The 72,089-nt window shown below is 34.8% G+C and overlaps 1 protein-coding gene across 1 annotated transcript; it reads right to left on the reverse strand.

The window, feature by feature from the left end:
* Positions 1–15,036: 15,036 nt before the first annotated feature.
* On the reverse strand, positions 15,037–38,925 carry TMEM106B (transmembrane protein 106B). The gene is made up of 8 exons (XM_079152058.1): positions 38,770–38,925; positions 36,205–36,426; positions 32,485–32,548; positions 26,988–27,147; positions 20,820–20,960; positions 20,507–20,556; positions 19,773–19,826; positions 15,037–19,121 (listed from the first exon to the last, which is right to left on the reverse strand). The coding sequence occupies exons 2-8, from the start codon at positions 36,422–36,424 to the stop codon at positions 18,983–18,985; spliced, it is 828 nt and encodes a 275-aa protein (XP_079008184.1). The 5' UTR covers positions 36,425–36,426; positions 38,770–38,925; the 3' UTR covers positions 15,037–18,982.
* Between the last annotated feature and the right edge of the window lie 33,164 nt (positions 38,926–72,089).

Consider the following 72,089-nt stretch of genomic DNA (forward strand, 5'->3'; position numbering starts at 1 on the left):
GTTAGATATTTTGCAAAAATACAGCTTCCCAAGTGGCAGAGCTAGTCCGAGAACTCTGGTCTTTTGACTCCTAACCCAATGCTCTCACCTTAATCTGTGAATTTGTCAAAATGTGATCATTTTGTTACTATTACCAAACTACTTGTTTTGGGTACATAAATGTATTTTAATTTAATAATTATGTCCCACTATGTATTAAAAAAATAAAAATTTCCCTAACTAAACTGTGGTATTATAGGAATTAGTACTTACAAGAAAGCAGAAAGAAGTAGAATCTGTGATTGGGAAGTAAGGGAAATGACAGGCATGAAGGTGGGACATTTATTTATTTATTTATTTTTAATTATTTTTTTTTTTATTTTTGCAGACTGTTTTCTGATTCATTGTACACAAATGGGATACATCTTTTCATTTCAATGGTTGTGCACCATGTAGATTCATAACATTCATGTAATCGTACATGTACATAAGGTAATGATGTCTACCTCATTCCACCATCTTTCATACCCCCGCCCTCCTTCTCATTTCCCTCTACATAATCTAAAGTTCCTCCATTTTTCTCACTGCCCCCCCCCCCGCCCCCCAAATACTGTGTATCATTTCACATGCTTTGAGGTGTGTGGTCATATGAAGTAAAGTGAAAAGAGAAGAGGCTGGCAGTTCTAGCTTTAGTTTCTGTTTATTTTTGAGGAGACAAATCTGTTGAAAATGATTCCTTGCTGATACTTCTAGATATTAAAAACTTTTAAGAAAAAAAAAAATCTTTAAAAGAAGTAGCTCATCCTATGAGGGTTTAGATACACAACAGTTAATGTTAAAATCCAAGTGTATCCACTTACGAATGATGTGACTTTAGAAAGTTAATTAACATTTCTGAGCTATTTTTTCTTTTCTCTTTTACTTTTTTTTCTCTTCTGATTTTTTTTTTTTTCTTTCTGTTTTTGAGGTGGGTTTTCACTGTGTTACACAGGCTGGTCAGAACATCTTGCTTCAACCTCCCCAGCAGCTAGGATTACAGGTATGGACCACCTTGCCCAGGTAGATTCTTCCCTTTCTTTTGGTGATGCTGGGATCAAACCCTTACTGTCACACATACTAGGTAATCACTCAGCCACTCAGCTACAGCCTCAGCCTTGCAGCTATATTATTAATTTATAAATGGTGATGATAACTCTTTTCTTTCAGTGCTGTGATAAAGCATAACAAATACAATGGATATAGAAAACTTATGGAGGATTCACATTCTTTTACCATAATTGTTATTACCTCCTGGTTCTAAATCTTGTAACTTTGGAAGTATCATCAATTATAACAATCATCATAATTTTTTAGTCTCGGACTCATTGTCTCCAACTCTATTCTGATCTTTGATGAGAATGTGAATAGTACCTGTAAAATATGGACCTCTCAGTTTTTTAAACTCAAAAATTGTTTAAACCCAGAAAATTGTTCTTCACCTTGATTTAGCCGCTTATTCCCAAGGTCACATAATAGATCTTGACATGAATATCTGGCACCCTCTCAATATCTAGTCTCTTCAATACCAAAAGTTTCAACACCATCCAAAGTTCTTTCACCCACCCTCAGCTTCTGGATGTTTGTTTATTTATTTTTTTATTTATTGTAAACAAATGGGATACATGTTGTTTCTCTGTTTGTACATGGAGTCAAGGCATACCATTTGTGTAATCATAAATTTACATAGGGTAATGTTGTTTGATTCATTCTGTTATTTTTTTCCCCTTCCCCCCCTCACCCCTCCCACCCCTCTTTTCCCTCTATACAGTCCTTTCTTAGTCTGCTCAGGCTTCCATTAAAACATCTTAAAAAAAATACTCTATTTGAGTGGCTTAAACAATATAAATTTATTTTCAAAGTTCTGGTGGCTGTGAAGTTCCAGATCAAGGTGTCAATTGATTTGGGTTCTGGTGAGATCTCTTTCTAGCTTGCAGACTGGATGACTTATTAATACCTCCTCACATGATCTTTCCTTGGTGAATATGGAAGGAGAGACACCTCTCTCTCCCTCTCCTTAAAAAGCCACTATTCCCATCACAAGAGCCCTACCCTCATGACCTCACCTAACTCTAATTATCTCCTAAAGGTCTCACCTCCAAATACCATCACAGAGGAGACAGTTCAGCTTAAACATATAAATTTGGAGTATTCAGTCCATGGCTCCCTGTCCTAACCTACTTTAAATGTGATCATGAGGCTCTCTCCTCACCCTTGACTTTGGATTGTTCTTTTTTCATCATTTTCACCTTACAAAATAAAATTTATGATTAAATCCATTTTCCATTTACTTTGGGCTTGTGTATATTGGGCTGAATATAGTTAGTTGGAACAAAAGAAACAAAAATGTTGATGATTCACTTTTAGTCAATGGTAATGAACCCAAGTAGATGCTTCATGCTGCCAGACACTCAAGCAGCTCTTTCCTGATTCATTTGACTTTGTCATTTTTCCCTAGAACTTTGCTACTCCAAGAGTGCTCCATGGGTCAGGAGTATTGATATTACCTAGGCACTGTGAAAAATGTAGAATCTCAAATCCTATCCTAGACCTATTGAGAATCGGAGTTTTATCAAGATCTTAGGAGATTCTTATGTATATTTAAGTTTGAAAGTAGCCAACTCCCTTAAAGGACACTCTTCTCAAGCCTCCAATCTCCTCCCGACATCTGTACTCTCAGTTCATGACTAGAAGTCTTCACTATATGAAGGCATGATTTTATCTTTGTGAGGAATTGTGACACTAGAATCAGAGAGTCCCAACAGATAGATGACTGATATGTAAAGAAGCCATTCTCCCAAAAGGTAACTGATTTATTAGCCCTATAGCTGCTTTGTTCTTGGAACTCACATAAATCCAAACACAATAATCACCTTTACAGAGTCAGCACAATTCGCCTACATTATTTATCTGTACTTCATAAATGGCACATTCATTTCAACAAGCATACTTCATGTAAATATTGAAAAGCAATGTCAAATTGCTTTTCCATAATCTTCAGTTGTCTAGTCAGTATATATAGCATTCTTGCTCCCGGAAAATCACTTACTAATAGGAAGTACAAAACATTAAACTGTCTTCAATTTAGAAAGTAGATTTCATAATAGAAATGTTTTATGTACTATATTCTTGGAATAGAAGAAGACTAATTGTAGAACCTAAGTTTAAGTGACTTATTAAGTATTTCTCTGCAAAATAAACATAGCCTGCCTATACATAACATTTAGGTCACTTATCTATGCAATTATGAGAAATTGCAAAGTTGTTTTAGTGACTATGTTGCTTACTGCAACTGAATGACATGTATGGTTGAAAAAATATTTTATATATTTGTATTTTTTCTTTTTGTAGTGTTGGAGATCAAATCCAGGCCCTTGTGCATGCTAGGCAAGTGTTCCACCACTGAGCTATACTACTATCCCTTAATTTTTTTTCTAAACACCCTTAAAAGTGTTTCTCTGGAATAAATATGACCCATGCTGGTTCAAAATACTACTTATTTGAAATATATGCACCAGTTATTATATAAAAATAAAAATTATATAGAATAGTAATAAAGTAAAAGTGAAACCATGCATAATTGTACTATATGAGATATCCATTGTTTTTAAATGGGTATGTATCCTTTCTGAACCTTGGTTTGACCACTGAGCTCACAATGAATTTCCCCAAGGTCACAAAGTTATGTAATGTCACTGCTGCAACATGACCTAGATAAGAGACTGCTTAAAGGAACAAAAGGACTTCAGGAGAAAGACTCAAGACTCTGGGCTGGAACTCCAGGGAACAGCGAAATGAGTAGGTCCTTATGGCAGAACCCTCAAAGAGCCTGCAAGTGCCCTTATGAAGGAGCCAATGTGTGGTTCCTTGTTATAATGGAAGCTTGAGGATCAGTCTTCATCAACTCAATAGGAATCAAAAATACTACCCCCCTAAATAAAAAGTCCTGAGTCTTTCCCCCTCTAATTACTTCTCCCTACACCTTTATACCCCACATCCAGAAAATAGAAAGAGAAGAAGTAGATCAAGAATATACACGGACAGACCATCTCTCTTTTCTTCTGCTTATTTATGACCCAAAAGATGAGGCCTGACTTGAGATTTAGGAGAAGACTTAAAGTCAGAATGATATTGAAATTTTGATCTAAATCCTTAAGAATTTTGATTCTTGAAAAGAAGCCTGCTTTTCAACATGGAAGTGCTTATATTTCTCCTATTGCTTTTTCAGAGTTTTTGAGGGTATAACTTTGTCACGTGAGTTGCCCGTATTTTTCCTCAATTATTGATACTATTTTATCTCACCATTTATATCATAGGATAACAAAAAGGAAGAGAACATCATCCAAGAATTTTTCATCCTTTTCTGGGGAAAGGATTAGTGGGTCTTCAGTTCTAATGGAGAAAGTTGTCTGTCATGTGAGGTACAGGTATAATTTTTTCATCATCTTTACTTAGAAATTGAATGTGTTTTTTTAAGGAGATGTATACAGATGCCAAGGGTGATAGCTTCACTGCTTAATCAACTTGACGAGGCTACAGTCCCCAGTTATGCAAGTAAACACTAATAGAAACTGCTGGATGGCATTTGGAGGATGTAATAAAGACATAAATCTTAAGTAAGAAATGTATTAATGGATAGTCTGAGCGGGCCTGACTGAATCTGTGCAAGGCTCTTAAAAGCTGGGCTGAGATTTTCCACGAAGAAATGACACCTATGAACAGTGGTTTCAGTCTTGGACTTTGATTCCTCCCAAGGGAATTTGATTCCTTCATATCTCGATGATCTTCCTTTCTTGACCATTTTTCCTATGGACCTGTTGGGCCCACCCTCACAATCATGAGTGCCAAGTCCTTGAAATACATACATAATACATACATAAGATATACATGATTGTCTTACCAGGTCAACCTGTCTGGATGGCATCCTTCCTTCGTGAGTTTCCAAACAAAAACCATTGGGCCTTTCAAGTGATGGAGAGGAAAGTTGGAGAAAGAAGAACACTGGATAAATGGTAGCAGAGGTTTCTCTCTGCACTAAAACACATCTAGCTCCATAAACTGCCATTGTATACCTCCCAGGAAACACTTCAATGAAGTGGTTTTTATTGTTTGTTTTTAATACTTTCTGATGGGGGGGGTCTTTTCAATATGAAAAATTTCTGCTGCCTAGGGAAAATTGGAGTCATTATCCTTTTAGATATTTTTCTTTTATATATTCCTTTTCTATCACAAGATTTATTCTAGATCTTTTTTCCTTGTGTCCTAACTACCACTTGAACTGCATGCCACCCATCTGACGCTTCCTTTGGGCATGGATTGGGGGAGCCGGTCACTTCTTTAGTTGTGCTCTGTTAGGCTGTGTCAGTGTCTGGCAAGCCCAGCTATTGGTCCTGAGATTAACCAGTACAGGCAGTAGAATTCTTGGGACCCAGCTTTCTGGGCAGTGTTCTAGATGCATCTGGCTGGATTCCTGGGATATAGACTGAAATATTGCATGCTAGTCTAAGGATAAAACTTTAAATCCCCACTGTCCCCCAAGATCTTTCATACGCTCTGCTTTTTTTAACTTCATCAAAATTAACTAGGGCAGGTTTTCATGGGGTTAAGGGATAAAAGATCTTGCATCTGTGTTTTAGTCGGCCTTTTTACTGCTGTGACTAAAGCATCTGACCAGAACTATTTTAGGGAAGGAAAATGTTATGTGAGGGCTCACAGTTTCAGAGGTCTTAGTCCACAGGCAGCTGACTCCATTTTTCAGGACTCAATGTGATGCAGGACATCATGGTGGAAGAGTATGGGAGAGGGAAGCAGTTCACATGGTGATCAGCAAGCAGAGAAAGACTCCACTCCTCACATACAAAATATATACTCCAAAGCCCTGCCCTCAGGGACCTACCTCCTCCAGTCACACCCTTCCACTTCAGTTACCACTCAGTTAATCCCTATCAGGGGATTAATTCACTGATTGGGTTAAGATTCTCACAACCCAATCATTTCTCCTCTGAACCTTCTTGCATTGTCTCACACATGAGATTTTGGGGGACACCTCACATCCAAACCATAAACACCTGCTAAGAGACCACATTCAGCAAACAAAACAATCGGCTTAGAATTGGGACACAAGTGAGAAGTAAATTTCTACGATGACAAAGCACTGATACACTAGGATAATTTGATACAGTAGCTAACCTGCTATAACTAATACAACTGCTAGATTCAAAAATCATAAAAACATTCCTATGTTTTTCTTTACCTATAAAAATACTGTGCAGTTATTCTCAGATGCCCTGAGCAGAGATCTCTTTCTTTTGTTTTGTACAGTTCCTACTGTTTTACCCAGAGACATGATCACCTTGAGTATCCCTTGGGCTCTTTGCTGCTCTCTGTCCCACCTCTTCAGGTGCATACCCGCTTTACTTCCATCTTCAGAATAGTATTATTCTGTATACAGATGCTACCTTCTCCTTTAATATAATCCCATCTTTTTCTTTTCTTCTATTTCAGACATTTCTTTAGTTTCTAGTTAATCAGAAATTCCCTTTTGAGTACAGTTGTTCCTTTTATTTCTAAATTGATTTGGGTTTGGAAAAATATATATGGTAGCATATATTCAATCTAATATGTTAAATTTGAAATCCTAATTTCATTAATTTATTCATATTAATATTCCAAAAAAGAAAAAATTCCCAAAGGAGTTGCTAGGTCTAGGCAAATGTATATTTGGAATTAAGTGATGGTGACAAATTGGTTTCCAATGTGGCTATAGTTAGTTTCTTACCAACAGAGTGCACAGTTACAACCATTTCCACATTTGTCACAAATGTTTAATATATTTATATATATTTAATATATATTTTTATATATGTTAAATATGTCTATATACATATTTTTCCCCCACTACTGGGGTACCACTGAGCTACTTACCCAGCTGTTTGTTTTTTGAGACAGGCTTTCACTAAGTTTAGCTGAAACTGACCTCAAACTTCTGATCCCCTGTCTCAGCCTCCCTAGTCTCTTGGATTATAGGCATGAGCCATAGTGCCTGACCTCAATATAAATCTTTTAAATATTTTTCAGTCTGAAAGAAAAAAATCATAAATTTCTGCTTATTTATTTATAAGTTCAAGTGTAAATTCTCACTCAGACACTTTGATTAAAGTTGATATCTACAATAAATGGATTTGAATTATGGATGGCGGACTTGTGTTAGTCTCACCTTCTTTGTTTACTCATGGGACCATGAACCCATAAAAGGATTAAAAATCAAACCCATATAATCAGATAATTACGTTATCTGTGCCATGGAATGGAAAAGACTGCTCAGAAAGAGAGTAAACAGACATGGTTATGAGGCTGCCTTCATGTTCCAAATTTTTAGTCACAAAGTAACTTAGCCTTACAAAATAAATACATACGAATACATCTATTATTTGCACAAATCTGAGTTCCAATTAACTCCAGATACAGCCAACTGGCTTGTCTAAACATCTCTGCAGCTAAACTAGAATCCTATTAGAACTGTTTGGAACTTTAAAGAGGTAGTTTGTGAAACAACTCAAAGTGGAAGCTTGTTGCCAGTGTTTTGTCTATGATCCTAGATAAACTAAATAAAATGCTTACTACTGAGAGCAAGTGTCCTTGAGTATTTATTTTTACAGATGGAAAATAAAGAGTATCTGAACAATGTTTCTAGCACTAAAAATCATGTTGCATTTTAAAGACTATTTCAAGTGACTCATGCTCTATAAAGTCTGACTTTCCTGTAAATCAGTATACCTATACAACAAGAAATGATATATAAGATGATTATTCCCAAAAGTCAATTTTATTATACTTTTTCTTTGAATTATGATATATTTATGTTTAAAAATTATTTACCTTTAGTAAGTCATAAAATTATAAAGGCAGATCTAAGTTAAAACCCAGAGTTGATTCAAAGAAAAAAATAAATAACTTTATAATCTATTTTAATGAAAGTAGATAAATGTACCACATACTTCCTATAGGATATGATTAACAATGGAAATTATTTTGTTCATCACCTCCTTAAAGTACAAAGTTTCCCAACATTTTCCCTCCATAGTATTTACATGAACTATCTTTTTCAGCTCACTGGGGACAAACAATAATGCTGGCCAATAGAGGGCTGGCATACCATTTGCAGTAGACTGTTTGGAATGCTCTGTTTAGACTCCCCCCTCATTTTACCTTGGATGGCATTCTCACAGCCCCTTAACATATTATGGTTACACTCCAGCTTTGGTCTCCATAGTGGTAATAAAGTGAGTAATAAAAAGTGGAAGCGGTGTTTTAGTTAACTTTCTGTTGCTGTGACAAAACACCTGAGAAAATCAACTTAAAAGGAGGAGATATTTATTTTGTCTCATGGCTTCAGGCCATGATCACCTGGCTCTTTTGTTTTGGAGCCTATGGTAAGGCAGAACACCTTGGTGGCAAGAAGCAGCAAAGCAAAGCTACTCACCACATACATCTGGGAAGGAGAGAGAGAGGGGGTGGGAGGGAACGACAGAGACAGACAGACTGAAACTGACTGACTCCAAAGGCATGCCTCCAAGGACTCATTTTCTCTAATTGGGCCTCCTCAGTTTTAACCATCTGCCAATAGTTCATTGAAGAAAGTCAGAGCCATCATGATCTAATCACTTTCTAAGGTCCTATTTCTGAACTTTTCTACCTTAGGGGTAAAGTTTTCAATGCATGAGATCTGATAGAACATTTCAGATCCAAACCATAACAGGAGGATAAAGTGTACAAGGGAAAAAAGTGGTGGGTCACTTTATTTTTATCCATTAAACTCTCTTTTTTGAGGTTGGAACTTAAACAAATATCTGAGAAACATTAGAATTTTAGAAAGTTTATTAAGAAGTAGTTCATAAACTGGGCAACCAGAGCAGAAGGGCAGTATTCCAATGACAAAAGGTCAGAGGTGAGTATTCACTAGGAAAATGCAGAAGCAAAATTAATTATTTGGCCTCGAATGCACAAGGCCTTGGGTGCAATCCCCAGCACCACAAAAAAAAATAAAAATAAAAAATTAATTATTTGGTTTCTTTGTTGGAAAGTCCCCAGTTACTTGATCATGTTGGTTGGATACTTATGATTGGTAGGGATTAAGTTTTCTTTCTAATATAAGTATTTTATCAGAAATGACCCAAGGTAATTTTTGCTTATATTTGCAATGACCCAAGGGAAGATTTCACTTCTATTTGTAATTTAAGCTACATTAAGGCTATTTTTCAAGTTCACTTTGTGTGCTCAGAAAAAACTTCAGGGTCCATCTCCATTTTAATTTTGCTTTAACACATGGTACTTTCAATTATTATTATTATTATTATTATTATTATTATTATTATTATTATTATTTTATTCCTGTTACCCAACAGAGTGCCTTGTACCTGGATATTGCTTAAAGTTTACTGGATTGAAGCTCTGGATACCTATCATCACACCATTTTGAGTTCTTGCCAATTCTAGGTATCATAAATTAGATCTTTAGGTATAACTTGAAAAACAGAATAAAAACAGCTTTCATAAAAAAACGACTGTGGTGCTACTTAAAAAAAAATGCCTTTGTCTTTAGTAAATCTTGATAAGAGGAGACTTAATACCCAGAGTAGCATGCCTGAAAAGCAATGGATCATTTTTCTGACATTGCTATTTTTTAGTTGAAAATTCAAGTCAAAATTAAAACCCCAAATTGAACTAAGCTTCTATTTTTTAAACTGAAATAGGAAAAATACCATCAATGGTAATATAGTAATCATAAGACTATAAATATTATACAAAATAACACATAAAGAATAGTTACCATAGTGAATGACATAGAAAAGATATCACCTTGATCATCACTTCCACCCCATTGAACGCATTGGCTCCTGAAATAACTTTTCAAAGATTTTTGTTTCTTGGTAGGAATTAAATGAATACAAAGGTTATAGATTACTACTAATCTTTTGAAAAAGTATGTATATGTATGGCTTTGTGGGAGAGCTGAACAATTTTTTTCTGATATAAAAAATGCAACACACATTCAATTATTTTTTTTCTTTTTCAGTAGAATCAAACTTCGTCTTTAAAACTTGTCAAAATACAGAACATAGAAATCAATTCTTTCATACAATCTACTTCATATATTAAAAATGAGCGTGACTTACAGTACTCATATATATAAAGCCTGAGTTGACTTTTTAATGAGACAGCAAAATTTTGGTCTTACTCTTTTGACCATATCACAGATGCTGCTCTTAAAATTACTATTGGTAAAGTAATAACAAAAAGTATGTACTACAAACATACATATATATATATGTTTTCATATTAACTATTACAAAGGAAAGACCTCAAAATGTTAAAAAAAAACTTTTTGAATTTTTAGATTCTGTAAAAGTCTAGCAATGTTCTTTTCATCAAAAAAAAAAAAAAATATTTTGAGTTAGGTGTGGTGGCACATACTTTTAATCCCAGCAATTCAGAAGGCTGGGGTAGGTAGGAGAATCCCAAGTTGGAGACTATCCCAGGCAACTGTATCAAACTGAAAAGTAAAAAGGGCTGGGATGTAGTTCAGTGGTAGAGCAACTCTGGGTTCAATCCCCAGTAAGCGAGGGGGAAGTGAGGAAAGAAAGGAAAAAAACTGATGGTAAATAAATAGATGCAGCAGTTAGCAAATCAGTAGGTATGTACAGCATTTTCCTTAGTGACAGATCTGTGGAAAAGACAAAAGGCAGTCAGACAGGGTGGCACATATCTGTAAATCTGTCTACTTGGAAGGCTCATGCAGGAGGATCATAAGCTATAGGCCAGTCTGGGTAACTTAGTGAGATCCCATCTCAATGTTGTAAAACAAACAACAAAGACTGGGGATGTATCTTAGTGGTAGAGCACTCCTGGGTTCAATCTCCAGAACTGAAAAAAAAAAAAAAGACAAAACAGAAGTGTTGAAAATGTTAATTATTTCTGGGCAGAGGGTAGGGTGAGGTGGATGGGCCATGTAGCTCAGTAGCTCAGTGTTACCCACAAGCTCAAGGCCCTGGGTTCAATTTTCAGCTCTGCAAAAATAAAATGATCACTATGCTAGAATTCAACTAAAATTAATTTTTTTTTTTAAATTTAAAATAGGACTATTGGTGATATTATCATTCATGTACATGTATGAATACATTAACAATGAATTCTGCCATTTGTATAATTATAATGCACCAATAAAAATACAGAACAAAATGAATTGAGTCCTTTGGGGGGAATTTAAAAAATGAATTGGTATCTTTATTTTTTTAACTAGACATGTTTATCAAATAGTTACCTAGTTATTTTTAGGAAGGGAAATAAGGTAACTAGTTGGAGAAGGTTATGCTTTTAAAGTATGACAATATATATTCATAAAATGTGATTTTGGGAAATTCCTTATCTCATAACTTAAAAAATATAAAAATTGTCTATGAGGACAGATTTGTGGAAATTTACCCTAGTCTCTGAAAGTAGTATTGGTTGTTAGAAATCTCAGTGATGTCTCCATTTAGATTTATTCTAAACAGTAGAAATAATGATTGTTATATTAGTAAGAAGGCAGAAAAATTGGCTTAAACAAGAGGGACATGCTTTCATAGTTAAGAGTAAAATATCTAAAGACTTGGAAGGAGAACTATTTGTACTTACTTACCTGTTTTACTTTTGGTCTGGGGGTGGGTAGTTGCTGGGGATTGAATCCAGGGGCACTCTGCCACGAGCTACATCCTCAGTCCTTTTTATTTTTCATTTTGAGACAGGATTTCCTAAGTTGCTGAGACTGGGCCTGAACTTGGAATGGTCCTGCCTCAGCCTCTTGAGTAGCAGAAATTACAGGTGTGTGCAACCATGCCCAGTGGCTATGAGTAAACTTAAAAATGCTATCAATAATATCTTCCATTCATGAATCTGAAATTAAATGAAAATGTTTACCTTTTCATTATGAAATCACTTTAAAATAATGCAATGTAGAAAATATGTATCATTTAAAAAATTTCCCTTAAGACTACCCTTGAAATAAATGTAAAAAATGGAAAATCACTTTTTAGAAAATAATTATTTTTTTCTCTTGTCATTTTGAAAGCTACTTATGAAATATAAATTTAAGCTTGTATTTATCCAGTGGTGAGATGTGTTTCAGTTATAAACCAAAGAAGTTCTCTTAGATCAGTGTAAGTTATCATCAAAGATGCAGTTGCACAGCATGCTCGAGGCCAGCGGCTCAGAGGCCACTGGAATTGAGAACAGTAGTGTGGAGCAGGTCTTTTGCTTCAACTAAATCAACGCAGCCACAATTTGTCATATACTGAGGTCCTTCATAAGATGTTGCTTAAAAACTAAAATCTACACCTAAAAAAAATTCTAAAAACCATTGACTAGGGGAACAGAAATTTGTCAGAGACAAACCTTGTTAATATGGTAATTAATTTCTTTCTTTCTCCCTCCTTCCCTGTTCTACCAAGATATTTTGTGGCACATTTCACCTAACTTCAGATTATGCTACTTGATACAAGAATTTTAAAATAATTAAAACACAAACTCTAAGCTGGCCTTGGTGGGCACACTCTAAGTCTGGCTAAGGCAGGAGGTTTGCAAATTCAAGGCCGACCGGGGCAATTTAGTGACACCCTGTCTCAAATAAAATTTTAAAAAATAAATAAAAAGGAATGGGATGTAGCTCAGCAGTTGCCTGGACTGTGCAAGGTCCTGGGTTCTTGGGTTCAATTACCAGTACCACCCAAATATACCAAAAAAAAAAAAAAAAAAAAGAAAAGAATAGAAAAAGAAAGGAGAAAGAGCCATGAACTCCCACATTAGATGACAAAGGTATTTTAATAAATGGTGATTAAAACAAGATTTCAGCAGGGTGCAGTGGCGCACACTTGTAATCCCAGTGACTTGGGAGGGTAAGGCAGGAAGATCTTGAGTTCAAAATCAGACTCAGAAAAAGCATGGCTCTAAGCAACTCAGTGACACCCTGTCTCTAAATAAAATACAAAATAGGACTGGGGATGCGGCTCAGTGGTTGAGTGCCCCTGAGTTCAATCCCTTGTACCAAAAATAAACAAACAAAAACTTTAAAACAAGTTTCATGTTCAGTTTAAAACAAAAAAGTTTTGAGTTCAAAAGCAACCTTATTTGTGATTAAGTAATTTCTTTAAAAGTACATGTTTTTTAAAAAGTCAGCAAATGTTTGAGTAGAGAGGGAGGAGGTATGAGATATGAGGTTGATGTGAGTTGTGGCATGAGGACAAAAAGAAATAGTCAAATAATTTTCTATGAAAAAAGACACAGAATAGGCAAAAGGATAAAGAAAATACTGTTTCCAAACAATGGCAAACATCTCAATTTGTATTGGGTCACGAGTGAGGGGCAATAAGTAAGACTGTGAATTTAGATCGTGCAATGTTCTCCATACCTGAGTAAGAACTTGGGCTTCATTCAGTAAATAAGGGATCAACAGCAACAGAGATTTCAAGTATGAGATTCCAGAAATATTACAGAGGTAGAACAGATAAAATTTGATAACTGACAGAAAGTTAAGTGAAAGAAAGAAATAGAAGTCAAAGATGAGGCTGAAATGGAATTTGGTAAGGACTATAAGGACTAAAGAGCTTAAAGCTAATGGGCTTTAGAATCTGCACTGATTTGTTTATTGTAAAGGGGATTTCAAAAGCATAAACAAGATACTTGACTGATACAAATTTTATTTTTCATGCTAAAATTTTTATAAATTCATTTGGTCATACACAATTACAAGAGTGACAGTTACAACTGAATTAAAAAAATAGGATTGGGGGCATTTCTATTCATTTGCTATTATCATAAGCATGTTTTATTACATGAACAGCAATAACAGGTATAATTACAGAATTACTCAATTAGTAAATTTAGTAAATGTGCCGTGATGGAGGCAATTATATAATATAAACAAAGTGTAAATGTCATATATGTTTTTGCATTATTCCACAATGAGAACTGAGGGTTAGTCTAATAATACCATCATTGCAATACCTGACCAAGTGGTTCATATGAACGAGCAAGCATTCCAAATCATTGTGCAAAATCTTTTCGAGTTTAGTTCTAGAAGAAAATATAACATGAAATACAAAGACATGGTTGCTGTTATCTCATGTCTAAAACCTGCCATTTAATGAAATTCTGCATCTTTTGCAACTTGGCATTTGTTCCACCTCACACAATTAGAAGATGAATAGCACTTGTAGTACTTAGAATCACCCAACCATAGCTGATACAGTATCTCCCAGACTTCTAGTTTCTAAAATTCTGGGGGAAGTGGGACACTTTGAACTGTAATAGTCTACATGGTAGTAATATTACCTTTGTGCCATTGGCCCAATACTAATTCTTTTTTGTCTTTTAGTATACAAAATATGCTGAAAACATTTCTCTTAAACACATTTCAATTAATGTAATTAAATAGAAGGCAATGACTTCCTTCTAGAAGAGTTAGATTTAGCTATGAAAAACTTGCCATATACTTGATAAATCAACTTATGGAATATTTTTAGGGTTAAATACAAACCTTACTATGTTTTTCAATTTTCAGTCTGTGCTAAACATGTGTAAAAAGAACTATAGATATAATTGCACTAGCAGTTCAAAAAATGGAAACGACCATTTTTATCCTTACGGTGACTTTGTATCAGATTTTATCCAAATTAAGGATAAATTTCAAAAAGCCACTGTGAAATTTGTTTTTTAAGCAAGCACAAAAATACACAAATGTTCATTCTAATTAGAGGTTTCAGATGACAACTGAAAGTTTTTAGTTTGATGGAAGTACAACTGGAATACAGAAGTTAAATTTTTGATCCAAGCACATCACAAACATATGTTGTTTTAATGTAAAAATAAAAATTTTAAAGAAATAATGTTTAACAGTCTTTTTATCCCACCATCTTGAGCACATATTTTTTTCTTAAAGATAAGATGGTTTACAATAAACATCTCATTTAAAATCTTTTTTTTTAAGTGAGAGAAATAAAACTAATTACTCTTAGATGTACTTAAGCTAAGTAGTTGCTGCTTCTAGTTACTATGAGCTAGAAATCATCAGCTGGTGACATTATGGTAAGTAACCTTTTGCTTATAATCTAATAATTTGATGTTCAATTCATATTGCCTATCAAAGAAGACTGGTATGCACTGGAAAATTTAGAAACTTACATCATTTATAAAGTACCTAACTGAAATGATTTTCTTAAATAAGAAACAATCATTATATAAAAAACTGTTTATTGTAACTACTTTAAAAAAATGGAGGAGTGTTAGATAAATGGATTTCAATGAAATATCCATAATTATATGGCAATAATAAGGCTAAGAACCACAAAGACTCATTAGGCCAAAGTTTCAAGTTTCCTATTATGTTACTTTTATTATGTTTTGACAATTAACTCCTACCTATTTTTATATTGCACTGTCATTTTCAAACTACAAACCAGAGAATCTGAGGTGAGTTATATTTTTGTGTGTGACTTTTTCAGAGAAAATAATTACCTCATTAGCTTAACCAAACAAAAACCTATACACAAAAAAAACTACAGTCATTTAAATGTTACATACCACAGTAAAGATGGTCAGTTAACAATTTCAAGAAATTTATCTGGTATCTAATATTTTCACACTTTGTATTTCAAATTTCAAATGCAATAATCACCCTTATTTATAAATAATTTATTGTTGCTATGTCAGTTTTATCTTTACTGGAATGATCAAGAAGCATTAAATCTTAATGAAAAAATTAAGCTATAGAATATGCTCTAAATATCCTCTTTTTAAATATTTCAGAGAACAATTTAAAACCATCATAATCTTATTTCATTAGTACTGTTCTGATTGTCACTATTAACTATGTGATCTTTTCCCCTAATTTTTAATCCCACTAACCTGAGTCAGTAGGGCTTTCTACTGAATATTTTGAATGGGACACAGAATAATCAGGTATAGCCCCAATTAAATTATGTGCTAAATATGTGATCTTAAAGGAAGTCCGTCAATATGCCCATGCCATCCTTGTTTCTAGATGAGGATCCCATCATTCTCCTTTGGGAAATGATGGAAGAAAAACCGCAAAAAAGCTCTAAAAGTAGCCAATGTGTTATATATATAATATTGACACATAAGGGCTTTTTACAGTGTTGGATTTTGTGAGAATGACCTGACTATTAAAAAGTAACTTAAGTTATTCCTGAAAACATTAGAAAAATGTTATAATATCTTTATCATGTCCCTGGGTAAGGTCTGCGAGTAGTTATAAAAATATATTAATGCCTATCCTATTCCCACGTAAGAAACCACACTGGACACTGACCTAAGAAATCTAAAAGATTCTTTCATTCTTTCAGATTGATGTTTTTTATGGCTATATTTTTGCCTCTCCAAGAACCAAAAGATGTTCTTGTAGTTTTATTAATTTATAGCCTGTTTTGTTCCAGGCTTATTCTGGCAGTTAACTCTCTGTGAACATAGTCTTAGGTGATCTTATTTTTATTTGTCTTCTACTGGTCTTTTGCTACAATTAAATTTTTGTTTCTTTGTTTTACTGATTCAGTCTCCATTAACATGAGATGCAATAAAGGGTTTTCATCTTAAAGAGTAAAGAATAATTCAAAATTAAGTCATTGAAAGCAAATGTTCCTCCACTTTCCTGCTTCTTCAAGAGATACCATGCATGTACTCTAAAAAGACCTAAGAATCACAAACCATCAGAAAAATCTGGCTAATTTATATTCTGTAATCTTCCAAAGTTAAAATATGTAGAGCAAGAAAATAAAAACTGATTATCATATGAGGTGTATCTAAAGAAGGATTTTGAGGGAATGGATAGTGACATTGATTAAAGGTGGTACAAAAGCAGGGTGGGAACAAATAGAAATGATAAAAGTTCTGCAACATTTTTTTTTTTTTTTTTCTTCATATGGAAGGCCAAGAAATACTGGATCTGGTTAGGGATGCAGAAACGGATTTGGAAGCCTTCCTACAGATACTGGGAATTTTTGAAGTCACAGGATTAGAATGTTTGAGGCAAAAGTGGGCCTAGGCCATTCATAGAAATAAATTATGTCTAAATGAGGGAATGTGGAAAAGTAAATGGAGAATGATTTAAAAAAATACTAACTGAATTAACATCAGAGAAGTATGTGGTTTCTAGGAGAATGGGAGAAAACATAGCAGAAGAAAAATGAAAGTAAAGACTAGGTTTGACTAGAAAGTTTGAATGAATTTAAAGGGGTGATCTGGGTTTAAACTAAGAATGGCCCAGTTAACAAAAAAAAAAAAAAAAAGAAAAGAAAAGAAAAAAGAAAAAAAAAAAAAGAAAGGGAAAAAAAAATAAAGCCATAAAGCATATTCTACCCACTTAAAATGGCTACTCAAGAAAAGATAGAGAAAATGATCTGATAGCCAAGGGGAGACCTGAGTGACAATTAAAATTTACATTTTATAGTTGAGAGAACAGGCTGTTTCAGACCTGCTAGGCACTTGGGGGTGGGGGAAGGAAAACCTGATTTCTGTCACTAGGGAACAGAAAGAAATCAACCTCTACCCACTTATATAGTTTTTGGTATCCTATTCAGTTCTACACTTAGTGGTATGTATTTAAAAGGTCATTAGAACCTGGAAAGTGAAAAGGCAAGAAGACCAAATGGAAAATGGTACTGGAAATATAAAACAGCAAAGTGAACATGCCAATAAGTTATATGTGAAAACAATTTTAAGTAAAACTAAAACCAAAAGCAGATAATTTTAGAAATACAACTGTTAGAAGGCATCATATCCATGTGATGTGCAAAGTGATTGAATTTTTAAAACCATAATACAGGTTTTATTTTTATATAGCCATGGTTACTTAATGGCAGGATTTCCTGAATAATTTCTATCAAAGAAACAATTTCCTCCTCTAAAACATTCATAAAATTGGCAACTGGGTACCTAATAGTTGTGAAAAGTGTCTACAACATTTTTTAGTATGGAAAGCAACATAAAAAAAAGTGAAGAATCAAAGTAGTTTATTTCAAATATGTTTTATGCCAGATCCAACATATAATTGGAACCTATTCACACTCTATAGGTTTCTGAATTTCATTTCCTATTTTCTTTATTTTTGTGATAAACTTGCTTTAATTTTGAATCTGTACCACTTTATTTGATGTTTATTAAACCTGATAAAAGCCATGCATAGTTTATTTACAATATTATACATTAAAGGACGATGTTTAAAGATCACAGGAAAATTTCACAAAACTATAGCTAATGAGGGAAGACACATGAAACACTTCAGAAATTTTTAAAAATTTTAGGCGCAGAATTTTGCAAAGATATTTTGGTTGGTAGGTGTTGTGCAATCACTAGTTTGAAATAAGATCATGCAAATGAGTAAAATATCAACAAACTAAAAGCTAAAAACATTTAGCTAAAAGCTAAAATACCATGTAGTTGAAATACTACCATGTAGTAATGGAAATTTATAAAATAGGAAAAAAATTATTATTTTTTAAAAGTTTTCCATGAATAATATGCTCTCAGTAATTTTCTAGAAAAACATTCAGAACATAAGTTTCTCATATTATGTTTATCACCAAAATCATGTTGTCAGTAAAGGTATGAATTGGAGCTATGACATTCAAATAATTATTAATTATAGTACAGAAGTATCAGTTTTTCCCTTTGGGTCAGGGGAGAAGAAACCCAATCAGTAAATTTATATTCAAGTAACAGATCCTGGTACAAATATATCATTAACACACTATGGAGAGTTGCAATAATTTCAAGTCCACATACTTTTAACCAAACTCTTAAAATAGAAGTGTAAACTTTAGGTTTGTTCAATTTAAGATCTCCTATTAGGAAATACCTTCTTCTTGAGAGTTTGGAAAACATCTGAGTATTCTGTCTTCTCTAGTTGCACCTCCTGCAGTTTTTACTGTTGTGGCTGAAGGACATTTAGATATTCAGACTGCCCTAGCTGGTAAGTGGTATTCCTTCCACAGTCGACATACTGGTACCTTTCCTGGGATATCTGTTCAGAGTGGCCAAAGTATGTTGTTGTCACGGTAACTCTAAAAATAAAATAAACAGGGAGAAATGTTCAATAGTTATATTAAAAGGTTTTCTACAGTGAGACTATTTTACACATAAACATTTTTCCCCAGGGAGAGATTATTTGATTAATAACAATATTATACACATGGGCATCTTAGAGAATATTTCTCCAGCAGACTCACATCTGAGCAAGTCATATCCAAATAGTTGTATATAATAAATATAATTTTTAAAAATAGTTATCTATAAGTTTAAAAATATATAGTTCCCTCATCATAGGAAAAGGGTTAATCAAATGCAACTAATGGCCAAAATACCAAACTTATAGCTAACAATATTTTATTGGTTTAGACAACACCCATTTTGTAAAGCAGTAAATGTACTTCTTCTCATGAGTGTTAAGGATTATTTATCAAGTCAGCAAGGAATTGGATGTTGAGTTCCATCCTCCCTGTACCAAACCCTGTAGCCATGTGATCCTGCATTATTTCTCTGAGCAACCACTTCCTAATTTGTCAAGTGTGCTAATACTTAATTATATAGCATTCTTGTAAGTCTTAAAACTATTGAGATGGCATTTGTGAAGAAGTAGTTTATACTATAAGCTAACAGTAAGAATCTAAAATTTTTACAAGAAATATCTTTCTCAAAAACATATTTATACTTACTGCATCATGAGTACTATGTTATGCACTTTGATGGACATCAGTGTGCAGAAATCACTGTTAAAGAAATTAAAAAGTGAATAAATACATTATTACATTACAAATTTAAAATTCTGTTAAAGCTAATAGAGATACTACTAAGAATACTATTAAGAAGTATATATCAATTGAACATTTTCTATGTTCTAAATAATGACTGATATATTTGTGACTTTTTATTCTATTTATGCATTCATCACTGAACTTATAGAATTATTTTAATGTAAGCTACAATTTTATATTTTTATCAACTTTCAATGTTTTAGTAACCAGTTTGCTAGTTACCCAGAAATTACATATATGGCTTATATCAAAAGGTGATGAAATTTCTAATTAAATATTTTTATTTAAGAAGACATTAAATATTTAGACCCAATTTAAAAGTTTTATAACTTAGTAAGAGTATTTTAATCATTTAAAACATTAAGAATACATTAGATTATGCTTTTCATAACATAACTAAAAGTATAAAGTGACATAACATGTATGATTCTAATATGATGCTAAGAAATCAAAACCAAATTTTATGTATATAGACATATGTGCATAAATGTTATATGCTCATAAAGGAAGATGAAAAACCAAGATAATCAGAGGCCAGAAAAATTATTCTAAAATGTCTTATTAACAGATAAGGTTATAGAAATTTAAAAAGGAAAAAAAATTTTTAATAATAAATTATAAAAATCAAAACTTACTACATATAACTCATTTCCTCTGCTATAACAGTAGGTACTGTATAATCAATCTGAAAGGGAAAATAAAAGGGCAAAGAATTAATAGAGAATTGGATCCAAACATAAAATACTTCAAATATATGTCAAAAGTTCAATGAATTAGAAATCGTCCTTTTAAGGAACCTGATTCTAAGATTTCATCTTATATATGTATGGGACATATTACAAAATCAAGTTTTTGAGGGCCCCCCCTCCAACACACACACCAAATTATACGATAGACAAGGCTGAGATCTGTGTAACTCATCCAAAGTATTTCATGACTGAGGCTTACTTGTTTCATATCAAGTGGACCAATATTGGTTATGTTGTTCAGGCGTGCCTTTCCAATAACTGTTTTTGAAAACTGAACTTGAGCAGTGATGTTTTCAACTTCAACAGAATAATAGTTATTATTCGTTATATTTAATGTGTTCTGTAAAAGAAAGGAAGGCAGAAATTGTACATTTATTTGAAAATATAAATGTGCATTCAAAATTAATAAGAAAAATGACTTCAGCTGTGGCTATGCTTCATTTTTTATTAGGGAGGAAAGTATCACCAAAAATGTCAAAGAACATTAAATGAACTGATTATTTGGCTTTATGCATGAGTATTTATGCCTATAATAAACACAAAATTCAAAATAAAAAAAATAGACTCAGTATACACACACACACACACACACACACACACACACACACACACACAAGAATATAAAAATGTGCAACAATGAATGCTAGAAAATCTATTTGGGGTCTTAGCAAAATTCAACAAAAATAATTTTAAAATTTCATCTATATTTTACTAATTTCTTTACATGTTTCCACCAATCATATTAGTATTTCTGATCCTATTAAATACATGATGGCCACTTAGAATGTTAAACAGTACTGAAATAAATTCTTTTGTCTAAAGGAAATTGGTATTTTACCTTCACATGCTAGTAGACATTTATGCTAGCTCACTATGGAGAAGTGGGTAAGATTCAAGACCTGTTGGACTCAAATGTGGTTGCACCATTCCTATACTTGAGTGACAATTGGGCTTAGTTTCTACATTTCTAATTCACAACTATAATCTTTAATTATTTTAGAAATAAGCTAATGAAAATAAGAAAAATGATAAGCCAAGAAACAACAGATAATAAATAAGACATTCAAACCAGGAATAGGAAAAGATCCCATAAACAAAATTGACAGACACTAAATAATAAATATAGAAGAAACAATTATAAGGCAAACAGCAATGGTTATTATATTATATACAAGAAGTCCTTAAAATTTGGAAGAAAACTAGAAGACAAAGGTCAAATTAAAAATAAAAGAACAAAATGCCACACAAGGAGATACATAATCAAATCAAAAAAATATAAATCTAATTTAAATCATTTATAGTCAGGGAAAAGTTGATTTAAGAAAAAACAGAATATTACTATCCATCAGGTTAGTAAAACTTGAAAAAAGTGATGAATTCTATTCCTAGCAGGGATATGGTCAAAGGGGTTTCTGTTTACATTTCTGGCAAACATCAAACGTGAAGTGTTAGTTTTTTTGGTAAGTAATCTAGCAATAAATAAAAATTATGAAATCCTATGACTTAACATTCTTACTTTTGAGCATCTATTTCACAGAAAAAGAACCACTAGGATGTTAAATATAGCACTCTTTGTAGTGACCCCCAAAAGTCCCCCAAACCAAAAACCTCTGAAAATAAAGTTTGCTATTCATTAAAAAAGTATAACTAAATAGATTATATTAAGTCCTTACATGGAATATTATGTAGCCATCAAAATAAATAGAATAAATCTAAGTCAGATTATTAGAAATTATTTCCACAACGTAGTAACAAGTGAGAAAACCAAGGTGTATAAGAATGTGGACAAAATATTACTTTTAAAAAATAATTTTAATCTAAACATGTTAAGTATATGTAAATTAATATGAATTTGGAGTAAGAAATGAAAGATATATGGGATAAGTGGACAGGACAGAAATCAGTCTTAGTAAAAAAAGTAAAAAAAAAAAAAAGAATGTACTAGGGATTAGCAACCACATAATCACACTTATACTTTCATTTAGATCATTACATTTATAAATATAAAAGAAATTGCTAAAAATTCCCCAACATTGCAGAAATAGGTATTTTTTAGGTTGTTAATATTCGTGTCAATTTCAATTTCATCTTTAGACAATAGGACAGGGGTTGATAAATTGAAGTCAATGGATATTCTGATGCAGACTAAGGAATGGGATTTAAGAGAATGTTAGAACCCTGTATACATGCAAAGTAATGTTGGCGTATGTGTTTTTTTGTTGCAAGTGTCCATAATTGTCATTAGAATGCTAAAGGGAATAATGATGCAAAGCAGGTTGAAAACAAAAATACTTATGAGGCTTACAGAAAGATATATTGAGAGTTAGAAAACACAAAGATAAACACTGAGAAAGAAAACAATAAGATAGTATGAACGAAATCCTGGCACTATAGGGATTTTTTTTTTTTTTTTTTTTTTCTTTTTTTGCAGTGCTGGGGATAGAACCTGGGGGTGCTCTGCCACTGAGCTACATCTGCAGCCCTTTTCATTTTTAGACAGGGTTTCACTATGTTGCTGAGGCTGCTTATGAACTTAAGATCCTTCTGCCTCAGCCTCCCAAGTTGTTGGGATTATAGACCTATGCTATGGTGCTTGGTTACAGAGCAGAATTTTGTTGCTGAAAGCAGTAAGGATTCATTTAATTCCTAAATGTATATCCATAAGTCAAAATGGGTATATTTTCATCAGTTTTAAAAGAGAGACAACTTATTATCAAAGGTCTTTATCTATGAGCCTGAACTGACAAATTTACTTTCAGGAGTTTATTCTAAAGAACTAAACTGAAATAGAAACAAAGTTTAAGTACAAAGATCTTTTCTTTATAAATATTTGTAATAACAAAACTAACCATCCATTAAGAAAATGATTAAATTGTAAAAAGTCATATAAAGGACTACATATGACCATTTAATACAGAAAAATGTGGTGTGATCTCAGTTAAAGTGTGCATGTGGATGCACGTGTGTGTGTCCTTTACAAAAAAACATGAGAATGGCAATTGTCAATATAATGAATATAATATGTGAATTTATATATGCAGTGTCACCAAATACACAGATATGCTATAGTTAACTATGTAGTAGGAATAAAAATCTTTATATGTCATAGGAATTTTCAATGTCTAATAATGACAGTTACATAGTTTCATAAGTATAAAAACAACAAGTATGACCATATATTATGACATATTTTTTTTGGTTTTCACCCACTCTTCCTGGCAAAGCCCTTATTATTTCCTAAATGCTAGAACAACATGGTTAAAGTATTTGTCCTTTTATTCTTGCTCCCTGAAGGAGCTCTGAAAAAGCTTCATAGCATAAAGGTGAAAGAGTCTTTTGTTATAAGTCAGGATGCATCAGGCCTCAGAAGACACAATTTCTTTCTTGACTTTCCCTTGCCCTCCTTTCACCTACTCCTTCTTCTCTCCTTGGCAGAACAAAGAAAATGGAATCTCCTTTCCTAAGATTAGTTACAGAAACAAAAAAATGTAATCTTCCTCTGCCTTTATGTCTTGGAGTTGGGTCATTAAGAAATTCTCTAATTCACCATGTCTGAGAGATCATAAGACTCCCACTTCAGAAGGGGCCTGCACCATCCTGGAATGAAGGAGTGCTGCCCAGAAAGGTCAAGCAAAATTAGAAAATGTAGCTAACATAGGCCTTGTTGGGTTTCTCCACTCAGTTCATATCCCTTTTGTCCGATCACATCTGTCCATCTTTCAATCATGCTTATGTAATGAACCCTCCTTAAGAGACCAATATGAGAGGGCTCAGGGCACTACTGGATATAAGAACACACGGAAGCTTACAGGAAGGTAAAGAGAACTCATCCTTATACAAAGAGTGGTGTACTCCTACTCTCCAGCATCAGAGTCCTGCTCACTGCAGCCTCCAAGACCTCACCCTATATATCTCCTTATCTGGCTGTTTATTCGTAGGCTTTAAAATATCCTTTATAATAATCCAGTAAATGTAAGTATATTGTTTCCCTGAGTTCTATGAGCTGCTCTAACAATTCAATCTAACCCAAGCAAGGGTTGTAGGAACCCCTAACTGACAGTCTGTCAGAAGTTCTGAAGGCCTGGCCTTGCAACTAACATCTGAAGTGGGGAGCAGCCTGGTGGGACTGAACCTTCAATCAGTGAGATCTGACGGGGGCTCCAGGTGCAGACTGCCAGAACTGGATCACAGGACACCCAGCTGGTGTCTCCTGCAGCACTCTTATGGTTTGTATGTGAGGTGTTCCTCAAAAACTCATGTGTGAGACAATGGGAGAAGGTTCACAAGGAAAATGATTAAATTTTGAGAGCTTTAAAGTAATCAATGAATTAATCTCTGACCAAATTGAGTGAGTGGTAACTGGGGGCAAGTGGGATGTGGCTGGAGGAGGTGGGGCATTAGGGACAGGGCTTTGGGGGTATATATTTGTATCTGGTGTGGAGTCTCTCTCTGCTTCCTGTTCATCACGTGAGCTGCTTCCCTCCGCCACACTCTTCCTCCATGATGTCCTGCACACTTGCGCTTTGAGGAATGGAGCCAGCCTCTTATGGACGGAAACCTCTGAAACCAAGAGCCGCTAAATAAATCCTTCCTCATCTACAATTGTCCTGGTCAGGTTTTTCAGTCGCAGCAGTGAAAAAGCTGACTAAAACAAGCACTGACTGCCTATATTGTGCTGGGGAGAAGCCCCACACATCCTGGGATCACAGAAGTCATCTGCACTATTTACGTACTGTAGGAGAAACTAGTTTTTTCTATATTCTCAGTAACCAAAGGAAGAAAAATGTACTATGTGTACCACTACTTATATTTCTATTTATTTTAAAAAACAGGCAACATAATTCTGCTTTTCAAAATAGTGTTATGGAACCTATTGGTGCCCCCTAGTGAAGCCTAATTTTCATCTAAATCCTAATTTTATTTCTTAAGTTTTCAGTTTTTCTCAATTGAATTATGAGGCAGTACTTCCAAATGTGTGAATTCCTACATAATTATTTAAATTAAAGTGTAACATTCTCATTTAAATACATTGGAATTTAAAAGGAAATGTCACATGGTTTATTATGATTTATTATTATGTATTTACAGTATTTTATACCAGACTTTTGAAGCAGGTCAAAAATATTCAGCCACAATGTGCAAAAAAGGAAAATATCTTCCTTATACCAAAGGGCTATTAAAGAGAAAAAATGCTCAATAATAATTCCCCACTCATATATAATGTTTTACAATTTAATTAGCATTGTTATGTTTTATTCACATATATATTTTTCCCAAAGATATAGTTTGTTTTAAAGCCCTTAGATAAGCAAGTTTTGATAGTAAGCAATGAGGATAAATGGATCCATGGGAGCTCTTTTTTTTTTCCTGTAAGTAGGTAATAATACCACTTTAACATACCATTCCCCTTTACTCTCTATCCCTCCAAAATCTCCTCCTCTCAACCACCACAATAGGCACCTGTCTCAACCTCAATCATCTGCTTCTACAAGGAAAACCAACCAATTCCACTGTCACAACCAAGCAGATCACTGCCACCCAGACACACATTAGGCCTGAAGTTATATATGACAAAGAATGGCACGAGCAATGTATACATTCCCTTCTTCTAATGCTGGTGTTAACTGTGCACTTTTTATTTTATCTACTTATTTTTAAAAAATTATTCTTCACTGGTGCATTATAATTTTACATAATAGTGAGATTCTTCAAATTATCTGCATGTACAAATATGGTGTAATGAATTCTGGCTCTTTCTAAACAAATGTTAATGTGTAAAAAAAAAAAAAACAGAAGAACTTCTCTGAGGTCTTTATTTTGGAGTTGGAAAGTTGCAAGGTTCTTCTGAAAAGTACTGTGCTAGGAAACACAGAGGACATTTTCACATATACTAAAGTATGACAGAGAAATCAAAGAGTTATATGCATCTGAACTTTAAACACAAAAAAGGAATGGTCTATTAAAATAATGAGAATTGTATTTCCCAAAATGGAAGGAAGTGGAAATGGTACATTTATAATATCTACTGAATCAACTATGTTAACACCTTGCTTGGATCTATTTGGAATCAAATGTTGAAAGTAAATTGATTATAAGACTTTTTTCTTTGTCAAACATTGTTTAGTTTATTGTACCCTCCTAAGGACATTCTCAAATGTCAAATAATTCTGTATATGCAGAACTGCCAGCATTGGCCATTTTCAGCAGATAAGACATGGTAGAGAAGGGTCAATATAGCAAAGACAAACAAAAGGTAAATCGCCTGTGTCACATTTAATAGACATTCTTTCAATAGAAATAAAGGTGCTGCTTAACAAGATAAAGGAAAGGATGAAATAAAATATTTTAAATACAAATTTGTACTTACTGTGATATTTAAATATATTGTTCGTTTTTGAACATCGTAACTGACATATGCTGATTTTACGCCAATGTATTTCACGTCAATAGAGCGAGGGAAAAGGAAAAACACAGCCAATCCAGAGAGGAGCAGACAGACAAACACAGATGCCATCACATACAGTTTTCTGAAAAGCAAAGGGGAGTATGTAAATGTGTGAGATTCGAAAATTACATAACATAATGTTTAGAGAGAGATTTTTCAATTTGATTTTTTCTTCCACATGTCATACCTGGCAAGAAAGCATGTATACTTTTACCAAATTTTCACACTAAAAATATTGGGGTGAGGTTGTTCTGATTCTATTAATTGTTAAAATGTTCTCCTTAGAAGATGTATTCACCCTTTTGGAGAATGGTATATGAGGCTTACAATAGAACATTTACTAACGTGATCATATTAGAATAATGCTTGGGAGCTTTATAGAAATATAGATTTCAAGGTTTCCTTCTCACTTCACTGAAGCAAAGTTTCTGAATGTGAGTTGCACAATCTTATGATCCACTAAAGTGATTTCTCATCAGAACCACCTGTGAAGTTCTTAAAAATAAGTATATAACCATTTGTCCCATCAATCTCACTGAATATGAGCAGTCTTTTGACTTTCCGCATCCCAAAGTATTTATGGACCCAGTTTAAAAAATACTGCTTACACTGGTCTAATTGATTTTGAAGATGTTGTTACACTATTTTTAAAGTGAATCAAAAAGATAATAATAAAGAGTATTAGACAAGGGCAAGGAAAAAAATAACTCCCCCAAAAGAAGAAAAGCCCTACATGCTTTTGCTATCCTTTTAATGCCCTAGAAATGTCTCTTCTTATTTTCTTTCCAATCTCCATTCAAGAAAATTTTCTTTTTTTCTTCAAGGTTACCCTCATAACTAGAGTTGCAAATTTCCTGATTTCTCCAATAGAGTTCTATGCTCAAAGTCCTTTGTTGTTCTTCTTAAGTCTTGCATGTCACTTCATCTTCTTTATATTCTAGTCTTACAAAAAATTTCATTTTATCTTTTCTTTCACTTGCTCCTCCCCAACAAGTTTCTATGCCTTGATAAAGTTAATCTTTGTGCCTCATAAGAGCTATTAAAAAGCCTCCTGAGGGTATATCCTATTTTTTTTCTTTTTAATATTTTAAGTTGCTTAAAGTAAGAAAGAGTGCAAAATGGTTAATTAAAAAAATAAAACAAGTAAATAAAAATTTGCCACTTACTGTTAAATCCATGCTAATATACTGAGCAAACAAACCAATTCTCACTCATTTGTTTTGGACTTTCTCAGTCTGAGTAAGGCAGTGATCACTACTGGGTTACTAATAAGTACTTTGAATACATGTTTACAGTACCTACAATACACCCAAATACCTAAAAGAAATATAGAAAAAGTTTAAAGTCAATGTGATAAAAAAATCAGAACTTTAATGGATTTTCTATATAGTGCTGTTTTACTTTTAATTACTTGTGGGCAGATGAGTCCATCAGAATCAATTTAGTGGTTAGGCCCTGTAAGTCAGCCTCAGTTGTGAATATATGAATCAGTGTTCTAAATTACTTTGCACATTCAGTTTACACCACAGCAAATACTGAACCTGGTAGGACAACAAAGTAACATTCCATGTAGCATTTCATTCCAAATTGAAAATATGGCTATTTCATGACAAAGTATATAAATCCTTATTATAAAATTAATCAGTTATAATTTTTCTTATGATCCTGGGGAAAGCAAATCCTAGGAGTTACATAGTATTAATTCAGTTGTGTGGTATATGTGGAGTCAAGTTAGAATTCTATTTCTTCTATTCCCTTTCTACACTATTTAAGGTAATTTACCCTTTCATTTTAAAATCTTTCGGTTTTGAGGATTAAGTAATAAGTAATTTATAAGTAATTTCCTAACTACCTCAAACATAACTCCAACTTATGAGCAAATAAAGACTGAAAGTTATTTGTAAAATAATATAATTTTATTCCAAACTGAGCAACAACTCTTTCTGGCCTTGTGTACGCTCTGCAGATTATTTCCTTTGCTTCTACTGGGTGGTCTTCCCCAGGCTCAGGGACTTTGTCACACACTACACTGATCAAAACTGACCTGTAGGTTAAGAGCAGTCTCTGCAACTCTCTACCCTCTGCTGTTCTGCCCTTTTGCTCCAGAGATCTTGCTTTCAGACTCACACAGCATCAGCACCTTGTACCAGAGAGATTGCCACACTCTGCCTGGGTTATTTTTCTTGTGCTATAGTCTAGAACCTCTTTCCAGACAGCTGGTACAATCACAGGACTTATCATATTTGTTTTCCCTTTTGCAGGGATGACTGTCCTGTACTGTTTGATATCAACTGTGAAAATATCGTTTCATGTATTTATCCAGTTTCTTAGTTATTTTAGGTAGGAGGGTAAACCTAGACTGTTATTCCATCTTCATGGGAAGTGGAAAATCCAATTTATTAGATTTACCTCTTTGCTCTTATGCTGAAAATCTTGTTCCTTAACGGCATTTACATAGTTACTTATTTGCTTTATGTATAACAACTTCAAAATTACATCAATAGTACTCCAACAATGCAACTATTGTATACATTTTAACATTTGTTGTGGTTCCCTTAGGCATTTAGAATGTATCAGTAAAAACTGACAAACAAAATACAATGATTTCAAGTTACTTAAAAAAATTATTTCAGCTTTGTTTATTTGCCAACTTGGTATATAAATAGAATTGTTTCCCTTTTTTTCAATTTTAGAAGTTACTTTTTAAACAATTTTTATTTAATCTTTTAAGTTATATGTATGTGTGTCTCTCTATATACATCTATGTATCAAATATGTATATACACATGCAAACTATATATGCAAATAACTAATAGAGAACTATAAATATGTACATATACACATAATATACAAATGTACATAATTCCAAAGGTCAAACCACACACACACACACACAATTTTACTTGTGTACTTGTTCATTCTTCAAAGTGAATAGAAAACCAATTTTATCATTTTTTATTTATCATTCCATTATTTATGTGTATATTCATAAATCTGTATATTATATGTTTTCAAATAAAAATGTGTTTACACAGTGTAAAATACAGTTCTTCCTCATTCTATTCTACCATTATTCACATGTAGCTTAATTCACTAGTTTGCTATTATTGGCTATTTGCGTTGTTTCTTTGGCACTTTGAATAATTTGTGCAAATCCATGTACTATACTTGACATCTATCCATAGAATAAATTTCTCAAAGAGCCTAAGAGTAAATGCATATGTAATTTTGCTAGATAATGCCAAATTCCCATTCACTAGTAAGGGATGAATATACGTGTTTTCCCTTAGTATTGCCAACAAAATATGTTGACAAAATTTTGCACTTTTGCCAATCTGACAGACAGAAATAGTATCTAAGTGTAGATTTCATTTGCATTTTTTCTTCTATGAATAAGATTGAACATCTTTTCATGTTTAAAGGTCATTTGCATTTCTTATTTATGAAATAGCTGTTCATATCTCTGCTCTTTTCTGTTTTGGTAATTGGCCTTTTTTCCCTCAAATTTTGAAGCTCTGCAGAGGAAGGATATTGGTCCCATGTCTGTGATGTGATTTGCAGACACTACTTTCCAGTTTGCCATTTGTGTTTTGGCTTTAATTAAAGTTTTGTTTTCAACCTGTAAAAGTTTGTTTAGGCTATTTCAAATTTATTTATCTTTTCTTTCATCACTTCTGACTCTAAATCATGTTGGAAAAGTTTTCCCACTCTCAGGTTTTGAATGTTTTAACCCTAATTGTTTTCATCCTCATATGCCACATACATTTTATAATAAAGGGTTAGATTGACTGTTGGTAAAATCCTTGGTTCATTTTATTTCCATGATTACTAAATATGTTAAGCTATAGCTTATTTATTCAAAACACTGTCATCAAGAAGTAACACATCAATTTGATTCTACCCTTAATAAATTAACTGATCCTTTTGTCTGAATGTTAAAAAGAGATTTTTGCCTTTTCTTTTTTCTTTTTTTCTTTTTCTCTCTCTCGCTCTCTCTCTTTTTTTTAGTCTTTAAAAGTCTAACAATTTCATTAGTAAGGGTTATTTTTAGGATGGTAGTATGTTGTTTTAATATGTGTAGGGTCATTTCTTCTTTTGCTTCAGAGATGTTTTCTTGAATTAATTCTTTAGTTATTTGTTCAGTTCTACTTTTTTTTTCTTTTTTTGATTTTCTAATAACATGCATATTAAATATTCTTTATAGTCTATATATTTTTTTCATATCTCATTAATTTGTCTATATGTTTTTGTTTTCTCCTGTTTACTCTCCAATTTCCCTTACTTCACTAACTAGGATATCTTTTTGCACTGGTGTTCTTCTAGCTTTGTGGGAAAAACATTTTCCTAATTCTTTTAAGGGTCTATATGCTTCACATTCTCCTACTGTTTAGTTATCTCATTTCTGAGCTTTTCAGTTTCTGACTTAGGCCGTTCTGTCATATAGCTTCTATATTTTCCTTAATTTCTACAGTACATTTTATATTAAGTTCTCATCTTTTTCATATGCTTTTATCACCTGTTAGGATTTTTTAGGGTTCCATTTCTGTTGCTCAAGTTTAACAAGATTTTTTGCAGTTGTAAAAGAAGGTTCCATTTTGGGTGATGGAGATAGGCCAGGGGTCTAGGTTCACTGCTCAAGGGCTCCATCTCCATTAAAACAGATGGGTTCCATGAATATTCCCCTCCATACATCTGACATCCACCCCTTAGAATCTGAACCCTTTCTCTTATTCTTAGTTCCTGCCCTGCATGAATTGGATCTGAACCCGAATATATTTTTTGTTTCTTCCTTGGGATGTATGTCTTTCCTTCCATAAGAGTTTCTGTTGAGGTCTTCTAAGGTTTTAGAGGAGTGAGGATGATCCAGTTCCTTCTGATTTTCTCAAGTCCTATATGGCATTTTTGAACTCTTTCCAAGTTAGAGAATGCACAGTCTTCTCATTTTAACAAGTTATTCTCAAAAGTTTTTGCTGAGAGTATTCTGAGTAGGGTCCTTTTCTTTAGGGGCAAGTATTTGGTTTGTGCATCATGGCTCTTAGGAACTCCGTTCTATTTCCTTTCACAATTGTCAAACAGCTACTAAGCATATGTGGGTCTCTGCCACCACCATAGTTTTAATACCTATTTTTATTCTTAGTTGGTAGGAATACCTTATCACACATTTTTGGATGTAATGTACTGCTATTCTAAATCTGATTTAATAAAGAGACTTGAGAATATGGAGATACCATGCTGCTTTTCAGACCTTGCCCAGACAGGAATCCCTTTCTATTCAATGACATGAAGCATATGATGAAATAAGAACTGATAACATTTTTTCTTTTAGTAGTCTTAGAGTAATTACTTACACATAATTTAAAAATAAAAAGATACAAAAACTAAAACCAGAAAGCATTATCATTTTCTTATAACCACTTACGTTCTTCGTGGCCTCAATCTCTGATCACTATATGGAATCAATGCCACCAACTGGTTTTCTTGCCCTTAAAGTGAAAGAAGGTTTAGAAATGTATTAACATGATTAAATAACAATAGTGATACCCTATTATAATCTGATTTGCAAAAACCAGAATCCCATTGACTGTCATATCATCTCTTTAGTCAACTGTTCTCCAAATCCTCAAAAAAAAAGTATATAGCAAAAGTGAAGCTATAGAAAATATACCATGCTTTTTCACACCTAGATGAATAGCTAATAAAAAAAATATTATAATGAAGGCTCTATTAGTCTTTTATCCACTGAAAAAAAATTTACAATGTCCCAGTTTTCAGATGATAGGAATTTACCAGGCCTTCCCTCAACTCCCCTGTTTTCCATTAAGATTCTGATGTGACAGCTTACTACAATGATACAGTCACATCAATGTTGACAGTAGCATAATTCACAATAGCCAAGTTATGGAACCAGTCGAGGTGACCTTCAATAGATGAATGGATTAAGAAAATGTGGCACATGTACAAAGTAGAGTTTTACTTAGCCCTAAAGAAGAATGAAATTATGGCATTGGCTGGAAAATGGATGGAAATGGAGAACATCATGCTACGTGGAATCAGTCAGACTCAGATAATCAAGGGTTGAATGTTCTCTCTCTGATGCAGAAACAAGAAAAAAGTAAGGGTGAAAAGGTGGTGAGATCAGATATCACAAGCATAGAAGGACCAGTGGAAGAAGGTGACTGAGGGGGAAGGAGGAGGAATGAGAAAAAGGAGGAAACGTGGCACAAACTTAACAAAATTACAATATGTGTGCATATAAATATGCCACAGTGAATGCCACCTTTATGTCTATCTACAAAGCAACAATCATAAGTAGATATCTAAATAGAAACAAGACCAGTAGAGTATATGAAGGGTAAAGGGAGGTGAGGGAAGAGGAGGCAGCAGGGACTAAAATGGAACAAATTAAATTTCATACATGTCTGTTTATGTCAAAATGAACCCAACTATTGTGTATAATTATAATACACTAATAAAAGCACTATATATATATATATTCATTATATATGTAATAAAAAGACTGATTTGGTTATCTGAATAACAGCAGAAAAACATATTGCTGCCTCCCTTTCCTGAAACCTTTATTGCTTTAGAGGATTTTGCACTATCCCTCTTGAAAACCAGAATGGGTACATTCTACGTCTCAAGCTTTAAGAGCTCACTGGTCTTATTACTAGTCTCAAGTGGTCCTTAATGACACCAAGAATCACACTACATTTCCCTAACTCACACCTTTAATCCAACATTCTAAAACCACAATTTCATGGCTTCAACTCTTGTCAAATCTTCAATATTTTCTCTCTTATCCTCATTCCTCATGATATGTAAATAGAACTTTCACAAGTCACTACCACCATATTGTTAAGAATTCTAAGATGCCCTAAATTAAGTCACAGGCTGGAAAATGGAGGGAAAAGAAATAAGAGAAGTTCACTTTAAATCACAGAATCAAGTTAAATCAACAACAACAACAACAACAAAAAACTGCTCCACAATCCTTTCCTTATGGCAAAGATTATCTATAAAGGCCACATTTCATTCTGCTTTGGGAACTAGCCAACCAAAAAGTAGTAAAAACTTCTCCTTTTTGATTGTCCTCCTATCCCAGAATTTTGCCTGCTTTATGTCCTGTCCTCTAATCTACAGCTAATATAGGTTTGATGTAAATGATTTATGTTTCTTCTCCCAAACTTTTATTATAAAAGTCCTGGTCCTTAGGTCCAGTATAAATTTTTCTGACTGCTATCTACCCATGCTGCTCGTGGCATGGAGACTTTGTCCCAGGACAGGTCCTTTTACCTTTGGCAGAATCTATAACTGCTCAATAAACCCTTTATTTCAGAGACCTCTTAGTCTTAAAAGTTTGATTTAGCAATTCCTGCCCACTACCTGTTTCTATGTCCAAATACTACCTTCTCTTTTATCACTAAGAATAAGCTTCCCTTATTCCCCTACAAAAACAGCCTCTACTTGTGCACTAGATTCTTATCCCTTTTGTATACTGAGGGACACTGCTCCAATACTTCTCATTTCTTGTATTGCATTTTCTCTATGGGCCACTTTCACCAGCATAGAAACATCTACTATTCACTCCATCTTAAAAAAAAAAAAAAAAAATCCAATTCCTAACTTCATAACCCTTTCTAGCTACCACCTATCTATTCTGCTTTTCTACAGAGCAAAACTCCTCAAAAAAACTATTTTCTCTAAAACTTTTCCTATGTGCTCCTGATTCCACTCTATACATGTTACATACGCTTTTGCAAACTGCTCTTTTAAAGTTCTCCAGTGGTCTCCACATCACTAGTCCAATAGTCAGTTCTCAGTCCTCATATAACTTGATGACCTGATAACATTAACAGTTGACCACTCTTTCCTCCTTGGTCCACTTTGTTCACTTATCTTTCAGGACACCACAGACACAAGAATTTCCTACTCCCATTATAGAAGCTCTTTCTTGGTGTCCTTTGCAAATTCTTTCTCATGTCACTGACCTAAAAATGCTGCAATGTCCTGGGGTTCAGGGCTAGGGTTTCTTCTTCTTTCTATCCACACTGATAAACTTGGTGTTCTCATCTGGCTCTATTTTAAGTATCATTATACAACGATTAACTCCAGGCTAGATCTTGCACTTGGATTCCAGACCCTTGTAAAAACTGCTTATTAAAAGTACTTACTTTGATGTCAAACAGGCATATGAAAGCATATATGTTTAAAACTGATCTCCTGATCGGTCCCCTGACAAACATACACAAATCTTCTTTTCCCTGCTTTAATAAATAGCTACTCCTTTTTCTCTGGTGCTCGGATGAAAAAATTTAGAGTCATGCTTGATGACTTTCCAAACTATATTCAAGCTGCCAAAATTGGTCACATCTCTGAAACATAACTAGATTGCTGAAACAGCATCCCTCATCCCTTGTGCATTAATTTCTTCAACTACAAATTCTTTTATTCTCAAATAGCCGCTATCCTCACAAAGAAAAAACTATTGTGTTCATTGGCCAATGCAAAAGTAAACTATCTCACCTCTAACTCAAGACATTTCTCAGATCCTCTGGTATAACTTCACTGTTACTCTGTCTTTCTTTCAGTGTCTCTCCAGAGTCACATGTCAACTTACCACGCAGAGAATAAAAACAGCACAAGGTACCTTATCATTTCAACTAAAATAGTCTAAGGACAGCACATAGAGGATAATTTCCCTCTAACTTGAAGTTCCCTTTAGGAAATAACTAACTAGGACATGAGCAACTTACTATTCTTTAGATAATGAAAGTACAAATGTTAGATCATCAAATTACTTAAATTGTTTATAATAAAGCAATATGGCAAGGCAATCATGATATGACCTCTAAAGATGGCAAACAGGACTAAAAATGTTTTCAGTCAAATGATAATGCATATTGGCTATAACACAAGTGGGAGAGAAAAACTACTGGAAAAGTGAAATCATTTTCATTAGTGTTTTAGAAACCTTCATGTATTTATATTTGCTTCACTGTATCCTTTTGACTGAAGATAACTGATAATGCAGTTTTGAGGCTTTTAAAATAGAGTTGCTTAGACCCATAGGTTCTATAATATTCAAACAAATACCTGAAATCATTTTTTAAAGGAAAAACAATGCAATAGCACATACCCCTGGGAATTCTTCCTGTTCCTTGACAAGTGGGGCAAGTGACACTATCTCTTCCTGTAAATTCCACATATGGAAACTGAGAGACATCTCCATTCCTTCCATCTTCATTATGGACTTCACTATTAACCAGTCCATTCCTCATGTTTTCAGTTGATGTGATTCCATCATAAGCATCTTCTTTACTTGAATGCAAAGGCAAATGAGAAAGAGACTTTCCCATGTCTAATGAAAAAGAAAAATCTTACAGTAAACCTCAGGGAAAAAAGTATACTCAAACTCTATGGGATATTTATGGTAACCTAATTAGTTCAGAACAAACTTGAAGAGAGAGTTCAAACTACTTTGGGGATTAGAATTAAACCCAATCAAAATAATGTCTGAAACAAGGAAAATATTTACTAGAGTTCAAAAGAGTTCTTCATGGTACTGGGGATAGAACCCAGGACCTTGGGCAAGCTAGGCGATCACTCTACCCCTCAGAAATGTACACAAAATCTACACCTTCTTAAATGAAGCAGAGACAAATTCTACCTTTACTTAGAATAAAGCAAAGATACATTCTACCTTCAAACCAGTTGGCACAAAAGGCAAAAGCTGATTTAGGCAGATGATACTAGTTATTATGGGAATCACTAGGTAATTTCAAAGTAGTACTTTTTCAGTCATTTAAAACTCACACCCCTTAGTGAGAATTCTTCATTTCCATTCTTAGATTTCCTGTCGAGGAGAATACTCCAAAAAAAAGCAAAAAACTCCAAATTATAATTTTCTTCTTTTGTTCAACACTTGGCAAATATTATGAATCTAAAATTCTAAAATAGTAAACATAATTTACTAATACAAAGCAGCAAAATTCAGAACATTAACTTTGAAATTTTGGGATAACAGTATCAAACTAACATGAGGAAAATTAAATATTAATTTAAAAGTCAAATAAGCATAAGTAATTAGGGATGGGGATGTGGTTTAGTTGGTAGAGTGCTTGCCTTCATTCGCAAGGTCCTGAGTTCAATCCCCAGTATCACTAAATAAATAAATAGAATAAGTAATTAGTACTAGAACTTCTACAAGAATAAGCTCTGCAGGTAGGTGATGCCGTAACATTGCAGTTCGTACAACTTCAAGACTAAAAAGAACTTTAAAAGTCACATAATACAACCTGCTGATATTTTGAAGGAAAAAAAGGGAAAAGCAAAATTTAAAAATAACAATTCTACTCTTCCTAAATTTGATCAAGTATCATTTATGAGTTCCTAAATACAGATTATTATAGACATTCATATAGATAGTTCTTTTAAAAATTCTCATTTGTTTGAATAAGGAAAATGAACACTATTTCAAATCACCCCACAGTATGAAAAAAATTTGCTTTTTATAAAATTGGCAAGCCAGGTATTTGTTGAAACATACTGTAAAGAGCAAGATGAAGAATCATACAAGTTGTATACAAACTTAAAATTGTAGAAAGAGGAATAAAAATATTTTTCACTATTACAAAAGATCTATGTACACACTGTCCACATAAGTTCCAAAACATAAATGACTCGTGATGTCTAAAAAAAGTATTAATCTGGCTCACTGACATTAAGTGAGGGCCAAACCTCACTTGCCAGCCACAGGTGGTTCAGGGGTGAATGTTAATCATTACTGTCCCCACCCACTGTGATCTTGGAGTCTTGGAACTACAAGAACAGGGATGGTCCCAGAGGCACCCGTTCTAGGCTGTCAACAGGGGTGGAAGGTGCACCCCACTGGACAGCCTTAGGGGAAATGACTCAGAAGGCAAGCCAAGTGGCTTTTGGTCCTGGCCTGTTTTCTGTTCTAATGCAACAACCACCTTGATTGATTGTGCTTCAGGCAGGTGTTTGGACAATCGCCAGACTTTGCCAGGTATTGAGATTTCCTGCCTTCCCTACTACATACATTTTCTTCATAACATTGACAAATTCAATCACTTTTATTCTTGGGGACCTATTGGCTTCAAAAGAAGTGCTAGACCCCTTTCTCCCTTCTCGTGCTCAATGTTTTTATCGCAGTCTGACTGAAAAACCAACATGGTTCTCAGGCTCTGCCTCCAGAGAGGCGGGGAAAAGATAAATACGGCATTCCAATTTAAAAGGATCATGAGCTTTCTGTGCATAAACTGGTTGTTAGTTCCGAAAGGGCACGAAAACGAAGAAAAACAGCACGTTTCAAAAAGCTCTACACAAAAAACCCAGGACATAGGCCACTCTATAAAGGTTAAAAATAAGATCCAAGCAATCGTGCAAGAAAATTCAAGAACAGAAAAACCAAGGGTCACTCCAGGTGTCGGGGCCTGGAATCAAATCCCGTGCGCCTGGAGTGGACGAAGCCGGGAGCTCCCAGTAAGGAGGCTGCGTGCGGGTAAAAGGAGGTGACACCGCCTCCATCCTGACCCTGCGCGGCGCCGCGACATCCGGCGGGCCCTGCTCCCCCGCAGCCTCCCCTCCTCCACCTCCTTGACGGGCCCGGCTCTTCCCGAGGCGCGCAGCTGGGCCCGGCAATGGAAGGGGCCCTGAAGGCTGCGCGTCCGGGGTCGCTCACCGGCACGCGGGGCGCTGCGCAGTCCCGGGCTGCTCCGGGCCGGACAGGCCCGAGGGAAGGGTCGCGGAGTCCGCAGTCCCGACTGTTGGGGGTTGGAGCGTTCGGCCTAGAACGTCCGGCAGCAGCCGAGATGGGCGGGGGAGGGGCGGGATCGTGAGGGCCTCAGCCGAGCTGGGAGCTGCTGCAACCTGCGCCCGCGCCTGCGCAGAGCGCGCCCGGAGGGGCGCGCGTGCTCCCGTAACGCGCATGGCACCGGCGTCCTCCCGCTGCCTGCCTGGAGCCCGGAAGCGTGCGGCCGTGAGTGTGGGCTTGCGGGCTTTGGTGCTGCTGGGAACCTAGACTTCCTGAGAAGTTTGTCCGCTCTGGTTCTGGGTGACTTCAGAATGAGGCGCTGTTCCTTTTCCCGCTGTCAGACCATTTCCTTTTGGAAGGGGAAAAATATCTACGGTTTGACTCAACTTTCAGCTGAGCAGCCTCCTTGCCCGTGCCCTGGCAGTGTTCTCCGACCTGCTGGTCTCTCAGAGCAGCAAAACCTGGTTGGAAGTTTTAACATACGCCTCTGGCAGCCAAAAAGTTCCATACATTTCAGTTACTTTAATTTAGAAACTGCAAGCAAAAAATTCCCTGCTTTTTGCCTGGTCTTGGTTTTGCTTAAGCTCTCTTCCCTCCCATCCTCTTAATTAGGTGGTTAGTTCCCAGGAGTGTAATATCCCAGCGCAAATCCAGGCACTTATAAACTCATCCTTGAGAGTTGGGTGTAGTCTCCCCAGCGTCTCTACGCCTAGTTTATCTCATTTAGAATATAAGAATAAGTATGCAGAATTGTTATGAAGGTTGAGATAATGGTAGTGAATTTCAAAGCAGGCTAGATCACCTGTGGAGAGCTTTACATTAGGAGCCAGTACCCAGAATCGGTGTTTGAATATAGGAAAGAAGTCAGAATAATATGCAATTTAATGTTCAAAATTATTATACCCACGTACCAGATAATAAGCCATCTCATACAGTGTTGGTGAAAATATAAAGTCTTGCAAGTTTTTTGCCAGCCGGCAATTTGTATCACAGCTTTACAAATGTATACATCCTGTAGACCAGCAATTACGCTTCTTGGAATTTATCTTAAATCTAATGAAAACTCTGAAAAGATTTGTGTACAGTGTGTCCGTTTAAATATACCAAATATCCAACAGTGAGGCTATCAATTAAATCATCACTTTCCAACCTCTTTTATTTAGCCCATATTTTTCAAAGTAGGGAGGCAGGGGTGTCCTCCACTAACATTGTTTTAAAATTTTGAAATAAATAGGTTGGTTACAACAAATCAGAATGATGGGGGTGAAAAACAATTCCCAAATTTCTTTTGTCTACCTGTGCAGGTATGACCCTCTCCTTAGAATAACTGGGTAACTTAAATTAAGCCATGCAATGAGATCTTATAAAATCAGTAAAAATCATGTGGCATAGATATTTTCTTACACAGGAAGTTTAATGATATAAATTTAATGTAATCATTTGCAACACATAGGCTATGAAGTATTATAATCGGATGTAGTATATATTTGCATATAAAACATATCGTTATATATATCTGCCTTGAAATGGAAGAAAATGTATAAAATCTTTAAATCATCTGTAGCATGAAACTAAGATTTTTCTCTTAATACATTGTTGAATTATAAAATGTTTCTGTAATTTAACATGAATTACTTTTCAATTAAAAAACAAATCTTTGTTTCAATCCTAAAGAAGTACTTAGCCAATATTCTCTCAATTACCTTCATCATTTAAATTAAATTATATTTGCAAAACAACACAATCCTTCCTTGTTATTGGAATTCACATAGTAGTGAATCTTTCTATGAGAAAATCCCTGAAAGAACCAGTTCAGTGGCATGGTTAGGAACTCTGCCTTAGGAACCAGATTGCCTGATAAACCAAGCCCCGTAGGAATACATGAAGTCTGTGTAGGGGTGGGCAAAATACTTACTGTTTATATATATATATATATATATATATATAAAACTATGAAATAAAGATAGCAATGATGCCTATCTTCAAAGGGTTGTATCTAGATGCTAATAACTGCAGGACTCCCAGTAAATATTAGATATTATTATAACAAATTGCGTACTTTGTCCATTTGTCCTATACTCTTAATTTTTCATCATTCAGGTACATTTTGAAATGATTTTTTTCTGAAGAGCTTCCAGGTATTTGCTTAACCATGATTTCCTGAGTTCTGAGATCTCTACCAGTCTATGTGCTATCAGACATTAAGGGCAAAGATTTGAACAGTCCTGGATAACTTGAATATAAGACTATTCTTCTTCAGTCTCTGGTTATATTCAGCACTGATGCTGAAGCTAAGGAATTTCTTCTTGATAAATTAAACCTTGGAACTTAGCCTTGTCTTTTCCCAATCCTTTCTGTAATCTCCTTTAATGGTGAATTACCCAAATCCTAATAGCAGTCAGACATGTTGCAAAAATGACTTTCTTAGAAAATTGATGCTAAAGTTAAAAGCAGACAAGCAATTTATTACCATTCCACTCAATTATTCTGAAGTATACAGTTTGTCAGGTGTTGATGTCAGCTCACCCCCCTTTCACTTTCAGGCTGGCCAGGCTGCATTAGAAAACTGGATTTAAAGAGTTGGAGATTTTCTATTTAGATTTTGGGAAGAGCGCCCTAGATACATAGCAAAACTATTATTTCCTGTAGCCATTTGGCCTACATTTGATGGTGGTGAACTCCTGGTGCTATTGATAAAACTTTGTCATTCCCTCTCTTTTAAGAGCCTGTGGCTGATGTGAAATTCTATAGGTAACTCATCTCTCAGAACCCCTCAGCTTCTGTCTGACTCTTTTTTTGAGGCAGGATCTTCTGTACTTCTGTCCCGTCCATGTTGCCTCACACATGGATGTGTTGTCTCTCTCCATTTGTTAAATTCTTTTCCTAAATATGAATTTAAAACTAGTGACTTTAAATTCATTTTCGTCTTTGTCACAATCATTTCTAATGAGAATAGTTTTGAGAGTTTGATGTTTATTGAATGGATTTGTTGTATATGCATTGTATGAAGTGTTTTGCATCCTCCTACTTAATATTTTTAGAAATACTATGGATTAAATTTGATGATTATCTCACATCTCTTTTTAAATAGAGAAAAATAGAAGATTCAAGGTACTGTTTGCCATGGTCACACAGTCAGCTAATGGTAGAACTAGCATTCAGATATTCTGATTGCAAAGAATAAATTGTTAGCCACTGTCGCATGAATATCTGTATTTATTTGAGGAGAATGGATTTTATCTGGGGAAAAAAAGAAACTAAAATAATCACTGAAATATATATGTGTAAAATTAAATCTTGAACTTTATAGTAAAAAATTTGGAGGGAATATAATTGCTACAGACTTTTATGAAAGAGAATATTATGGACAACAGGAATAATTTTTTAAAAGCTTCTTAGAGAGGATCTTAAGCAAATATGCTCATAGATGTATCATTTTTCCCCAGATGTTCTTTCCCAAAATCAGTGATCTTATTATTCTTTATATTTTCAAATCTTAGCCTAATGTTTCACATATAATGCAATCTTGGGTTATTGTCTTAAGAGAGAATAGCACTTTTAAAATTATGGTTCATTCAAAATATATTCCAGAGCAATGGTTTGTAAATTAGTTTTAGGTCATAAATCTCTTTTAATAATCTGAAAGAAGATATGTGCTTCCTCCTTCTAAGAAATAAAAAGAGCCATGACTGTCCCCCTCAAAAGAAAAAAAAAATAGTATACATAGTATACATTTCAAAGTATTTACAGATTCCCTCAAGGTCATCTATGAAGAGCAGATTAAAAACCCTGGCTATAAAAATAGTTAAGGATCAATGTGGCAAGGAAATAGATTACAAAACCCAACTTGATAAAGAAACTATATTTAGACCTTGATTATTATGACAACAATATTGTTTTTGCTAGCCATTATTTCTCTTCATTTTCAAACATGGCCTTAGGAGCAATAATTATGAATCAGAGCTAAGGCTGGGGATGTAGTTAAGTGGTAGAGTGCTTGCCTAGCATTCATGAGGCCCTGGTATGATCCCTAATACCACCAACAAACAAACAAAAAACAATAGCTAGAGAAGAGTCGAGGAATCAATTGTGGCATAGTCCTATCAGGTAATTCCATTTTTCTTTTTAGAAATTGCTGTGTGAATTTATTTTCCTCTTTCTGCAGGTTTTCCATTTCTTCTCTTAAATTGCAGTTTAATGTTTGAAAGAATAAACAGGACATAGCTGGACACTCTTGATTCTGACTTAGGGTTTCATCAAAGTTGCCTCAATAGGCACCAATGTGAGGAACAGTGGGGAGAAAATCTAAATGGTTTCAAACCTGTACATATTATCATTTAAAAAATATCTATACCCTAATCATTTATTTCCTAAATATATAAAAATACATTTAAATAAAATAATTTTAAAGTTTAAGTCTCAAGCCATCTTCTATAGAGATTTCATCATTTCTGTTCCTAGTATCCTCCAAGCTGAAAATAATGTTTTTTTAAACATCTATTTAGAGCCTAAAGCAAAATAAATTTGTTTTTTCTCATTAAATATTAGATCTGAAATTTGAATTAGAAGTAGGGGAGAAACTTAAAATGTCTGAGTATAGGGATTCCCTATCTATAATTACCCAATGTATATGCCTAATAGATTATTACCAAAGGCTTGTAGATAATAAATAATTTAAGTGCAAAAAGGGAAACAACTTGAATGTGAATATCAGATATTACTCCTTATTAAAGTTCAGTGTTTATTTTCTGCTGAGTTATATTGTAGCAGTTCTCTTTGTCCTGAGCCTAGTCTGCCACTAACTTACCAAGGCCCATGGTGACTTTTTATCTTACATTTTTATGAGTCCTAGAGCTCAGATTTTCCTTTTCCCAAGCTGCTACAGGGAAGAAACAGACCAGTTTGGCTCTACCTTTGTGTCCGCTTTTCTCCTGTAATACCAGCATGGTATCCTTCTTATTTGTTCCCACACACAGCATTATCCTTCTAACACTTTAAAATGCAGTTATACCTATTATTAAAAATTGGAAATAGTTTCTTTTTTACTCCTCTGTTCAAAACAGAATAACTAGAATATAAAATACTAACCTCTGAATAAAGAAATCCTCCTCTTAAATGCCAATTATCAAATCAGACAGTAAACAAAAGAGCCATTCTCTGTGCCAGTGCTGTCCACCAAAAATATAATTTATCAACAAATGCAAGCCAGGCTGAGAATATAGCTCAGGGTTAGAGTGCTTGCCTGGCATGCTTAAGGCCCTGGGTTCAGTCTCCAGTACCATAAAACAAACATAAACCCAAAACACCAAAATAAAAAATGCAAGCCATGTAGATAATTTAAATTTTTCTAATAGCCATGTTTGAAAAAAGTGAAAAGAAATTAATAACTCAATATGTTTACAATGTTATAATTCCAACATGTAGTCAATAAAAACATTATTTTATAATTATTATATTTTCTTACCCTTTGTAGTGCCTAAAATAAAAATTATTTTTATTTTGCTTTATATTTTCTAGCTCATAAGGGCCCTTTATATATTCTGGATTCAAGCATATATCAATCAATGTGATGTGCAAATATCCAATCTGTGACTACCCTTTCATTTTCTTTGCTCTGCCTTTCAAAGAGCAAAAGTCTTAAAAAAAAAAAAAAAAAAAAAAAAAAAAAAGTTGGGTTGGGAAAGTACTGGGAATTGAACCCAGGGTCACTTTACTACTGAACTACATCCCCAGCCCTTTTGATTTTTTATTTTGAGACAAGGTCTCTCTAAGTTGCTGAGGGTCTCGCTAAGCTGTTGAGACAGGCCTTGAACTTATGATTTTTCCTGCCTCAGCTTTCCCAGTTTCTGGGATCATAGGCATACACTACTGAACCCAGCTAAAAGTTCTTAAATTTCAATGACATCTGATTCATTAAGTGGGGCAGGATGGCACACACCTGTAGTCCCAGCTACTCAGGAAGCTGAGGTGGGAGGATCATTTGAACATTTCAGCTCAAGACCAGCAAGGGCAATATAATGAGACTGCATCTTGAAAATAAAAATAAAAAAAGGGAGAAAAGAAAGAAAAATGAAATAAATCAAATTCATCAACACAAAGTTGAGAGAGGAAGAAAGTTAAGTACTTCAATGATTGAAACCATGTGATAGGTACCAGCAAGATGAACAGGATGCATAGAGAAATGGCATATGTTTCTGACTTGGGGATTAAAGAAAACTTTAGAGAAGGAGATCCCTGAGGAGGAGCAGGCTAGGTAAAGACAGAAAAGGAATTGCAGGCTAGAAAAGAGCATGTTCACAGGCCACGTGCAGTGGAAGAGTGTGGTGTATTTAACTATGTACATCTGTACGACTGGAGCATAGTCTGTGTGTGAGGACAAAATAAAAGATGAAATTAGGCTGAAAACGAGTTACCGTAATGAATGCTAATCCTTATGGTCATACATGCATTTCAAAATGAATATTCTGACATCATTGATGAAAATTCATATGAGGTGGGTTAGGAGGGAAATGAGAGACCGAGAGTAGATGAGAAGTGTGACAGAGATCCAAGGCAAAAGCAATGATGCCCTAAGGACAGAGAAGATAAACACATAGGAGTAATTTGGAGATAGACTCAGTGAGCTTTGGTTGTCAAGTATTTCCAAACAGGCTATGGAAGGAGTTAAGAATGGAATTTGGAGAAAGGAGTTTTGTAGCTTGAGCAAAGTCAGTGGTGTAGCTTAAGAGTAGGGGTACGTTATTTGAAGTTTTATCATTTGTTTAATGGACTTTGTTTCTAGATAAACCAGTGAGCTGGGATCAGTGAGGTGACTGATGGACAAAATAATTAATAGCCTGCAGTAGTCAAGGAATAGAATAAGCCCACTATACTGAAAATACACCCCAATTTGGTCTTCAAGTTGAAGATCATTTGTGATTCAAATCTTGTTTGAAATGTTCTTTTGTAGGACAGTAATACTCTAGTTCAGCATTTTAATTAGCATCTCTTGTGTTTGTATTTTATGCATGTATATTAAATCACATGAACAGAACAACAATCTCAAATTAGGCAGCAGAACTATTAAGTTACCTGAGAAACACTGGGTCTGTAATGATGTCACTTAATGATGGGGGTATGTTCTGAAAACGTATGTCATTAAGTGATATTGTCATTGTGTGAATATTATAGCAAGTACGTACACAAACCTAGAAGGCATAGCCTCCTACACACATCTGATAGATCATATCACATCTCTCCAAAGTTACAAATCTGTAGAATTTGTTACTGTACTGAATGCTGTAAGCACTTGTTACACAATGGTGTTTATGTATGTAAATATGTAAACATAGAGAAGGTACCATGGGAGAACAGGTTTGCCCTGCTCTGAGTTACTTTATGATGGATAGAATAGTTTTCGGACTGTGCCTAACCCTGAGTTGCTACATTGTTATAAAGCAGTAGTTTTCCATGAGTTGCTCCATTTTTAGTGTAACTTTTGAAGTAGAAAAACTCTATACCTGTACAAGTAAGAAACCACCATCTGTCCAGCACAACCATAAGACACAAACTGATAAATTAATTAGTCATGTTAATAAAAATGACTGCCTATGAACTTACTGAATTAGTCAGAAGCACATGGATGCATGGGCATCTCAAACTTATATGGGAAAAAAACAGACTCGTGAGCTTATCAAACACAGCAGACTACCAAATGAAGCAACCCCCTCACCTGAGGTTCATAGAAGGAGGAGCATGTCAAGAATGAACACGGTGGTACCCTGACCCTGTCAACCTGTCCCTCATCAGTGGCCCAGGAAAATCGCCACCATGATGAACCTCTGATTTCCTGTCCCATCAGGGCTTCCGCACAACACAGCAGGGTTTCTTCTGTCTATGTGAACTGTGCCCACTCAGATCCTGGCCTAGAATAAGTTCTTATACTTTGACAGCTCTGCACCCAAAATGCGGTCTTCATCTGGTTCATAATCTACCCACAGTGACTTCTCAGTTGTATCTACTTTGCCGTTGCAAGTGCCTTAAACCTTTCTTAGCCTTCCTGTAATACATGTGTGTGTGTATGTATGTGTAAAGTGTGATGTGTGACTTGAGTATTCTAGATACTGGTGGTTAAAATTGGAATAAAATAATTCGTGATTTCCCGTTTTTTTTACTATCAGGCAACCCACGAGTATTTGGAGAACTGCCACTCCTGAGGAAGTGTAGCTTGTGAATTAGGTTTACATTAATGGTGTAGCTCACTCATGATAGACACAATAAAAATGCTAGGCAATAGGAATATTTAAACTCCATTATAATCTTATAGTAGCACTCTTATATGTTGGTTTGTTTTGTTGACAAAAAGGTTGTTATATGGTACATGATTGTATTCAAGTTGGAATTCTAGTAATTGGAGGCAAGGGGAAGAGGAACTGACAGATTTTTTTTTTTTTTTCCTTTCACAAATAGGTCAGAAGCCATTACATGAACATCCAAGGAGTTAGGAAATGATAGTCAAGTTTTATGTGTTCATCTGGGCAATCAGTCAAGTCCAAAACATCAACCCAGCTTGGAAGTAGAACTTTCAGATTTCAGGCTTAGACAAGTTGATTAATATTAAGTGAACAAGAGGTGTCAAAAAGAGGTACTCCTTAAAACTGAGGAAGAAACCCTGAATGAAGAACCAGCATCATGAAAAGTAAGGATCTAGGCAAAATGTCTGAACAATATATCTGAGGAAGGAACCAATCCCAGAATGGAGTATAACGATGAACCAAGGGTCTTTAATACTTATATATTTTTTAAAATCAAAAGTGTTCCTGGAATACAGGGAAACCCAACTGTATAGAGAAAACAAAGAATAAGACTGGAGTGAGAGACTTGGAGAGTGAGCGCAGGCCAGACCTGAGAGCCACAGGGAGACCAGGTAGCTTTCCTCTGCAGAAATGCAAGTGATGAGAGGGAGTGAAGTCAAGTGGTAAAGGGGAGAAAAGAAGGACATATTTTCATTCTTTTCCTAGGTGATCTTCACTATTACAAAAAAGAGAATGGGTCTAGAAATCCTAAAAGAGGTATTCTACACTTAAAAAAAAAAAAAGAAAAATAGAGTCCAGAGTCCAGTTAGGATTGTGTTTCAAGAGACTGTTGCTCCACTTCAACTGACACAAACAAGAGATTAAAAAACAAACAAACTCAAGTTTTTTTTGGTGCTGGGGATTGAACCCAGGGCCTTATGCTTGCAAGGCAAGCACTCTACCCACTGTGCCATATCCCCAGCCCCAACAAACTCAGTTTTAAAAAAATATATTAAAAAATTCTTATTTGAATGATAAGAGTGCAAAGAAATAACTTAGAATCAAAAGATAAAGAAAGCCAGACACAGTGGTGCACGCCTATAATCCCAGTGGCTTGGGAGGCTGAGGCAGGAGGATCATGAGTTCAAAGCCAGCCTCAGCAACAGCGAGGTGCTAAGAAACTCAGTGAGACCCTGTCTCTAAATAAAATACAAAGTAGTGCTGGGGATGTGACTCAGTGATCAAGTGCCCCTGAGTTTAATCCCATGTACAAAAAAAAAAAAAAAAAAAAAAAAAAAAAGATACTAAGAATTTTCAAAGATTGGAGGGAATTATTCCTGCTTTCAACTCTTAGAAAACAGTAGGACAAGGAGGAAGTGCCATAAATATAAATAGGGTAAAAGGAAGAGCAGCCAAATATTTATTGCCTTGTGTGGACAGGAATGACAGATTATAATCACGGAGCTCCAGGCACGGGGGGGGGGGGGGGGGGGGGGGGGGGGGGGGGGGGGGGGGGTTTGCACCCATCCTACAGCTCTTTCCCAAAGGCTTTCAGGAAGTGCTCGACTGTGGTACCTCAAAGGCTGAGGGTAGGGCAGGATGGATGAGAGCAGTCCCTTTGCAGATCCCAGGCCTTCATCTACTGCACTGCAGCAAGTCTCTGAAGGCTGGAGGCAGGGCTGCAGGTGGAGAAAATTCTCCTGAGGCACAGAAAGATAGGCAAGACTGCAGACTAAAGCTAGCACACCATGGATATGCTGGAAACAGGGCTTTTAAGAAAACATCAGTTTTGTGGAATGAGCTAGAAGATACAAAGTGATCTCCAGAATCTTGCCAGTGGTAAGAACCCAAGTACATCTGAAAGAAACTGTGAACTGAATCTAATTAAACTTTCAACAAAACCAAGACTCAGCATTTCAAATAAGAAGCCTGATAGAAAAAATGGGAAGATATTTTTTAAGATACTACTTACTGTGTTCTTTTATCATACAATGAAGATTATAAGCCTCTAAAGGAGAATGAAAATGTGAATTATAAAACAGAAAACAGTTAATGGAGCACTCACAGAAATGACTCGGATATGGAATTATTTGACAAACTTGGATAAAAATCTTATGAGAACTATAGTGGAAAACATGCATGAATAGATAGGGTGTTTTAGCAAAGAAATGGGAACTGTTAAGAAAAGCAAATGAAAATGTTGGCGAGGATGTGGGGAGAAAGTTTCGCTTATACATTGCTGGTGGAGCTGCGAATTGGTGCAACCACTCTGGAAAGTAGTATGGACATTCCTCAGAAAACTTGGAATGGAACCACCATTTGACCCAGTTACCCACTCCTTGCTTTATACCCAAAGGACTTAAAATCAGCAAACTATAGTGACACAGCCCCATCAATGTTTATATTGATTCACAGTATAAACAATATGGCTGGCTTCACAATAGCCAAGCTATGAAACAAACCTAGGTGCCATACAACAGATGAATGGATAAAGAAAATGTGGTATATACACACCATGGAATATTACTTGGCCTTAAAAAATATTATTTCACATAAATTATACTTGAATAAAAATTCATTCTTATAAAAAGCATTAGAATTTCTTTTTTTTTTTTTTTTCTTTCTTTTCACCTTACATCATCTTCCTTTCTGGGTGTTCTTTGTCTTGGCTTTTTGTTTCTTTTTTTCATTTGGCAATACAAGGGATTGAACCCAGGGCCTCATACATGTTAAGCAAGTGCTCTTCCACGAGCTCCATTCTCAGGCATTTCTACTTTATTTTGAGAGAGGGTCTTGCCAGGTTGTCCCAGCTGGCCTCTAGGTTGCAATCTTCTTGCCTCAGACTCCTGAGTGGCTGGGATTTCAGGCATGTGCCACCATACCTGGCTTGACTTTCATTTCTGAGGTTTAATATTTGATACCCTTTTTCCTCAAGCAGTAAGTTTACAACTCAGAATCATTAGTTCAGGGGCCTATTTGATACTGATGGCCTATAATTCCCGTTAATATTCAGAGTTGACCTCTAAATTCTGATTGTATATGAAGTCTACTTTTGTCTTGACAGTGTAGTCCAGCCTTTTTGCCCTGTTTTCTGATCTGTTACTTTACCTGTTTTCCTGGATTTTGTATCTTATTACCTCTTCTGACTTCAGTACACAAGTAAACTTTAAAGTCCCTCCTTATGTCTATGTATCTTTATCGAGCATTGCACTATATTCATAGTGCTCCTCCTTGAAATGAGGAATGATATGTTGATTTTGAAATAAATGTTATCATTGCCTACTATTTTGTTTTGTTTTGTTTTTTTTGGTACTGGGGATTGAACCAGAGCTGCTTTACCACTGAGCCACGTCCCCAGCTCTTTTCATTTTTTATTTTGAGACAGGGTCTCACTAAGTTGCTTAGGTCTTGCTAAGTCGTGGAGGTCTGTCCTCAAACTTGTGATCCTTCAGCCTCAATGTCCTAAGCCAGTGGGATTATTACTGCACCCAGCATGCCTCTATATTTAAACAAATTCATTTTAATTTTCTCTGGAACACCTGGTCCAATGTGATCATCAATAATTTTGATGATTAAAAATCGAATACACAGATTTTTTTATTATCTATCTTCATTTAAATTTTACACAGTTACTATTGTTTTCTGATTTATCTTTAAGATCTGGTGGGATAGACTAAGAAGAGAGAAAATAGGCACGTATGATGTCTAGAATTTTGAAACAGAAGATAAAGACTGAATCCTATGAGCCAATGGACGAATTTGACAGTAGCTTTCAAGCGCTGATATCAAATGATAATAGCAACATGCCACTTGCTCCTTCACCTAAAGGGGTTAAGAGGATTCGTCAAGATATTAGAAAAAAGAGAATTGTGTCCTGCAGAGTTGCTGGATTAATTCCACACATGTGTGCCTTTCTGTGCTGCTGATCACATTTGTTATGTCCTTTAGCCCCAGTGGCTGACTTTGGCCACATGGGCCAGTGTTTGCTAGGATGATTGTTTAACAAGACACTGGTCCTTTTGAAGAGAATCCAATTGCAGACTCTCTGCCAAGACTGCCTTTCCTGGTTTGTTCTTTCAGCCACTGCGGTTTATTCCTATCCTGCTTTCTGTTTGGAAAGCATTCATCACCTTCCTTTCATTATTCTGTATTTTTTACTGCTTACTCATTTTTGTTCCCAGCTAATGTTAAGCACATAGTGTATCACCAGTTCCTTACTTTTATTATTCTCATGATTAAGAATTCATGATCTACTCAGAAAGGCATACTTCTCCACTGCTTATAGATTTACTTAAACTTTACCCTTATGGTCATTACTCTGACATTAGTCAACCTGTTTTCATTGAAATATTTTGGAGAGCTCATGTACTACTTGGCAGCAAGAGTCGCAAGTACAAAGTAAACAACACACAGGGAACATTTAACAGACTTTGGCACCAGCAAAATAAACAAACCAAAAGATGCGATCTGCTGTTTAAATCTACTAACTGGTGACTAATGGAAAATTACAAAGCCTCACTTTTAACCTTGACATTCCTACAAAGTTTTAGTTTCACATGATATCAGGCATGCATATGTAACAAGTACAGCACCCAAATGAAAACAAGCCTTGGGAAACACTCCTCTGTGAAAAGGTTCTGCTTATTTTGTTTTTCCTGTTCCTGGCATCAGAGTTTGGCTAGCATAATTACAGAGGGGACATTGTTGTAAACGTACCTGAAAAGGTGATTTTGTCAGGACTCTGCGAAAACTTTTCTGGAACCACTGAGGTCACTGTATAATGAGAACTATATAAATGTTCCTATGCAATCAACTGGGAACATAATTGTGTGCAACAGTAGGTTTCTAGATTCATTTTCCACTAAGAAATTGCAATAAAATGTATCCTGGTGCATGTAAAGATGTAGTCTTCTTTTTGGCCAAAGCTATGTTCATTCATGTGATTTCCAAACTTGTTAGCTGTGCTGTGTGTCTTCTACAGCTTATGTCCCATATTGGTTTTGTACAGTTTTTGTAATTCTAATTCCAAGTCTTCAAAGATGGTTTTAAGCATTGTCCTTGTTGATTATATTTCTAAAACAGTGATGGTTTTCTTATATTCTTTATAAAATATTTAGTGCCAGTTTTACATTTCTAGGTAGTTTATTTTTCTTTTTAGAGAAAATATGTTGCACCTCATCTACCACTTTTTCTATTATGGAGTTTTTTATGTTCTCTGGGTTGTTACCCAAGTGGTTTACTCATATCAAGGCAATAGGAGGAGTATAAAATTCTAATATTGCAGGAAAGAATCCAAATTAAAAAGAACAAGAGTATGTTACTTTTGTGTAATACGTCAGAAATGGCCTGGGATAATAATAATAGACTGATTTATGCTGACATGTAGATTATCTACAGATAACCCTAGGTACACTATACAGAGGATTAAACATCACAGTTTTGGCCACAGTATCTGAAAATAGTTGGTTTAAATATAGTCAACATTAGGACTTTATGTAAAATCTAGATGAGAAATTCCAGTACGTTCAACTATTTCCCAAAATCATATAGTAGTAAAAATGTAGTAGTAAAAAATGTATTTTCTTTTTGAAAAAATGATTCAGGAAAGAATTTTTGATCACTGTAGCAGTTGTAAATCTGTATAATTGTTCATGAAATATGTAAATAATTTTAAACCTCTCAGTATGGCAAATAGGCAAACTGGGCATTTTTTCACAGTGAAAATGTAGCCTGCAGGAATTCTTCTCTACCTGGTTTGCAAAGTAAAACACTTATATTCAAAGTTTCTTAATGCATTTTCAAGTTATGTGGATATTTTATTACAATGCTCTTCCATCTTTAAATGTTTTTTGAAGTTCAACCAAGAAGATGCCTGTCAGGTATAAGCGCAAAAAGTAAGGAACCTAAAATTCATGGTTTATCAAGAAATTTGAAAAGTCAGTTTATTCCAGATTTCTTTGCCCAAAATATCATAGGTGAACAAGTAGTTATTGAATTAATGAATGAATCACCAAGAAAGATAAAATATCTTAATGTCATTTGCATCATCTATGTTTTCTCCAGATAAATGGTGCTAATGCCTGAAATATGGAAAATTAATTAACTAACTCCACTCATCCTGTAGTTATTATTTAGTCTTTCATTGTTGTAATCTCCATTTTTGTTGGCTCATTTATTGTCTACTTCCTTTCCACCAAAACCAGTTCTTTGCCCACTCCACAAAAACCAATTTATTGCATTGAGTTCTTGTATACACTTGTATTTCACAAGACTCATAAAGGTAATCTTAAAACATGAAGGAATTAAGACTTATTTAAGTAATAACATGCTAATTAATAGCCATTCAGGCGAGCACTCATTAAAGTGAACCACATGGTTTGACTATAGTGCTGTTGACAGAAAACCCCTCCACTCCAGGGCAGAGAGAAGCAGCCTTCCCTTGACCTCATTTGGAACACAACATTGGTAAAAAATTTTCCTCTGTCATTTCATTTCTTAGTAGCAAAAGACCGTTTATAGGAAAAACAGACTGAAAGATTAAGAATTCATATGATATTTGAATTTATTCATTTTCTGCTGCTTTCGTCATCCATGTTCTTCTGCCCTATCTCTTCTCTCTTGTTTTCTATAGCTCACTGACTATAAATCAATGTTTATATAATTTGAACTTGAATGTTCTCATAAAAATTTGATTCATGTGCTAATTTTCATTAACAAATTACAAATTGACACTGACAGAAACCTACCAGTATTTTGGTGCAGTAGAATGTACTTAACTTCCCTTGAGCATTTTCAAATGCTGTTATCAGTAGTAATGGTGTTACAGCAAAATAATACTGATTAACCACTTTAACATCAATAAAAAATAAAATGTGCATTGTTGGCAAATGAAAAGTACACATAATCAATAATAAATCATTTTATTGGGAAAATGTGAAATAGTATCATGAGATAATAACGTTATGACATACACATTTTAACTTTGGGGAGAGAAATGAGGTACTTGAGTAATGGCAGAACATCGGTCTTTTAACTTGACGTTGTATCTTGAAATAGATATATTTTCCATTTGTTAAACAGCATTGTTATTTTAATGTGAACAAGCATAACTGTCATTGATGATAGTTATGCAATATTTCTAAAGAGAAATTTCTCTAAGAAGGATCATAATTTTGCAGAGCTACACTATCCATATTGTTTTATTGTTCTACCAGAGTTTCTCCCATGGATTTGCTCCATCTATCAGATGTGGTTTCCTAATAGTTTCCAAAGAGGAAGAGAGTGTCGTGTTTTACTATAGCAGCTCTATCACTTAGTTATGTAATGCTTTTATTATATCAAGACAATAACATGTATTGCAGCTTAATGAATGTTGTTTTCTTGGGTTAGGAAATCACAGGAAATTAGGTGGAATTTAATAAGTTACTTTAATTCATGGAATCAGCACTAGTAAATTTGCTTGGAAGACCCACCAAAATTATTTTATGAATTATGAAATTGAACATGATTTAATGGATAACATAATAAACTCTAGATTTATAAAGTGTTATAACTTAATGAGCAGTAGGTTTGAATATAATTTTCATGTAAATACTGAGGATCCAAAATCAATAGCATATGTACTCACAGTTCTTCCTGATACAGGGATCATTTATCATAATTCAGTTCCCTCTCTTTCCTTTTCTTTCACCATTCATTCACATACACACAAACACATATGCTCATATTACACACACAAACACAGAGAGTTAAAATACATAGTCTTAAGAGTTAAAGGTACATTCTGGAAGTATTCAAAAAACTAACTGAAGCTTAAAGGAACCTAAGTCTCTTTAGTACAGTACTCATATCAACTTGTTCATGCATCATCTGTACTCTAAATACTTTTCCTGCAATATTCAAAGTCCTAAAAAATTTAAGTTTCAGCTGGATGTGATGGCACACATCTGTCATCCCAGTGGCATGGGAGGCTGAAGCAGGAGGATTCCAAGTTCAAAGCCAGCCTCAACAATTTAGCGAGGCCCTAATTAATTTAGCTAGACATTGTCTCAAAGTAAAATAAAATAAATAAATAAATAAAGAGAACTGATGATGTGACTCAATGGTTAAGTTCCCCTGAGTTCAATCCCTGGTACCAAAAAAATTGTTTCAAAGTTAGAATTTTTCATGTCCTCTATACTATCCATATTGTAGTAAGGTTAATAAATTGTCTGTTTATTACAAAATCTGTTAAATTTTAATCATAAGACCTGAATTAAAAGTTTCATATTGCATATGAAATATAACATGTAAAAAGTTGCTTCCTAAGTTGTCACAGACTCAGAAGCCTATGGGTGTTTTCTCTGTATGTTTACTTCAGAATATTCTGGATTTTCTTAGAGTGAATGAGTATGGACTTACTTGGCTATTACTGATAGTGACTTTCTAAATACCTCATTGTTGCCTCTTAGATATATCAGAGTTTGAAAACAAGAAAACCAAAAAAGAGTGGTTATGGTCATGCTTACACCTCATACAGGGAGAAATCAGGGTAATTGGAAAATGAAAGGCTGAAGATTTAACAAAAGAATCTAAATTCAGATTCTTGGATGTGCATATCTATGAATATATAATTTCCTCCTTGTTTATAAGGTTGGTACCACATCTTAAAGAGTTCCTGCCCATCATGGGAATGTTATCAGATTTTACTTTGCCTGAAAATGAATACATTTAATGTTCTAAATATTGAATGGCGATATCCAAATGTAAGAAGCAGTGATGATCTCTCTCTATCTACTCAGTGGAAGAAATTTAAGATAGAGTTTTAATGAAATGTTTCTCTCAAGTAATCAACAGTGCCACCTAGAATGTAATGGTACTGGATAAAGCAGGAACCCAGAGTCATCAATTACCAGGTGATACTGCTGCCAGAAGACCCAGGATTCAGTGTCCAAGTACAAGAAGTGTTTAATGGTATTTGTATATCTTACACCAAAGATTTTGAGTACAGTTTCACACTGCTTTACTCTAAGGAATATGTCCACATTTCAGTTGGTTTGGATATTATGACAATTATGTCAAGTGTCAGAGCATTAGAAGTCAGTGGTATTTTCATCATTTCTTCTTGGAAACATTAAAATAGTAACATCCTAATTAATTAAAATACTAACATCCTAAATCACCATAGAAAACTGACTTTCATATTCTCCAAAATGTATCAATTATATCATTAGTTTGTAACCTAGAATTCATTATGTACTCCTTGGGTTTTTGACTTGAGCAGTTTCAGGAATAAGATGTCACAGTGTAATTTTTAAATCTTAAGTCCTTAATGAAAGGAGGATAAAGCCCTGCCACTGTCAAAATTGAAAGAAAAGCAAAGAATTTCTTCCTTTTCAAATGTAATGTTAATTTCTGTAAATCATAATCAGAATTATATATGCATAATACTTAACTATTCAGTGCTGAGTGAAATGTTTTATTAATCTCTAATCCATTAGCTCACTGACAATGACACCAAGTTAAAGTGTAAGATTTACACATCACATGTGCTTTGGTTGTTTAAGCCTCATAATGCTTTATGTAAATTTTTGAAGTCAAAGAATCATTTGAATGTTAATACTTTTTGTGATTTTCCTTAATTGTTTTTAAAAATAATTTGAATATTGCACAATTACACAGACTTGTTTATCTCTACTAAACAAAGATTCTCCTTTTTCTTTTTCTTTTTTCTCTCCCTATCTCAGCTCCTTACATTTTGACTATACAATTAGGCTGAACCTTTGGCTCAAATTAATGTAAGAGAAATTACTATGGAAATGGATAAATGTTTAAGATGCTGAGAGTAGCATGTTTTTGAATATCCAATGAATAATGCTCTATATCAATTTTTTTTTCTTGGAAAAATGATAAACTGGAATTACTAGGCAAAACTTTGATTTAGCTTCATCAATATAAACATTATTTTTAGCTTCATCAAGATTCTAAGATCAATTCATCTGAGGTTAATCATGTTATAGACATTATTATTTGCTGTGAAATAACATTTATCTTACAAAGAAGATGTAATGTTTCTACATGAAAGCACACAAGCCACATTCCTTCTTGATTAAGTATTTTGTCTTTGAAACTTGATGAATAACCAGTCACTCAAAGTACTGAATTGTGGATTCAATGTAAATTCATAGTTATTACACAGGAAACATCTTAATAAGATGATCTTCAAATGTCTTTTTTCTTTATAAACAAACTTTAAGTTTGGCAGTCTTTTAAATAGCTAAAAAATGAGTAATAATATGCACTAAAATACTTTTATAACAATGTCCTATGCTAATATAAATAATAAATAACTAGATAACTATTGGTTCATTATTTTTTTAACTAAATGAACTGTTATATAGGGATGGGGCAAAGAAATGGAAGTCAGTATTAAAAACTGTACCTAATTTCCTATCTTGTGCTCTAGTCAGATTAGAATGGAAAGAAATCCTCTTAAAAATTAAGAATAGCTTTAGCTCCTTTCAAAGTGCTGCTTCTATTGGTAGATATCAAAGAACATTTGGCATTTGGCAGCAGATATTCAGGTATCAAGACAGATAACAGGAAGCAATACAGACCATTTTAGAATAGAAGGAAAAGGAATTTTTAGTTTTTAAGACAATATTGTTGGGGTAAGCTGAACAAACCAGAAAGTCTGTCTATAGTGGTCCTTTCATATATTCTGAACATAGTCATTCTATTAATTACATTTTCTTTGTAATTTTTCAACATGGGTTTTATAGGTGTTGGCTAAATTATATTTTGGTGGGATTAAAGAGAAAGAAGATATAAAACTAGGTCAATAGGTTAATTTTATCCTGTAGACTAGAGACTTGTGGCAATTTTATTTTATCACAGAAAAAAAACCCTTCTGTTCTCCCTTTGCTCCCTCCTTTCTTTGCCTCTTGTCTCCCTCACTGTCTCCATCCCTCCTTCCCTCCTTCCCTTTTTCTTTATTTCTTTCCTGATATAATGGAATTAACGCAAAGGGGGAAAATAGGTTGAGTAAGCGAAATGAGAAATGCTCTGAATATAGCAAAGACTTTTCAATGACACAACGACCATCTTAGAGATAGGGACTGATTCGTTAATTCTTTCCCCCATATATTGTGGAGGTCTTTTCTCCTCACTAATGCTATTTATGAGATGACAATGATCTATCTAGATATTCTTAATGTTACTCTGTCTATCACTCTCACTGTTAAGGCTCTTTATCCAATTTCACAGATGATAACTTCTAGTTTGTAAACCATTGGTTATCAATTAAAAGAAATCATCCATAACTAACTCTTTGGCTAGTGTAATTAATCTTTATGTAGTCTAATCCCTATGTGATGAGGTGATCTGCATCAAAGGAGGGAGTATTTACTCCAGATCATCCCCTCAGAGTTCTAATAATCAATTTTTACCATCATTAAAGTCATCTAGAAGAAAGGGGAAAGAAAATGATGCATCTCACATATCAGCTATCATTCATCATGATGCAAATCATATAATTTCTCTATATGAGGAATTTTGAAAATTTTACCTTCCTTTGCAAGGTCAACTCTGAATATAAAATAACAGAAACAATTAAGAAATAATAACAACTATTAAATATTAGTCTGTTTAGTTTTTAGTATATAACATATCCCAACTCCTTGTGCATTTGCACTAATAGCACATGACAAATTATTTTAATGTAGTAGAAAATGTACATTAAATCTTATTTTAAAACCTGGCTTTAAATTCTGTACCTGCTCCTTAACATTGGATATATATTACTTTAAACCAACAATTCTCAACTGGGGTTGGTTCCTCACATCCAGGGGACATTTGGCAATGTCTGGAGATATGTTTGTCATGACTTAGGATAGGCTACTAGCATCTAGTGGGAAGGGGTCAGGAGTACTGCTAAACATGCTGTTGTGCTCACGATGCTACTTTCAGCAAAGTGTCTGCCCCAGATAGTCAAAGTTCTGAGACTGAGAAGCCCTGTTTTAAATACAGCACTTCCCCTATATTTGATATTGAGCTTAGGAACATTTGGGGATGCAAAATAAGCCAAGTAATCAGCATACTATAGAAGCTTGAAATCTCAGAAATAATGCTGCTGATCATGATGATGATGTCAAACTGATTACATCACAAAGAGGCAAGACAAATAGCCCTGGAGACTCAATGGAGTGCAACTCAGATTTACATGGGGAATAAGTAGAAGTTTTGCAAAGATTACAAAACCTGTATAGTTTTCACTTTCTTAAAGTGGTTAGTTAATATACATAGTTACAAATTACAAAACATACAGAGGAATACTTGTTGAAAAGCAAGTTTCCTTCTCTTGTCACCTTGGTCACCTCTTTCTTTTTCTAAAGTCAGTATTGTTTTGACTTTCTTATGGATTCTGTGAGATCCAAGGTATCCAATTTGTTTAAAATGCATGTATATCATATTGTATAGATGTTTTATAATCAACTTTTTAAGTTCTATTGATAAACATTTAATGATCTTAAAATTTTTGCTATTGCTAATGTACTACATGAATATATTCTTTTCTATATGAGTATATATTTGAACAATAAGTAACTAGAAGTAGAATTTCAGTTTTAGAATTTATATGCAACATTCATTTTGAAAAATGTTTTCTACATTGTCTCCTGTGGTTACCAGCTTCCAAGATGACCCCCAATTATTATCCTTTCCTTCTGAAAACAAGCCCCTGTGCATCTGCTCCTGCACTGAATAGCGCAGACACTGAAAATCATAGTGTGTGACTATAAAATGTAAGTCACCAAAGATCACAGATTCCACCTTGGTTTTCTTAGAGCTCTCGCTCAGCATAATCCAGCTGCTGTGCTGTGAGAACATTCAAGCAGCCCTGGAAGAGGCCTGTATGGTGAGAAACAGAGGATTCTCATCAGTAGCCCGCAGCAACCCGCTTCTTATGTATACGAGCCGCTTTTAAAAGTAAATCATTCAGCCCTAGCCAAGCCTTCAGATGGCTGCATCCTCCACTATCTCTTATGAGGCACTGATCTAGAACTGCCCAACCTAAGGTGCTCCCAAATTTTGATACAGAGAAAATACTGGACCACAAACTAAACGTTTATTGCTGTGTTAAACTTTGGCATTTTGGAGTAATTTTTTAAAGAAGCACCAGGTAATACATTCTCCATAGAAGTTATTTCAAACTATATTCCTAATAGCAGTGTGTGAGAGTGTGTCCATAACCTACCTAGTGCAGTATGTCCTTCTCCTTCCTCCCGCCCTCCCTCACTACCCCTCTTCCTCTCTCCCTCTTTCTCTCTTCCTTTCTTTTTCTTTCTTTTTTTTTTTCACACTTGCCAACAAAGTAGGTAAATACAATGTCATTATTGTTGAATTGCATTCTCTTATTGGTGCCTGTGAGCATATTTTCATATATTTAAAATTATTTAATTCAACATAGTCTAACTGTTCTCATACTTTGGTAATTTGTCTATTGGATTGTTGTTGTTTTTTTTAAATTTATTTTTAGGAACTCATTATATATGTGGACAAAACTAGCTCTTTGAGTGTAGTACAAATTGCAAATGTTATCCCTTCCATTAGTTTCATTCATGTGGTTATTCTTTAATAAAGGCATTGTTAAAATCTTTTTGTTATCAGTTTTTTTCTAATAGTTTTGGGAATTTATGTTACATTTATAAAAGTCATCCCATTTCTAAAATGACAAAAATTCTACCATGAATCTTCTGGTACTTTTGGGTTTTCATCTTTTATATTTAAATATTTATGAGGGATTTGTTTTGTTTTAAAGTATAAGATTCTACTTAATTTTATTTTGATGTTCCAGATAGCATTCAGTTATTAAAGCACCAATTATTATGAACCGACTTTTTACTTAATTTGAAATGTTTTCTTTTACACTAAATTATATTTGTATTGGGTCGATTTCTGATCCTTCATATATATTACATTGGCTGAGGTCTCTGTCATGCTAGCATACCATTTCATTGCTGTTTTTATGATAAATTAATTGTCAGAATTATTCTATTAACTTACTAATTTGTATTGAGTCTTGACTATATATCAAATATCATCCCAAATTTTCTAATATTTTATTTAGGATCTTTACATCAATATTTATAAATAAAAATTTTCTGTAGGAATTTTTTTAAAACTTGCTTTGGGGGAATTTTTAACAAATGTCATACTTATTAAAAAATTGAAACTTTTATTATTTTTCTACTCACAGGAATGTTTTTACATTGTATTAAATGGATCTATCTTATCGTAAATGTTTATTGTAATTCTTCCGAAATCTCAATCTAAATTTATTGTTTTATTTGGGAAAAAAGAATCATTCTTCAACATAGATATTGCTTCTTTGGTAACTGATCTAGTTAGATTTTCTCTCTCTTCTGAGGTTCATTTTAACAACCTGTGTTTTCCTATTTTATGCAAATAGAATCATCTATTTTATGCAAATTCTCAATTTTATTTAAATTGAGTTGAGTAAGGTAGTTTCAGATATTATTTAATTTTCTTCTTTATGTGTGTTTCCTTCTCTGAACTAATGATTTAATCTTTTTTCACTATTTTTCTTGTTTTTCTTTTCTTCTCAATCTTAGACATCTACATCTTTTTGGGAAGAGGAGGGGGTACCCGGGATTAAACTTAGAGGCACTCAACCACTGGGCCACATCCCCAGCCCTATTTTTATATTTTATTTAGAGACAGAGTCTCACTGAGTTGCTTAGCACCTCGCTAAATTGCTGAGGCTGGCTTTGAACTTGCAACCCTCTTGCCTCAGCTTCCCGAGTGGCTGGGATTACAGGTGTTCTGCCTCCACGCCCAAAAGATATCCACATCTTAACATTTCATCATTTAGTATGGCGTTTTGTAGGTTTACTCCGGACCCCCTTTCATTGGCTTGTTTGATAGTCCTTACATACAGTTCTTCTGATAAAGGGCCACTCAAATTTTCTAGTCTTACTTTGCTGTCTTACCTTTATCTGTAAACAAAAAAATTTTTTTTTGATTTTGCTCTTCAAAATGAGATGCTTGCAGAACTGTGTATTCTACCAGCAGTGTTTGGGATATACAGCTGAGGGTAGCCTTTCTCCGCAGTTTACTTTACCCATGACCTTTGCTGTTTTGGGCCATCCTATCATGTGTTCTGTGTTCTTTTCTAGCATATTTTTCAAGGGGATAAGATGGGGAAGGAGGCTGTGATTGATTTCTGGAAGAATGGAGAAGCCCTGGATTTATTTGAACTTTCAAAAACTTCAATTCCTATGGCATGGTGTGCAGTCTTGGTTTTGAAAATTAAGTGGGATTTGGGGCAGGGAGAGTACCCTTTGGGTTAATGAGACAAGGGTAACAGCAGGTAAAAAAAGCATAGCGTATTTAGCAACCTATTACTGAATATTGAAAACAAGCCAGGGATTATGCTAGACAACTGGTGGAAAGCAACCTTTGCTAACTATCTGTTCTCAGAGGGCACAGTGTGGAAGGAGCAACAATTAGTAGAGTTGAAGCATAAAGTAATCATCAAATTAGGTGGGATGGGGGAGTTCTGACTGAATTTCAATGCAGCTCATTAATAAACATGTGATTTGGTAAAAATATCATACATGCTAAGGTGAGGGCAGTCAGAGATTTTGAGTAAGGACTTTGGGGGTAAACTTCCTAAAAGAGATATAATTTGTCCTAGTAAACAGACTTATTTTATGAAAGTGTGAATGCACAAGTCATGCTTAATTATGTGTCCAGAGCATAAGCTACCCTTTGTTCCTGTATAATTCAAATTCAGTAAGAAGTTAACACAATGTAGAATTTGCTTTAGTAAAGTTAATTGTCTTTTTTGTTGTTATTTTTTTCTTCAAGACAAGTGAAAAAGAAAAGGGACACTGTTCTGCTGTTAAGAAAAATTATTTAACTAATAAATGACATTCTAATGAAACATGAATGTGTATTTTGAGCATTTATGTTTTAACTTCGCAGGACTTTTAGCTTCAGGGCACATCATCACTTTGTCGAGAATTTTTATATAAGAGCAGATTATTACATAATATTTCATCCACACATTGTTTTTCATTTCCTTATATATGTTTTCAAAGTACAGTAAAATTAGAAATAAAGTTCGAATCTTTATAACTCTCTTCTTTGCAGTGTGGAATTCACTTCACTGCTTTCATTATTTTTGCTTTTTGCTCATTTAATTCCATGATAGAGAATAATAGTGGTTTCCAGGACCTGGGGTGTGGGGCAAACAAAGAGATGTTGGTCAAAGTGTATGAACTTTCAGTTATAAGAAGAAAAATTTCTGAAGCTATAATGTACACCACAGTGGACTTGTTGATAATACTGTACTGTATACTTGAAATTTGCTACACGAGATTACAAGCATTCTTATCAAAATCAAAAGGTAATTATGTGAGGCAATGGATATGCTAATTAACTATAGTAATAATTTCACAATGTATACATATATGAAGTCTTCACATTGTACACTTTTTCCAACATTATCAACTATACCTCAATAAACCTGAAAATGCTCACAAATTGTCATATTTTAAAAGGAATAGTCATCTATAATTATTTTGTAATACTAATATATACATCATTTTTTTTACAACAGTATATAATTAAGATTTTATATTTATTATTTTGGTACTGAGGAGCAAAACCAGGGGTGCCTTACCACTGAGCCATATCCCCAATGCTTTTAATTTTCTATTTTGAGACAGGATCTCACCAAGTTTCCCTGGGCCTCATTAAATTACTGAGTTAGCCTTGAACTTGTGATCCACTTACCTCAGTTTCCCAAGTTGCTGGGATTACAGGCATGCCCCACAAGATCTTAAATATATTTTGAGATATTTCCCTGTAATTATTCCATCCAGTGTTGTGTGTTTAATAAAAAAAAAAATAATTCATGGTTGCATATTAGGACCAATATAATCATTAGCCCTATACAAAAAAAAAAAAAAAATTAGAATAAGAGACAATGGGAACAGGGCAAAGCAGGGTTTTACTCAGTCCTTCCCAATCACTGATTTAGCAAATTACTATACTTTTATCAGAATGTGGATATAGAGCATTGTTTCCCTCTGTTAATTATATATTATCCAAGAGTTCTCTGAAACTGTCTCAGATTCAGCATGCTGTATGCAACTCAGGTTCACATATTAACCTGAGCTTTCCATAATTTTGCAGTATTATCTGGCTGTAATCTGATGTCCATGTGCTTCACACACTAAATAAATTGTTCCATTTTTACAAGCAGTAAAATACCCACAAAAGTCTAAAGTGTGCTGTGAATGCCTTGCAGAAAACATGCTTAAATGACTCCAATAATTAGGCAGGCACTCCAGGGTTATCCCTCTAGTCTGTCAAATATTTAGAACCCATATAAGATCTATTTTCAATGTTTTTTAGGATTTTTAATCAGCTTGTTTGAGACAGACGTGCAATAAAATTCACCAGTGAATGTATGTACAATTGAATGAAATTTGACATTATTCATAACATAAAACTTTTTCATCACAGCAAAATAGTTTCCTGTGCCACTTAGTAGGCAATTCCCTTATCAAGTCTAGTTACTAACACCCACTGGTCTGCTTTCTGTCAGAATAAGCTAGTGTTTTCTGGACATTTAGTGGAAACTGAGTAGTACAGTGGCTAGTGTTCTGTGTCAGGCTTCTAAAATTTAGCATAATACTTTTCAAATTCATCTATGTCTTTGCATGTGTCAGTAGTTTGTTTTTTATTTCTATCTATTATGTTGTGTCGATATGAAAATTTTTATGCATTTTTTTATCCAGTGTCCAGTTGATGGTCGTTTGAGTTGTTTCCAATTTCTTGTTATCAGTAAGCTGCATTAATGTTTGAATGTTCTTTTTATTAAAGTTCATTTTCATTTCTTTGAGTTAAACTAGTCATGGGATTGTTAGTGTGTATTTGTATATGAAACCACCACAATTTTTCCAAAGTGATTGTATCATTTTGTATTTTCACTGATAGTGTTCAAGAGTTCCATTTGTTCTACATCTTCATCTGTATTTGCTACAGTCAGCCTTTGGAGTTGGTGTAGAGTGGTATATCATTGTTTCAAATTGTATTTCTTTGTTAAATGATGCTGAACAACTTTCTTGTGCTTATTTCTTGTTAGTTTTTTTGTTTGGCAAAATGTGTGTTTCAATCCTTTATTCATTTCTGATAAAGATTCTCTGACATCTTACTATAGAACTATAAGTTTTCTCTGTATATTCTACAAAACATCCATTTTAGAGAAGTCAGCACTGGGTTTTCAAGATGGCAGCCTAGAGGGTGGCTGCATTTCATGTTGCTCCAGGACTCAGGATTCAAAAGAGGAGATATTGAGAGACTTGGGACCAACTCAAAGCAGCCGGGTGACTCTCTCCCGTTGGGGAGGCGTCCTGGATGGGGCGGTAGTCCCGGAACGCAGGGAACTTTGTGAAGTAGAGCTGCCGGCGAGACGCCCCTCCCCCCGCTGGAGCAGTGAACTTGGACAACTGGGAGCGTCAGAGAGGAGGCCGCTCAGCACAGCGCTGGAACTCGGAGCAACCACTGGGAGAGCTGTTTGAACTCAGAGAGACCACTTCTGAACACTCCTGCCCTGAGGAGGAGGAGGAGGAGTGTGGCGACTTGGATTCGGAGTGACTATACCAGAGCTACAGGCGGTTGCCAGAGGAGAAGCAGCGCAGCGAGCTGTTTGGACTCAGACCACTTCTGAACACCGGGGCCTGCCCTGAGGAGTCGGAGGAGGAGGAGGAGGAGCATGGTGGGTCGTTTGGACTCGCAGTGACTGCATTGGAGCTCCAGGCGGCTGCTTAGAAGAGGAGGCGAGTGGTGAGTTGTTTGGACATAAAGCGACTGCTCCTGAACACAGGGGGGCTGACTGGAGGAGGAGCGCGGTGGGTCGCTTGGTCTCGAGTGCCTGCACCAAAGGTCCGGGTGGCTGCCCAGAGGAGGCGTGCAGCGGGTCACGTGGATTCAAAGCCACTCAGAGTAACCGCTCCTGAACACCCGGGGGGTTACCTGGAAGAGGAGGAGGAACGGGGAGGGTCACTTCGACTCGGAGTGATTGCCCAGGGCTACGGGCGGTTGGTGGGAGGAGGAGGCACACAGTGAGTTGCTTGGACTCCTAGTGACCGCACCGGAATACTGGGCGGTTGTCTGGAGGAAGAGGCGTGCAACAAACAAATCTAGATGTTACATCAATAAAACCCAATGACAGCATGGCAGAAGAAATGACAGAAAAGGAGTTCAGAATGTACATAATTAAAATGATCAGGGAAGCAAATGATGAGATGAAAGAGCAAATGCAGGCACTGAATGATGAGATGAAAGAGCAAATGCAGGCATTGAATGAACGCACCAATTGACAGTTAAAAGAACAAATACAGGAAGCAAAAGATCACTTCAATAAAGAGTTAGAGATATTGAAAAAAAAAACAAACAGAAATCCTTGAAATGAAGGAAACAATAAACCAAATTAAGAACTCCATAGAAAGCATATCCAATAGGATAGAACACCTGGAAGACAGAACCTCAGACATTGAAGACAAAATATTTAACCTTGAAAACAAAGTTGAACAAACAGAGAAGATGGTAAGAAATCATGAACAGAATCTACAAGAACTATGGGATATCATGAAAAGGCCAAATTTAAGAATTATTGGGATTGAGGAAGGCCTAGAGAAAAAAACCAAAGGAATGAACAATCTATTCAATGAAATAATATCAGAAAATTTCCCAAATCTGAAGAATGAAATAGAAAATCAAGTTCAAGAGGCTTATAGGACTCCAAATACACAAAATTACAACAGACCCACACCAAGGCACATTATAATGAAAATACCTAACATACAAAATAAAGACAGAATTTTAAAGGCTGTGAGAGAAAAGAACCAAATTACATTCAGGGGGAAACCAATACGAATATCAGCAAATTTTTCAATCAAGACCCTCAAAGCTAGAAGGGCCTGGAACAACATTTTTCAAACCCTGAAAGAAAATGGATGCCAACCAAGAATCTTATACCCAGCAAAACTTACCTTCAAATTTGACGATGAAATAAAATCCTTCCATGATAAACAAAAGCTAAAAGAATTTACAAAAAGAAAGCCAGCATTACAGAACATTCTCAGCAAAATATTCCATGAGGAAGAGATGAAAAACAAAGAAGCAAATCAGCAAAGGGAGGAATTATCCTAAAGGAATTGTCAAATAAAGGAGGAACGAAGTAGTGTCAAATAAATAAATAAATAAAATTTAAAAAATGAACCATATGACAGGGAAACCAAATCATATCTCAATAATAACCCTGAATGTTAATGGCCTGAATTCATCAATCAAAAGACATAGACTGGCAGATTGGATTAAAAAGAAGGATTCAACAATATGTTGCCTACAAGAGACTCACCTCATAGAAAAAGATACCCATAGACTAAAGGTGAAAGGATGGGGAAAAACATACCATGCACATAGACTCAGCAAAAAAGCTGGAGTATCCATCCTCATTTCAGATAATGTGGACTTCAAGCCAAAGTTAGTCAGAAGGGATAAAGAAGGTCATTTCATACTGCTTAAGGGAAGCATAAATCAGCAAGATATAACAATCATAAACATCTATGCCCCAAACAGTGGCTCATCCATATGTCAAACAAATGCCTCTCAATTTCAGAAACCAAATAGACCATAACACAATAATACTAGGTGATTTTAACACGCCTCTCTCACCACTGGACAGATCTTCCAGACAAAAATTGAACAAAGAAACCATAGACCTCAATAACACAATCAACAATTTAGACTTAACGGACATTTATAGAATATACCATCCAACCAAGAGCGAATACACTTTGTTTTCAGCAGCACATGGATCCTTCTCTAAAATAGACCATATATTATGCCACAAAGCTAATGTTAGCAAATACAAGAAGATAGAGACACTACCTTGTATTCTATCAGATCATAATGGATTGAAGTTAGAAATAAATGAAAGAGTAAAACACAGAAACTATTCCAACATCTGGAGATTAAACAATATGCTATTATATGATGAATGGATAACAGAAGATATTAGGAAGGAAATTAAAAAATTCTTAGAGGTAAATGAGAACAAAGAAACATCATATCAAAATGTCTGGGACACTATGAAAGCAGTACTTAGAGGGAAATTTATTTCATGGAGCGCATTTAATAAAAGAAGTAAAACTCAACAAATAAACAACCTAACACTACAGCTCAAAGCCCTAGAAAAAGAAGAACAGACCAGCACCAAAAGTAGTAGAAGACAGGAAATAGTTAAACTCAGAGGTGAAATCAATGAAATTGAAACAAAAGAAACAATACAAAAAATTGACAAAATAAATAGTTGGTTCTTTGAAAAAATAAACAAAATTGATAAACCTTTAGCCACACTAACAAAGAGAAGACAAGAGAAAAACCAAATCACTAAAATTTGGAATGAACAAGGAAATATCACAACAGACAGGATTGAAATACAAAACATAATTAGAAGCTATTTTGAAAATCTATACTCTAACAAAACAGAAAATTTCGAAGACATCAATAGGTTTCTAAAGACATATGAATTGCCTAAACTGAATGAGGAGGACATACACAATTTAAATAGACCAATTTCAAGTACTGAAATAGAAGAAGTCATCAAAAGCCTACCAACAAAGAAAAGTCCGGGACCAGATGGGTTCTCAGCCGAGTTCTACAAAACCTTTAAAGAAGAGCTCATTCCAATACTTCTCAAAGTATTCCATAAAATAGAAGAGGAGGGAACCCTCCCAAACTCACTCTATGAAACCAATATCACACTGATACCTAAAGCAGGCAGAGACTCATCAAGGAAAGAAAATTTCAGACCAATATCCTTAACGAACATCGACACAAAAATTCTCAACAAAATTTTAGCAAATTGCATACAAAAACATATTAAAAAGATAGTGCACCATGATCAAGTGGGTTTCATCCCAGGGATGCAAGGTTGGTTCAACATCCGGAAATCAATAAATGTAATTCACCATATCAATAGACTAAAAGTCAAGAATCACATGATTATTTCAATAGATGCAAAAAAGCATTTGATAAAATACAGCACCCCTCCATGCTCAAAACACTAGAAAAAATAGGGATAGTGGGAACATTCCTTAACATTGTAAAGGCCATTTATGCTAAGCCCATGGCTAATATCATTCTAAATGGTGAAAAACTGAAAGCATTCTCCCTAAAAACTGTAACAAGGCAGGGATGCCCTCTTTCACCACTTCTATTCAACATCGTTCTTGAGACTCTAGCCAGAGCAATTAGACAAACCAAAGAAATTAAAGGGATATGAATTGGAAAAGAAGAACTCAAACTATCCCTGTTCGCTGATGACATGATTATATATTTAGAGGAACCTGGAAATTCCACCAGAAAACTCTTAGAACTCATAAGTGAATTCAGTAAAGTATCAGGTTACAAGATCAATGTTCATAAATCCAACACATTTTTATACATAAGTGATGAATCTTCAGAAAGAGAAATTAGGAAACCTATCCCATTCACAATAGCCTCGCAAAAAATAAAATACTTGGGAATCAATCTCACAAAAGAGGTGAAAGACCTCTACAATGAGAACTACAGAACACTAAAGAAAGAAATTAAAGAACATCTTAGAAGATGGAAAGATCTTCCATGTTCATGGATAGGAAGAATTAATATTGTCAAAATGGCCATACTACCTAAAGTGCTATACAAATTCAATGCAATTCCAATTAAAATCCCAATGATGTACCTTACAGAAATAGAGCAAGCAATTATGAAATTCATCTGGAAGAATAAGAAACCAAGAATAGCTAAAGCAATCCTTAGCAGGAAGAGTGAAACAGGGGGTATTGCAATACCAGATCTTCAACTCTACTACAAAGCAATAGTAACAAAAACGGCATGGTATTGGTACCAAAATAGAAAGGTAGATCAATGGTACAGAATAGAGGACACGGACACAAACTCAAATAAATACAATTTTCTCATACTAGACAAAGGGGCCAAAAATATGCAATGGAGAAAAGATAGCCTCTTCAACAAATGGTGCTGGGAGAATTGGAAATCCATATGCAACAGAATGAAACTAAACCCATATCTCTCCCCATGCACGAAACTAAACTCAAAATGGATTAAGGACCTCGGAATCAGACCAGAGACCCTGCAGATTATAGAAGAAAAAGTAGGTCCAGATCTTCAACATGTCAGCTTAGGACCAGACTTCCTGAACAGGACTCCCATAGCACAAGAAATAAAAGCAAGAATCAATAACTGGGATAGATTCAAACTAAAAAGCTTTCTCTCAGCAAAGGAAACTATCAGCAATGTGAAGAAAGAGCCTACACAGTGGGAGAATATCTTTGCCAATCATACCTCAGATAGAGTGGTAATCTCCAGAATCTATAAAGAACTCAAAAAACTCTAAGAATACAAATAATCCAGTCGACAAATGGGCTAAGGATATGAATAGACACTTCACAGAAGAAGATCTACAAGCAATCAACAAACATATGGAAAAATGCTCAACATCTCTAGTAATAAGAGAAATGCAAATCAAAACCACCCTAAGATTCCATCTCACCCCAATTAGAATGGCGATTATCAAGAATACAAGCAACAACAGGTGTTGGCGAGGATGTGGGGAGAAAGGTACACTCATACATTGCTGGTGGGGTTGCAAATTAGTGCAGTCACTCTGGAAAGCAGTGTGGAGATTCCTTAGAAAACTTGGAATGGAACCACCATTTGACCCAGCTATCCCACTCCTTGGCCTATACCCAAAGGACTTAAAATCAGCATACTACAGAGATACAGCCACATCAATGTTCATAACTGCTCAATTCACAATAGCCAGACTGTGGAACCAACCTAGATGCCCTTCAATTGATGAGTGGATGAAGAAGCTGTGGTATATATATACAATGGAATATTACTCAGCCATAAAGAATGATAAAATTATGGCATTTGCAGGCAAATGGATGAAATTGGAGAATATCATGCTAAGTGAGATAAGCCAATCTCAAAAAGCCAAAGGATGAATGATATCGCTAATAAGTGGATGATGACATATAATGGGGGGAGGGTAGGGTTAGTGTTAGGGTTAGAGTTAGGGTTAGGGAGGGGGGCAAGTATGGAGGAAGGAAGGACTGTATAGAGGGAAAAGAGGGGTGGGAGGGTTGGGGGGAAGGGAAAAAATAACAGAATGAATCAAACAACATTACTCTACGTAAATTTATGATTACACAAATGGTATGCCTTTATGCCATGTACAAACAGAGAAACAACATGTATCCCATTTGTTTACAATAAAAAAAATACATTATTAAAAAAAATCCATTTTATTAAATAATCCACTTTTCTACCAATGTCTTTTTTCTGTTCTAGGATATAATTCAGAATACTGCCATGTATCTGGGCATCATAACTCCTCAGTTTCCTTGTCTATTGGTGTGTCTAAATACATTCTTGCTTGTATGATTTTGAGATATGTGATAATTACTGTGTCAGGTGTTTTGTAAAATGTCTCCGTGTTTGGGTTTCTCTGATGTTTTCTCATGATTATAATGGGCTTATGGGTCCCAGGGAAGAGTACCACAGAGGCAAAGTGCCTTTCTCATTTCCTTCTGTCAGAGGAGTATGATGCCAACATAAATCGCCACTGGAAAATTTAATTTTGATCACTTGAGATTGTATCTGCCTAAAGTGATTGCTTTTCCATTTGTATATTCTGTTCTTTACAAGTTAGCCATCAATGCCAGCCACACTTAAGGAGAATTTAGTTGGAAGAGAAGTATCAAAAATTGTGTGTTAATATGTTAAAATCCCTGTAACAATTAATACCTGGGGGTAGAGATACTTTTGGCCATGCAAAATATCATGTATCCCTATTTCCCCATTAAGTTTTGTCCACTAATTTTAACATTC

This window comes from Sciurus vulgaris (assembly GCF_902686455.1).
Source record: "Sciurus vulgaris genome assembly, chromosome: 8".
Taxonomy (NCBI): domain Eukaryota; kingdom Metazoa; phylum Chordata; class Mammalia; order Rodentia; family Sciuridae; genus Sciurus; species Sciurus vulgaris.

What these genes read in the sequence shown, in the direction of transcription:
- TMEM106B (XM_079152058.1), bottom strand. Translation starts at nt 36,424, where the DNA reads ATGGGAAAGTCTCTTTCTCATTTGCCTTTGCATTCAAGTAAAGAAGAT. An exon ending in AACAGGAAGAATTCCCAGGG is followed by an intron (nt 32,549 to 36,204) that starts GTATGTGCTATT and finishes TTTCACTTTAAG; the next exon opens with GGCAAGAAAACCAGTTGGTG. An exon ending in GAGGAAATGAGTTATATGTA is followed by an intron (nt 19,827 to 20,506) that starts GTAAGTTTTGAT and finishes TTTCTTTAACAG; the next exon opens with TGATTTCTGCACACTGATGT.